General features: G+C 43.6%; 1 protein-coding gene across 3 annotated transcripts; it reads left to right on the forward strand.

Moving 5' to 3' along the window:
* Positions 1-22,259: 22,259 nt before the first annotated feature.
* Positions 22,260-60,545, forward strand: SOX13 (SRY-box transcription factor 13). 3 transcript variants are annotated; one of them, XM_083172867.1, is made up of 15 exons: positions 22,260-22,630; positions 35,982-36,054; positions 39,395-39,518; positions 40,620-40,710; positions 41,095-41,181; positions 41,418-41,590; positions 42,934-43,002; positions 43,092-43,197; positions 43,777-43,841; positions 43,921-44,083; positions 46,425-46,531; positions 53,398-53,494; positions 54,902-55,042; positions 55,824-56,051; positions 58,892-59,028. In XM_083172867.1, exons 2-14 carry the CDS (start codon positions 35,993-35,995, stop codon positions 56,039-56,041), a joined length of 1,503 nt encoding a protein of 500 aa, XP_083028993.1. In that variant the 5' UTR covers positions 22,260-22,630; positions 35,982-35,992; the 3' UTR covers positions 56,042-56,051; positions 58,892-59,028. The 3 variants fall into 3 exon arrangements, with proteins under 3 accessions (XP_083028993.1, XP_083028991.1, XP_083028992.1); XM_083172865.1 differs by having other exon boundaries at positions 22,262-22,630; positions 55,824-56,037; positions 58,892-60,545; XM_083172866.1 differs by lacking the exons at positions 22,260-22,630; positions 35,982-36,054 and adding an exon at positions 38,009-38,154 and having other exon boundaries at positions 55,824-56,037; positions 58,892-60,545.
* The last annotated feature ends 11,544 nt before the right edge of the window (positions 60,546-72,089 follow it).

The following is a 72,089-nucleotide window of genomic DNA, read 5'->3' on the forward strand; positions in this document are numbered from 1 at the left end:
GTATTTACATTTATCTATGAGGTATGAGGTAATACTAAGCATAATTATAAAAGAGCAATACTTTAAATTGCTGTAAATAGTAAATTCTAGTCGGTGCTAAAACATCTGTATCTATCTACACATTGTATATACATTTATTTTCACATGTTTGCGCACATCTATAGTGTCTTGTCTAAGTTTGGAAAGAAGTGATGCAAGTTCTATGAAAGAAACCTTTATGAGCTTGAATATTTCATCACTTAACGTTAAGTTGGGTATGCCCATCATAACATCCTTTTCCAACCTAACCTGAAGTTTTCACTGATTTTCATTATCGCATCTAATTGTTGATTTTATGTTTTCACATATACACTGAACCATCATTTCATCACTTAACCACCCACATGAGGACCTTAATCCAAATGGTGTGGTGTGGTCCTGCTAGGAGGGGGAGTCAGCCACAGAAGCAAAATTGATGGCTTTTAATCAACTGCTTCAAACTTGCAGGGGAGCAGGAGCCTGCATGGTACAAACTTGCCCCCTTGAGAAGAGGCACGTGGTGTGGTCGGGATGCTGGGGAGCAGGAGCACACAGGAGGCAGGTTCCAGGCAGCGTGGTGCAGCAACAGAGGCCGCCATTGTGTTGTGGAGGGGCAGACCTGCTGCGTGTCTGTGGCTGTGAGAAAGGGGCGGAAGGGGGGACATGATAGAAACTTTTAAATATATCAAGGGACTTTCCTGTCTGTCCTGCCTTCTATTCTGTCATCCCTCTCTTCTATTCTGACCCCAACATGCCCCCCTCCATCATTCTGGAGAATTGCTGGCGGGCCCTTTCAAAAATGTTGCTATGGGGCCCACAAAAGTCTAGTTACGCCCCTGGTGATGTATTATAATGGATATGCATGCACCTATTTTTAATATTTACCCCTCTGGAGTCCCGCAATAAGCATAACATAAACATAGCTATCATATTAATGTTAGATTTCAGACATGCTATCTGGTCTAATGCTCACAGCAACTATGCTTTTAAAGGTGAAGCAATTGCCAACACACCAGTTGCCAAGCACCGAGGGAAATAGTTGACATAAGCTATGAAAAATAAGTTAAAACAGGGTGCATGAGAGAATGTAACCAAAATGAGACTAATTAACAAAATTATCTAATAAGCAATATACAATAAACATCAGCACTCACCATTCCTAATTTTGGGGTGCCCTATGGTTTGTGACCACATTGTTTAAATAGAAATCACAGGGGCTCTCAATGGTGTAACAATAGCCCCGCAGCCCCGAGGTAGGGGGGAGGTGCTGTGTAAGTGCGGGCACCATGGGGCTAGGGGGCTATTGTAACGCCACCGCCACAGACCAACAGACTTACTTGTATTCTCTGTGGCTCCCCTCCTGGCTCGTTCTGATGGTTTGAAAATGGACAGACCATCATAAAATGTCCGCCCCCATATAGCAGACTGTTCTCTGAAACTGTCTGCTGTATGGGGGCTGGCATTTTGTGATGGTCCGTTTTTCATAGCAGAAGCTAGGAGGGGAGCTGGGACAGCACCGATGACAAGAACTGTGGGAGGGGGTGCTGCCAAATTATCGGTGGGGAGGCGCATATATTATTGTTACGCCACTGGGGGCTCTGTACTTCTGTACTCACTGAAATGACTAACAACAATAAACAGTGGAGATTTAGTTCATGTATTGATCAATGCATTTAAGCCTGCAGCCCCCTTCATGGGACCCCACTTTTCTGCATGTCGTACACTATTACTTAAATTATTCCCATAAACATAGCTATCATATTAGCATTAGATTTCAGGCATGCTATCTGGTCTAACAGAAACTATACTTTTGAAGGTGAGGCAATTAACAACACACCTGTTGCAAAACACCTAGGGAAATGGTTGACAAGCTATGAAAAGTAAGTTAAAACAGGGAGCATGAGAGAATGCGATATGGTATTAATTTTGAGCAATAGTGTAGGACCTGCAGAAAAGTGGGGTCACATAAAGGGGGCTGCAGGCTTGAATGCATTGAGCAATACATGAACTAAGGACCTTATTCTGGTCCACACACAACGCTGCACATTTCGCAGCATTGCATGTGGACTAAATGCCGCCCGTAGGAATGGCCGCCCCCCCCCCCCCTCGCATGCTGCGATTCCTTGCATGGCTGCGATTCCTTGCATGGCTGCGAATGGATGATTTGCATTTTCATCCATTTGCAGCCTTGGGTGTGGAGAAGAAAGGATTTGATGATAGGAGACCATCAAATTATTTGTCCAGAGCTCGCAGATCTGAGACACCTCTGTGGTATCTCAGATCTGCAAGCGCCCTGTGCGGGAAGCGGGCATCTGACATCCGCTGATGTCAGCTGCTTGCCCCCTGCACCCACGTAACTGGCCCATTTGAATGGGAATGCCCAGAGTTTTCATGGAAATGCCCATGAAATGCTGTGCCCCCCACCGCCTCCCCACTCCCAGCGCCTGCACTGCCATCATCTGCACATGCCCAGAATTGCACCAGTGCCGATGTTTAGTGTGTTTATTTATAAATATGCCATGAGACTAAGAGCTGCATATACTATTTTGTCCATCTAAGAAGGATTTTGTGAGAAAGAGTGAACTAGAATAACCCCCAATATTTTTTGAGTACTCTTTTTTTTTATATTCACATCAAAACATTTTTATTTGCACATTTATGGGGATATCCTATTGTTCCCAATAAAACATTGGGTGTGAAAAACTCCAGTTTTCACACTTTTTACCAATGTTTTACTGATGAATTTATAGGGCTGTCCAATTTGAATCACCCAATAAAAAAACACAAGCTCTCCCAAAAACACACAGGTTCAATGAAACATGTGTGTTTTTGGCTGCAGCAGCCCCGTTTCCGCCGAGAAATGGGTCTGTTTTTGCGGGTTTTGCTTTGCCTGCTTAAGGCAGCCACAACAAAAACCCAGATAACTAGCGGCAAGGACAGTGTTTTAATTAGATAGCACCGGCCAAGTCTATTACCAGTGATTACAGATAATAGAATATCCGCACTGATATGGTAATGTTGTGTTTTATTCATTAGAAGTAAATGGTACATATGGTGTTACAATATTTACACCAAATAGCAATGATCAAAGACAGACACATAATAGAGATACAATGGCTAGATTTATTTATTTATTTAATAGAACAATGAATGAATATATTCATTTTGAAATATGCTAATTAATTATTATGAGCTTCAAATGATATAAGCTATTGAAGAAGGAAAGCCAATATTTGAAATAATACAGGATTAGTAACCATATGAATTGGATAATATTAACAAGAAAATAGTAATTTAAGATTTAGAATTTGTTCTCTCTTGGTTATGCCTACCTATTACTAATAAAAGCAAGACAGTATTTACATTTATCTATGAGGTATGAGGTAATACTAAGCATAATTATAAAAGAGCAATACTTTAAATTGCTGTAAATAGTAAATTCTAGTCGGTGCTAAAACATCTGTATCTATCTACACATTGTATATACATTTATTTTCACATGTTTGCGCACATCTATAGTGTCTTGTCTAAGTTTGGAAAGAAGTGATGCAAGTTCTATGAAAGAAACCTTTATGAGCTTGAATATTTCATCACTTAACGTTAAGTTGGGTATGCCCATCATAACATCCTTTTCCAACCTAACCTGAAGTTTTCACTGATTTTCATTATCGCATCTAATTGTTGATTTTATGTTTTCACATATACACTGAACCATCATTTCATCACTTAACCACCCACATGAGGACCTTAATCCAAATGGTGTGGTGTGGTCCTGCTAGGAGGGGGAGTCAGCCACAGAAGCAAAATTGATGGCTTTTAATCAACTGCTTCAAACTTGCAGGGGAGCAGGAGCCTGCATGGTACAAACTTGCCCCCTTGAGAAGAGGCACGTGGTGTGGTCGGGATGCTGGGGAGCAGGAGCACACAGGAGGCAGGTTCCAGGCAGCGTGGTGCAGCAACAGAGGCCGCCATTGTGTTGTGGAGGGGCAGACCTGCTGCGTGTCTGTGGCTGTGAGAAAGGGGCGGAAGGGGGGACATGATAGAAACTTTTAAATATATCAAGGGACTTTCCTGTCTGTCCTGCCTTCTATTCTGTCATCCCTCTCTTCTATTCTGACCCCAACATGCCCCCCTCCATCATTCTGGAGAATTGCTGGCGGGCCCTTTCAAAAATGTTGCTATGGGGCCCACAAAAGTCTAGTTACGCCCCTGGTGATGTATTATAATGGATATGCATGCACCTATTTTTAATATTTACCCCTCTGGAGTCCCGCAATAAGCATAACATAAACATAGCTATCATATTAATGTTAGATTTCAGACATGCTATCTGGTCTAATGCTCACAGCAACTATGCTTTTAAAGGTGAAGCAATTGCCAACACACCAGTTGCCAAGCACCGAGGGAAATAGTTGACATAAGCTATGAAAAATAAGTTAAAACAGGGTGCATGAGAGAATGTAACCAAAATGAGACTAATTAACAAAATTATCTAATAAGCAATATACAATAAACATCAGCACTCACCATTCCTAATTTTGGGGTGCCCTATGGTTTGTGACCACATTGTTTAAATAGAAATCACAGGGGCTCTCAATGGTGTAACAATAGCCCCGCAGCCCCGAGGTAGGGGGGAGGTGCTGTGTAAGTGCGGGCACCATGGGGCTAGGGGGCTATTGTAACGCCACCGCCACAGACCAACAGACTTACTTGTATTCTCTGTGGCTCCCCTCCTGGCTCGTTCTGATGGTTTGAAAATGGACAGACCATCATAAAATGTCCGCCCCCATATAGCAGACTGTTCTCTGAAACTGTCTGCTGTATGGGGGCTGGCATTTTGTGATGGTCCGTTTTTCATAGCAGAAGCTAGGAGGGGAGCTGGGACAGCACCGATGACAAGAACTGTGGGAGGGGGTGCTGCCAAATTATCGGTGGGGAGGCGCATATATTATTGTTACGCCACTGGGGGCTCTGTACTTCTGTACTCACTGAAATGACTAACAACAATAAACAGTGGAGATTTAGTTCATGTATTGATCAATGCATTTAAGCCTGCAGCCCCCTTCATGGGACCCCACTTTTCTGCATGTCGTACACTATTACTTAAATTATTCCCATAAACATAGCTATCAGATTAGCATTAGATTTCAGGCACGCTATCTGGTCTAACAGAAACTATACTTTTGAAGGTGAGGCAATTAACAACACACCTGTTGCAAAACACCTAGGGAAATGGTTGACAAGCTATGAAAAGTAAGTTAAAACAGGGAGCATGAGAGAATGCGATATGGTATTAATTTTGAGCAATAGTGTAGGACCTGCAGAAAAGTGGGGTCACATAAAGGGGGCTGCAGGCTTGAATGCATTGAGCAATACATGAACTAAGGACCTTATTCTGGTCCACACACAACGCTGCACATTTCGCAGCATTGCATGTGGACTAAATGCCGCCCGTAGGAATGGCCGCCCCCCCCCCCCCCTCGCATGCTGCGATTCCTTGCATGGCTGCGAATGGATGATTTGCATTTTCATCCATTTGCAGCCTTGGGTGTGGAGAAGAAAGGATTTGATGATAGGAGACCATCAAATTATTTGTCCAGAGCTCGCAGATCTGAGACACCTCTGTGGTATCTCAGATCTGCAAGCGCCCTGTGCGGGAAGCGGGCATCTGACATCCGCTGATGTCAGCTGCTTGCCCCCTGCACCCACGTAACTGGCCCATTTGAATGGGAATGCCCAGAGTTTTCATGGAAATGCCCATGAAATGCTGTGCCCCCCACCGCCTCCCCACTCCCAGCGCCTGCACTGCCATCATCTGCACATGCCCAGAATTGCACCAGTGCCGATGTTTAGTGTGTTTATTTATAAATATGCCATGAGACTAAGAGCTGCATATACTATTTTGTCCATCTAAGAAGGATTTTGTGAGAAAGAGTGAACTAGAATAACCCCCAATATTTTTTGAGTACTCTTTTTTTTTATATTCACATCAAAACATTTTTATTTGCACATTTATGGGGATATCCTATTGTTCCCAATAAAACATTGGGTGTAAAAAACTCCAGTTTTCACACTTTTTACCAATGTTTTACTGATGAATTTATAGGGCTGTCCAATTTGAATCACCCAATAAAAAAACACAAGCTCTCCCAAAAACACACAGGTTCAATGAAACATGTGTGTTTTTGGCTGCAGCAGCCCAGTTTCCGCCGAGAAATGGGTCTGTTTTTGCGGGTTTTGCTTTGCCTGCTTAAGGCAGCCACAACAAAAACCCAGATAACTAGCGGCAAGGACAGTGTTTTAATTAGATAGCACCGGCCAAGTCTATTACCAGTGATTACAGATAATAGAATATCCGCACTGATATGGTAATGTTGTGTTTTATTCATTAGAAGTAAATGGTACATATGGTGTTACAATATTTACACCAAATAGCAATGATCAAAGACAGACACATAATAGAGATACAATGGCTAGATTTATTTATTTATTTAATAGAACAATGAATGAATATATTCATTTTGAAATATGCTAATTAATTATTATGAGCTTCAAATTATATAAGCTATTGAAGAAGGAAAGCCAATATTTGAAATAATACAGGATTAGTAACCATATGAATTGGATAATATTAACAAGAAAATAGTAATTTAAGATTTAGAATTTGTTCTCTCTTGGTTATGCCTACCTATTACTAATAAAAGCAAGACAGTATTTACATTTATCTATGAGGTATGAGGTAATACTAAGCATAATTATAAAAGAGCAATACTTTAAATTGCTGTAAATAGTAAATTCTAGTCGGTGCTAAAACATCTGTATCTATCTACACATTGTATATACATTTATTTTCACATGTTTGCGCACATCTATAGTGTCTTGTCTAAGTTTGGAAAGAAGTGATGCAAGTTCTATGAAAGAAACCTTTATGAGCTTGAATATTTCATCACTTAACGTTAAGTTGGGTATGCCCATCATAACATCCTTTTCCAACCTAACCTGAAGTTTTCACTGATTTTCATTATCGCATCTAATTGTTGATTTTATGTTTTCACATATACACTGAACCATCATTTCATCACTTAACCACCCACATGAGGACCTTAATCCAAATGGTGTGGTGTGGTCCTGCTAGGAGGGGGAGTCAGCCACAGAAGCAAAATTGATGGCTTTTAATCAACTGCTTCAAACTTGCAGGGGAGCAGGAGCCTGCATGGTACAAACTTGCCCCCTTGAGAAGAGGCACGTGGTGTGGTCGGGATGCTGGGGAGCAGGAGCACACAGGAGGCAGGTTCCAGGCAGCGTGGTGCAGCAACAGAGGCCGCCATTGTGTTGTGGAGGGGCAGACCTGCTGCGTGTCTGTGGCTGTGAGAAAGGGGCGGAAGGGGGGACATGATAGAAACTTTTAAATATATCAAGGGTTTTAACAAGGTACAGGGGGGAGACATTCTTCACAGGAAGAGGAGCAACAGAACATGAGGACATGCACTGAAACTAGAGGGAGGAAGATTCAGGGGAAATTTGAGGAAAAATTACTTCACAGAAAGGGTAGTGGATAGTTGGAATAGCCTACCATCAGAGGCGGTAGAGTTAAATACAGTAGAGCAATTTAAACATGCTTGGGATAGGCATATTAATATCCTTACAAAAAAATAAGGATACATTATGGTTTGAGGTAACAGGTTTAAAAAAGGGGCAGACTAAATGGGCCAAGTGGTTCTTATCTGCCGTCAAATTCTATGTTTCTATGTAAATCTTTTTGTATCTGTATCCCTGTCTATCTTTATTTTTAAGATGACCCAATTGACTTACATGATGTCAGATATGGAATCCATGTGACATACCCAAAGGTATAACTCTGGGAGGCAATGGAGTCATCTGCCGCCGGGCTCCTCTTCCCAAGGGGGCAAGTTTGTACCATGCAGGCTCCTGCTCCCCTGCAAGTTTGAATCAGTTGATTGAAAGCCATCAATTTTGCTTCTGTGGCTGACTCCCCCTCCTAGCAGGACCATAGATGTCCCACTCTATTTATTTTAAACATTATTTACATAACATACATACATACATACATAAATACATAGATGCATATGTATATTTATTTAAGGTGGTATGTGTGTGTGCGCGCGCGTGCGCGCGTGAGCTTCCAGGCACCAATATTTATTTTGCCTCTGGGCAACTGGGATGAACTTACGCCACTGTGTCAGCGCGCAGAGGCTTTCCGCAGGTGGAGGTCGCGCTGTCTGCCCTGCGGGCTGCGTGGTGTGGTTGGAACACCGGAGAGCAGGAGCACACAGGAGGCAGGTTCCGGGCAGCGTGGTGCAGCAACGGAGTAGTACAGTGTTGTGGAGGGGCAGACCTGCTGCATGTCTATGGCTGTGAGAGGAAATGTGCCTTGTTCTCTGCAGTGTCTCCAGTATGGGGACAGCCATGTTGGAGACCAAGGTTTCTCCAATCTCCTTGCCAGGGGTTTCTAAAGCCAATCCGGTGTGTCTTTCCCTAATAAAAGGGGTCTGGCCCCTGTCTCCCTGCCAGTGCTTCAGTCTACCTCCTGGAGAGTGGGTCAGTGGCTTTGCACTCCACAGTTGTTCCTGTCCAACCTGCTGATACTCCTGTCTGGTGTTTCTTAAAGGTACCAGTGCCGCAGTGACCCACCAGTGTGCTGCAGGGGACCCACCTCTCTCTTCTGTTGGGATAACCTTTCAGAGCTTCACAGTTAACTCCAAGACTCCACAGTGATTCTCAGTCGTGTTCAAGGTACTACAGTTATTCACATTTATCTCCAAGGCTCCACAGTGATTCTCAGTTGTGTCCAAGTGCTATAGTTATTCACAGTTGTGTCCAAGTTCCGCAGTTAATCGCATTTGTCTTCAAAGTGCCACAGTTATTCATAGTTGTCTCCAAGTGCCGCAGTTAATCGCATTTGTCTTCAAAGTGCCACAGTTATTCATAGTTGTCTCCAAGTGCCGCAGTTATTCACAGTTGTCTCCAAGTGCTGCAGTTATTCACAGTTGTCTTCAAAGTGCCACAGTTATTCACAGTTGTCTCTAAGTGTCGCTGTTATTCACAGTTGTCTTCAAAGTACCACAGTTATTCACAGTCATCTCCAAGTCTTCACAGCTATCTCCACAGTTGTCTCCAAGTCTTCACAGTTATCCACAGCCATCTCCAAGTCTTCACAGTTATCCACAGCCATCTCCAAGTCTTCAGAGTTATTCACAGTTGTCTCCAAGTCTTCACTGTTGTTCACAGTATTTCCAGGTTGTATACCACCATCTACAAACTCTTTACAGTGTTCTCCAAGTTCTTTAATCATTTCCAAGTCTTTACAGTTTTCTCCAATGTCCTCACAATCATCTAAAACTTCTTACAGTGGTCTCCAAATCCTCCATTTATCTACAACCTCTTTACAGTTGTTCATCCTAGTTATATGCAACAGTCCATCCATTGATATATAATTTTGCTATTTTTATTACTGTTGCCTTATTCTTTACGTTACCAGTATTTGTTGCTTGTTTCTATTTCAGTTTATTCATTGACTGTATCTCAAGACCCAATTATTCAAACTTCTCAACCTTACGCAACTTCTCCTCAGTTTATATTGTACTCTGGTACATGAAAAAGCACTACATCCGTCCACCAAGCTTCCGCCATCCAATTCCCATCTCCTCTAAGGTTACTCCCCATTTGCCAGTCCTTACAAATCCCCAGAGTGTGACACACTGGACATACCTAAAGTAGTAAGGATAGGGATTGGCTGCAGAACTTAGGCAGCGGGGGTGAGCCAGCTCCCCTCGATGTGATTGTGGGGTGAGGCAAAAGCCTAAAATTCACACTCTATTATATCTCGCACCTGGGGTTAAATTTAATAGAATGAGAGATTCAAAAAGTGAGAGATTTTTTAAAGCGGCAATCATTTACACTACAAAAGCAGTTTGATTTTGCAGTGTAAATGATTGTCGCTTTAAAAAATCTGGAGATTCCTTCCCAAATCACTCACTTTTGAATATCTCATCCTATTAAATTTCACCCCTGGTGTCTATCCCCTATGGAGGTTATTCTGGTTGATACTCTCCAATGCAAATTCACAGGCAACAGTAGCGCACGCAGGGGGGGTTTCTGAGTACCCAGAAACCCCCCAGGAATCTGAATTCCCTAGTCTGAAGGCTGAGGGTCCCCTCTTTCCATGGGTACAAGAATTTAAAAAATCGGCCCTGGGGAACCGGAGATATCTGACTTCAAATAGTGGTCCCCATCCAAGCCTGTTAATTGCTCTCCCCAGTCACATATTTCAGTTTATGTCTGACTTAGAGTTTTTCTGAGGGCTCTCCCCCTTTGATGGACACTACAAGCTGGTCTTTACTGTGCCCAGAACCAGAGATATCAGCCTTCCAGCAGCTGGTTACTGCTCCAGCTCCACACACCTGGTATGTAGGTTTATATCCTCGTTGGCAGATTGCTCTGCCTCCTGAACTCTGATCCCCTTGTCCTCCATACCTAGTTTTTAATTCCATTAAAAGCTAAGAAATCTAGTTCCGGGAACCGGAGATATCTGCAGTCAAGCAAGCTGTCCTCCCACCAGAAAATTATAAATAATAAGCCCACTCCACTATACACCCCTCTGCATATTAAACATCCTTTACCACCCTGGAAGTTATGTATCAGGACTTCTTCATTCAGCCCAATGCCCCCTTCTCCCACCTCATCTCCCACCATCTGTGCAGTAAAGGGGTAATTAGTGGAAATTACTGATCCAGGCCCTACATGCTGAGTGGTTGATATAATACCCCCTACCACCCGCGGGACATCAAAGCTTCTGCTCATAGCACCCCCCACCCCTACTGTTGGAGGATAGGTAGGGGTCCCAATACATTGCTATGCCCAGGGTTCTACACTGCTGTTATGTATATATATATACATAAGTCACTTAGAATCAGGGCACTCACCAAGCAGCTGTAAGGCAATGCTTCTTTTATTCTATTCCATAGTAAACAACAAGTATGCCGCGGACCTAACAAGGCCCTTACTCATGGCGTCCTGAGTCTCACAGAAAGTTGCTCTTACATATATATATATTATTATTATTATTTATATACATTTGGTCTATCTATAATACTTTAACTAACCCGGCATGTACTGGGTCACCTAAGTGTCCATCTCTGTGCTTTGCTCCGCCCCTCTGGAAACCCCCTTCTGAAAATCCTGCGTTTGCCCCTGGGCAAGGTGGGTTTTAGCTCATTACGCCTGTGCAACTGCCGCAGTGCGCATGTGCAGGTTTCATAGTCCGTGCACACTCGCACCCTTGCGTGCAGAAAAACACTTGCCAAAGAGCCCTAAAATAAAGGCGTGATGTGGGAGTTTCTCTGGGCCTGGCTTTGCAAGAGGGAAAAAAGGGGGCAGAAACCTGGGTATATACAAGGGGAGATGACCACAAGTGCTGGGTGGTGGCTTTGCAACCTTCTATGTACACTTGAGGTGCACAGACTGCAAAACATTTGTAAGAAAAACTGACTCTCAGGTCTCGTAGAGCTGCAGCTTAGCGGACCAACATTTGCAACACCAATCAGCATGCACAGTTGCTAAAATACATACACATGCACACAATACTCACCCATGCACCATACAAGTTTTTCTCATTAAACAAATAACTAACCAACCACATCTACTCAATGCAGGCCCACGGTAAGCACACTATTGGACCTTAAACATTTATCCCTTTCATGCTTCAAATCTAATATATATGAGTGTGCGTATACAGTATGTAACACCACCTTAATAACATTCGCTTTGCAAAATGTTACTGTGTACATGTGGACCCTTTAATTTAGAAACATGACTACTAAATCACTCTAATGACTGACAATCATTGTGCCAAACATCTTAAACCTATACACTGTCACAACCAATGTTCCCTCTAATTTTACGAAAGCTGTGTGCGGCAAAAGATTTTGGCTGTGCGACTTTGGAAGGAAATTTTAATTTTTGTGCGTCACTTATATATAACTGGAAAATGACGTTGAGCATTTGTGTTAACTTTACTTCAAAATGATATTAAACATTCAAAACACAGTGCACAATGTAGTTAATGGGTGAAACACACATTAATTGAGTCCACAACTTCAAAAAGGGACCACTGCTGCTTTGTGCGCTATGTTTTAATTTCTGTAATATACAGTATATTTCACTTCTTAAAACCACACTTCCATCAATAATTCTAATGGCTCTTATGTACCGTCACATAATCTGCTTGCTTAATGTCAAAACACAAGTGTTCATGTGCATTTTAAGAAATGTACACCTACCTCCTATACGTATTAGGAATGGATAATTAAAAAATATTTATCTTATTCCATATGGGTTAGATGGGATGCGGTCATCTATTAGAATGAACTTAGGTCTACAGTCATTAGGTCGACCCCACTAGGTCGACTGGCAGGAAGGTCGACCTGACTTAAGGTCGACATGGGCCAAGGTCGACATGACTTAAGGTCGAATTTGCATAAAGGTCGACATGAGGAAGGTCGACTGGTCATAAGGTCGACATGGGTTTTTCACTGTTTTTTGAGCCGACATGTGCCGACAGGCGGTATTTCATGCCCTACCATCCACTAGGGCGTGGTGGGAGAATAAAATAGTGTGCCGAGCGCAGCGAGGCACCGTGCCCGAAGCATTGCGAGCGAAGCGAGCGATGCGAGGGTCCCATTCTCATTGCCAACTGTGTCCATGTCGACTGTGTCGACATTCGGATAAAAAAACAGTGAAAAACCCATGTCGACCTTATGACCAGTCGACCTTCCTCATGTCGACCTTTATGCTAATTCGACCTTAAGTCATGTCGACCTTGGCCCATGTCGACCTTAAGTCAGGTCGACCTTCCTGCCAGTCGACCTAGTGGGGTCGACCTAATGACTGTAGACCTAAATGCAGTCTGATGAATGATCCCATTCCACAAATATTCATATCTCCATATTTGCTATTCAGAGGATAAATCTTTATTGCTTTTTGTCAGTGACTCCCTATGAATATTTGTATATGATGTACGAAAGGGGGTCAGAAAAGGAGGATAAAAGAACAAAAAGGGAATAGGATAAAGCACTACATGTGAATTTCTGACCTTCTGTTAGAGAAATGGTAAAAATTAAATGTGATTATGACCAACAAATGGGGAAAGTATGTATTGTATGTTTATATGTGAAAAATATCAATAAAAGTAAATTAAAAAAGAAATGTACACCGAATGACATGTGACAACTCTCATACTTGGTAGCAAACACAACCCTCATGGTGTGCTGACACTACACACATCTGTGTTATCATGCATTTATACACCAGTGCAGTGTCTCAAAACATGTGACTGTTACTAAATATTTCAAAATGAACAATTTTATTTGTAAAACACTTTGCATTACATGGTAAAATTTGCACTCAAAGATATGTCCCACACAATGATATATTTAATACATTATACAGTGCTTACATATTCTAAACCACGGTGGACATTCTTTGATTAGCCGACTCAACGTTGACATCCATCAATGTTGATCCTTTTCATTTTGCACATGTGTTTACCTCAAATGATCATATCGTTTAGTACATTATTTCCCTCAAAATCTCACTATTACTATATTTTTAGAATTGTTAGTTGACGTGTGTTGTCAGGTACGCTTGTGCGCTTTTACACCCCCTATGTTTTTTACTATAAATATTCAATAGTGTGTAAAGTGTAGGGACTCATGGAGGGGGAAGAATGCCTTATGGATTGTGGGATTTCCACAGGAGGTAGTTGGCCAACACCAATTTTTTTTATTTAAAGTTTCACATTACACATAGTCAAAGAAACATAATAAACACTTAATTAGAAAGTGATTACACACACTGATTTATTTAGTTCCAATATAGACAATGAGGTAAGCCCATACATATAATTGAAGGGTAGTGATGAGCATGTTTAAATTGCTTGTATGCGTGTGCCTACAGGGTCGGGGGAAAAATAGCTTGGTGCGTGTGCGTACATTTGCACAGTGCATGCTCCTGCTCACTCTAGAATGTGCATAGTGTGCGGGTAGTTTGAGTGTGCGAGTAGTTTGAGTCCATTCCCTTTGGTTACCGCTGTGAACACTCCCATTCGCATGTGGTATGGGTGTTGCTTCACAGACTTGGTGCATGCGATTGCTGTTCACCTGTGAATGTGCATGCGAAACGAATCAACCTGAATAAGGTCCAATGTGTCAAACACCACTTTTTTTTTAAAATTACATTTTCATTATTATTGTAATTCCAAGGGGATACTGAATTATGGGCTTTATTCTGTTTGCGGTCAGACGGCCAATGTTTGGTGTTTGCGCATGTGCAGAGGCGTTTTCTGCGCATATGCAAACGCCTCGCACGTCCGAACACGGCGTGAGGTCCGTGCAGGAAACGATCGTTCGGAACCATCCAAGCAGGGGGTGGAGAGGGGCGTGAAGGGAGGTTTAGGCTCATTACCATATGCATACACCGTTCGCTCGGCGTCTTACTGCATACGGACGGTGTGAGCGATCCATACAGTAGGAGGGGCTAAGAACACTCGGTTCCTGTCCGAAATACGCATCCGTCCGAATCAACTAGAATAAGGGCCTATGTTCAGTCTTATTAGGAACCAACTTATGTTCCATCTATTGTCTTGACAGGGTGATCTATACAAAGTGCATTGTATATGCAGGGCTGTCATAATAAATAGTGGAGGCCAGAGACTGACAAAATAGGAACTCCAATCAGCCAATCAGCGTCCGGCAAGTCTTTTCAAAATCTGCTTCCCGCCTACCGCCCGGCAGCGCTAGGAGCCAGAGTTAACCTACTCCAGTCCCCGGACCCCCGCTGCCTGTCCCCGGGCGGCAGCCATTTGGTCCCCCCGCCGGGGGGGGGCACCAAATGACTGCCGCCCCGGGCGCCTAAACACCTAGTTTCGGCCCTGGCATGGGGCCTCATATTCTTCTCTAGAAATCAGGTTTTGTACTGTGCACTTGAATTATGCATATGTTACCTTATACTGCACAGGAGTATGGTATATTCCCTACAAAGTAAACAGTATTTAGTATATATGTTTCTCAAGAGTCCCAGATCATGTACCCTCTTATGGTCAGGAAAGCCTCTGTGATGACTGGCCACACTCCCTCTCATAATGATTTAAAAAGTTGTTTGACAATAAATGGCTTCACCCAACCACTAACCATGGGTGAAAGAAAAGTTTGTGAGTTATCATATTCTCTGACAAATGGCTAGAAAATCACAAATTCTGCTAGAGTATGTAAACTTATGTGCACAAAAAAAGGAAGCAGCGCTCATACTAATAAAATATAGCAAGTGAATCAATTAATAGTACAATTTTAATAAACAATAACATTTAAAACATTAAAACAAGTAATAATGGATCAGGATCACTGACCATTATTACTTGTACTTCACCGTACCAATTGGCAAGAGTCCCAGTGTTGTCCAGTCAATTCGACAAAGGAAATCCTGTGTGTCGCTGGAGGGATCGGTCCAATAGATGGAAATGGACCAATCTGTAACCTCCCCAGATGTACGGGGCAGCAATCTACTGTAGTCTATTGCAATGTAAAGTTCTATTTCAGACAATTTTTGATTTTTGAATCCTGACACACAAATTCAACCAAAAATCGATAGAACATTGACTGACACAAAAAAAGCATCCTAGTTTGCAGGGGATGCCAAAAACCCTACCACTGGCCCTAATGGGGGTAGGGGAGGGGGGTTAATTAGTTGGCATAGATAAATGAGTTCCCCCACCTCTGCTTGACCACTTTAAGCCCTGCGTGATAGGCTGTTTGGGCTCATTACCATATGCGTACACCCCGCGTTTCATGGGCGTTCCCATGAAAACGATGGGCATACGTATGGTAATCCGGCCGTGACGCACGTGTGGGGGGCGGACAGCTGACATAGCCGGATGCCAGCTGCCCGCCCATATCCCTGCTTTCGCATGGAGAAATGCCCGAGTGGTCTGGAGCACTTGGTGCTGCCTGACCACTCGGTGCATCATTCGATGGTCTGCGACCATCGAATGATGGGGGGAGATTCCCACAGATGGAGGAGGTGTTCACATGAAAAATCCACTCGCGGTCCGTTCGGTCGGCGTCTTACCGCATTCGGACGGTGTGAGCGATCCGTACCGAAGGCGGGGCTAAGAGCACTCAGTTGCTATCCGAAAATATACATCCGTTTGTTTAAACTAGAATGTGTTATGTGTCAACAGATAAAGTTATGCTGCTTTTACATCGCCTAAACGGGTAATGACCTGGTATTTCTAAACGGGTCTTAAAACCATAAAGAACCTTTCTCACTGCATGTTGTAAATGGTACATTACTGGTAAATTACAGTTTGTCTACCTTTCGCATTGAACCCGTTTTGAAAGGTACACAAACGGTTATATACCACCCATTCCCTGGTACCTGTCCTGCCCCCCCAGGTACCTGGCAGCTGGTACCCCTGCCCCCCCCTCCCCTGGTACCTGGCAGCTGGTACCCCTGCTCTCCCCCCTCCCCTGGTACCTGGCAGCTGGTACCCCCGCTCCCCCCCTCCCCTGGAACCCCGCTCCCCCCCTCCCCTGGTACCTGGCAGCCTGTGTGGATCCGGGCAGCGCAGTCCGCGCTGTCCTCATCTTCACTGGGAACAGGGCTAGGTAGGCACAGTAGTCCAGCGGGCGTGCCGGAGTTGCAATTCAGCATGTGCCCGTTTGATGCATGAAAGGAAGAAGCACAGCAGGTGCATACTCTCTGTGCAGTTTGTAGCGGGGGCACTGGGGATCCGGGCAGCGCGGTCCATGCTCAGAAGAAAGCGGGTCCGTTAGGAGAATGTGAAGTCATAGACGGGGTCCCTGCCGCAGATGAGAACTAGCTAGAATGGCAATGTGCTCAGAATGGCAGCGGGACTAATGTGCATGTGTGGTCCAACTGACAACGCATGTGCGGTTTTCAAGTGAACCCTCTCCAAGATAATTCCACCATATAAAGCCCACATGCCACAAAAGACTAATGAAACACAAGAAAAGAAAGAAGGTCACTTTCGTGGTGAACCTCAAAAAAATGTAACTATAACTTTTATTATAGAATAATATTAAGACTGTGAAATCTTAATATCAAAATCAAGGGAGATGTGATAGAAAGTAGGAAAGGAACAGTGTGTGAAATAAAATCACTGGGGGCAGGCTACAAGTACACTCTGCAAATGTTCATAAATGTAAAATGAAATAAATCAGGGATGTGGAACCTTCGGCCCTCCAGCTATTGTTGAACTACACATCCCAGCATGCCCTGGTAGTTTTGCTATTTGGCCATGCTAAAACTGTTGCAGGGAATTCTGGGATGTGTAGTTTAACAACATCTGGAGGGCCAAAAGTTCCCATCCCTGAAATAAAGGTTTCAACCCTATGACATCTTATTTCATTTCCAAAGAACTTGACTGTGCTACAAGCACCCTCAGTTAAGATAATATACAATGTTGCAGCCGAGAGAGAGAGAGAGAGAGAGAGAGAGAGAGAGAGAGAGAGAGAGAGAGAGAGAGAGAGAGAGAGAGAGAGAGAGAGAGAGAAAGACCCTTATTCAGATCTCATCGCAGTACAAATTTGTTCTCAAAATGGGCAAAGCCATGTGCACTGCAGGTGTGCAGAGATATTGGGTGGGGTGTGTTGAAACTGAAATCCAGTATTTACCCTGCATGGAGTGAGGTCTCACTATTATATAATCACTATTATATATTATATTTTGATATTTTGATTATATTATATTTGATTTATATACTGCACTTTGCTATAATTATGTTACACTTTTTACTGTCTTTTTATTATTATGCTGCACAGTATATGAGGGGCATAGTATGGGTGCAGTGCGGGGCATAGTAATTAATGGGTAATTGGGGGGGGGGGGGGGCATTATATCAGTAAAGTTTATGATCAGGGGGGCACCATGGGCCTTGTTCACTCTTTCTGACAAAATTCTTCTTAAGCCCCGTACTATTACTGAGCAATATATTGCTCAGTGTCACCTTTTCATCAGCGACCAGAGATGGTCGCTGATGAAAAGGAACCTCAGCCGGCGGTGCCGCAGAGGTAATCAACTGGTCGCAGGAGCAAGCTCCTGTGACCAGCGATTAGAATGGGGCAGAAAACGGGAGCGCGCACCAGGCGATTTATCGCTGGGGCACACTCTCATCACTAGCAATATGGTCGCCAGCGACCATATTCCCAGCGATTTCAGCCTCTATCGCCCCCGTGTGTACACAGCATTAGATGGACAAAACCATGTGCACTGCAGGGGGGCAGATGTAACAGGTGCAGATAGAATTCAATTTGGGTGAGTTATTTTGTTTCTGTGCAGGGTAAATACTGGCTGCTTTATTTTTACACTGCAATATAGATCTCACTTTGAAGTAAAACCCCACCCAAATCTAATTCTCTCTGCACAAGTTACATCTGCCCCACCTGCAGTGCACATGGTTTTGTCCATCTAAAGCCCCCCATACACGGTCCGTTCATCGGATCCGTTCTGTACTTAAACAGCACACATCGGATCGGATCGCATCCCTAGTGCATGCAGTGTGCATGCACTGCGATCTGATACGATGTGTACCTAGTACAAAAAGTATGTGCAGCACATACTTTTTGTACCGTACTATGTGATGCGCGGGAGCGCGCATCGCATAGTACAGAACGGATGCCGGCGAACGGCTCTGTGTATGGGCAGCTTAAGAAGGATTTTGTCAGAAAGAGTTAACTAGAAAAAGGCCCTAATATCACCAACTTTTATTTATTGGGGGGGGGGGGGGGGTGACCATTGCACCAATGTTTATATGTCACCCTGTGACATGTGTCATATGACACTCCCCCAGGCTTTATTCCAACCCATTACTTAAATTGAGAGATTTTAAATCTCTCATGCTGAATCTCCCGTTGTGAATCTCTGGCACAAATCTCTCAGTGTGTAGGGCTCTTTAGGCTTTCTATACATGTTATATCTGCCCCCCTGCAGTGCACATGGTTTGACCAATTTTGCGAACAAATTTGCACTGAGATCAGATCTGAATAAGGGCCAGTGTGTGTTTGTATTTAATGATATATTCAAAGTAACAATGTTGCAATGTCCTCCCAGAGATATAATACTGAACCAATGTTAGGTAAAGCTTATCCTGTAACTGTCCTGTAACTGCAGTTAATAAGGATATCAGTATTCAATATCAGGTCAAACAGTTTTAGGGGTTTTTCTTGTTGATTCGCAAGGGCGACTCGCTCTCAGGGGTTTGCGAATGGATGTTACACAGTAACTGCCTGGCTGTTCCCGACCCTGGCGTGCGGCTCTGCGCAGCGTGACGTGGTCATGTTACCCAGGCCACATCCCCACACTGCTGCTGCCTGCCCCTCTACCGGCTGCACTGCCCCAATGTAAGTAAATGTGTGGGGGAGGAGGAGCAGAGGTGTGTTTTTTTTTTAAGATTGGGGGGCCAATCCCGGGATTAAGCATTTTTGAATCCCGAATCCCTAGTTGGGAAGTATGCATTTGTACATGTGCATGCTGGCATTATTAACACTTAACATATTGGGTGAAATTCATAGGTCATGTTGCTATGAGCAACCAATCACATCCTGTCTACTAACTTCTAGAGCAGGCATTCCCAACCATGGTCCTCAAGGCACACCAACAGTGCAGGTTTTAAAGATATCCAGGCTTCAGCACAGATGGTTTAATCAGAATCACTCAGGTACTAATTAAGTCACCTGTGCTCAAGCCTGGATATTACTAAAACCTGCACTGTTAGGCTGGTTTCACACACTCCGGCTCCTGCCGGACGGTGAAATCCCGCATGGCCAGGAAAGCCATGCAGCACACAGTAATTTATCATGGAGGGGATAGCCACAGTCCAGCAGCCGTCCCTTCCAGTGGCGGGATCCTGCTGCAACCGTGCGGCCGGGCCGTGGCCGTCCCGTGTGAACGGACACAATAGTGTCCATTCACAACTAATGTGTGCGGCACGGCTTCCTGGCCATGCGGGATTTCGCGGGATTTCGCCGTCCGGCCGGAGCCGGAGTGTGTGAAACCAGCCATAGGCCGGTTTCACACACTCCGGCTCCTGCCGGACGGCGAAATCCCGCACGGCCAGGAAGCCGTGCCGTGCACAGTGGTTGTGAATGGACACTATTGTGTCCATTCACACGGGACAGCCATGGCCCGGCCGCACGGTTGCAGCCGGATCCCGCCACTGGAAGGGACGGCTGCCGGGCTGTGGCCATCCCCTCCATGATAAAGTACTGTGTGCGGCACGGCTCCCTGGCTAGTTTCACACACTCCGGTTTTAACCTGACAGTTGTCTCTTTCACATGCACCGGCTCCGTGAGCCAGTGCTGTGTAAATTTGAGGGTAAAAACTGAAGTGACGTCAGTTTGGGGGCAGTGGAGAGCTAAAACCGGACACCAAATGACCGGTGTGTGTGAAAGGCCCCCATCGCCCTCAGCACACACTGACCTGTGAGGACGGGACGGCCACGGCACGGCAGCCGGACACTGCAGTGGAAAGATCCGGCTGCTACCCGGCAGCCGTGCCGTGGCCGTCCTGTGTGAATGGACACATAGCTGTCCATTACACACTGCTGGGACGGCACGGCTTTTAAGCCGAGCGGGATTTCGCCATCCGGCAGGAGCCAGACAGTGTGAAATAGCCCTTTGTGTGCCTTGAGGACCGTCGTTGGGAATGCCTGTTCTAGAGGGTGATAACAAAATATTGTATTTATTTATTAACAGTTTCTTATATAGCGCAGCATATTCCATTGCGCTTTACAAAGGAGACAGTGATACAACAAACAGGGTATTTACAGACAGTCAAAATGTAGGAGGGCCCTGCTCGCAAGCTTACAATAAGAACTCGTTTCTGATTGGTTGCCCATAGCCACATGACCTCTGAAGTGTATTTCACATCTTAGTAAATTTCACCCATTATCTCATCCAAAATGCCATGCTTGGTACATCATTAATTAGCTCAGTGGGGTACAGACTACAGTATAAAACATAAAGTGAACAAAGCATGTTATCATTTTAAGAAACAATGGTTCTACACTAGGTGAATAAACCTACTGTATGATTTGTCTATCTCAGCAGGATAACTTGGCAAAATGTTTCCATCTACTGAACACTTATGCCTATTGATACATTTTGTAGTAAAACAAGCTAAAATAATATCCAATTGAAGATCTGCGAGTGATTATTCATCCTAAATATACATTAGATGTGTCTAATTAATGTAATTGCATGCACTATGCATTTTATATGTACAACTAGGTGCCTGTATGCAACAAATCTTTCTGATCCACCAATACAAGAATTCTGTTCTCTTCCATTCCTATACTGCTGCATTCTAATGGCTCTTCACGACACTTGTCCTTGCCGTGTGGTAAAAGCCCCCAGCCCAGCTGGCACAAATCAATCACTGCACACCAAGGTCGCTAACAACTAAACAGGACATGTTTAGGGACTTTCAGACAGCTGTCAAAACATAATTTTACACTAGAAAAAGAGCAAACAAATAATAATATTATTATTGTTGTATCGGACCAGAAGCACACGAGTTAAATTATATTTACAGACTAGTATAGGGGCCTCTGAGTACTCCCCCACTTCCCTTTGATCTGTGTCCCTCACGGGACAAGAATGTGCCCCCCTCCCCCCGGAGCAGGACTCAGCCATTTCCGGCAGCTCCCTGTAATAGGGTCTGCGAGCATCATATGGACACAGGAACAAAGGGCTTTTCTTCTTCACTACCCCTCCTCTCAGAGAGCCATTGTGCATTGTTCCCTGCCGCCGGGGCTTTTGTTAATTGTTAGCTAGACACACACCCAGACATTAACGTAAAGTAATATGCAGGCAGCAGAACTCAGTACATTACAAACAATACAGTCAGACATAATAGACAGATAGGTAGATCGAAAGATACAGATAGATTTTGAGAGATAGATGTAAAGAGAGAGATACAGAAATAGATAGATAGATAGATAGATAGATAGATAGATAGATATGCATGCACATTGTGTGCACAGGGTGAAAGACTGGAGAGAATTGGAACTGAGAACATCAATAGTTACTGGTGAGTGTGTACTGGGAGCCTTTGCGATAAGGTGATGGCACTATGAGCATGCCCTCTGGTATGGGCTCCCTGTGGCAGGCTGTCAGATGTGGGCAGGGGAGGGAGACAGGCAGTGGCGGTACATAACCCTGTGTGTATATATGAGTGCTGGGCATATACAGCAGGGATGATGTGTGTGATGGTGAGTGAGTGGTAGCGGCACAGCAGGGGGCGGGCAGGAAGCAGCTATTACATGATCCCAGGAGGCTCCAGTCCTCCCTCTCTCACACCCAGCCGCAGCAACAGCGCCGGATCACTGAGGAAGGGGCAGTACACTGAGTATGGTCAGGGAGTGTGAGTGAAGCGCTTTCCGTACTGGCAGGGTCACAGCGCTCGCCCCCGAAGTGAGCAGAGTGCGCACTGGTTTGAGCGGCTGCAGAAGAGAGCATCAGGCGTCCGCAGCCCGGGCTGAGTTCTCGCTGTTGCTGGAGATTCGCCACTTCCATGAGCAGTGAGTATGATGTCTGTCCTGGGGAACATGTCCGGGGAGGGGCTGCTGTCTGTGCCCCCAGCACCCGCTCATGCTCCCCCTGATTTCTGTCATGTTCATCTTACGACTAGTATTTATCGTAAGCGGGGCTCGGTGTTTCTGGTGGGCAGCGAAACTGGTAACTTTTCCATCCTCCCCTCCCCCCTCATCTGTGCCAACTCCGCTATCCCTGCCTGCACACAGTACTAGCCCATGTGTGCCCATGCTGTATAACCCCGTGCCCCCCTGTGTGCATGGTCTGTGTGTTCCTCCCGGCTCGCACAACAGTCGGGCTGTTGTTTAGTGTTTGGCACAATGTTGTGTTTGTGTGACTGGTAAACACGTGACTAGTGTTTACTGTACATGCTTTATACAGGTGTGTGTGCGCAGTAATTGTAGCTGCAGTGCTCACCATCTATGTAAGCATGGATTTCATATCGTCATATGTACAGGAGGTCTGTCCACCTAGTCACACAGCTTTCTCCCCCATTTACTAAGCTACCGTCTGTCGCTGATCCTGTTCTCTTGCTTTGCCCACGTTTCCCAGTGTCAGGAAGCAGCTGAATAAGCAGGACTCCCACAGATAATGGCAAACTCGCCCCACACTGATATGGATGCAGGGTCATTGTATGTTCTGCTGTTATTCAGTGCATATTTATTTACAGATTCTTATAATAGCGCAGCATATAGCAGAATTAGTGTGTTTATGTGTGTGTATGTGTATGTATGTGTATATATATATATATATATATATATATATATATATATATATATATATATATATTTATTATTATTATTATTATTGTTTTTGTGAAGGATGGTAGGTGGCACTCACAGTGCTTTGAGAGATCTGATTGGATTTCGGGGACTATACAAAAATAACCGGTACTTATGTAGTATCTGGGCGTCCGATTTTGTGATTGTATGCCTTACCTTAAGGCATACAATCAGATGCGATTCGATGCGATTTTGCATAGGATTCAGTGTTAAGAAGGTCCTGTTCATTTCCCCACTATCCAAGTGGGCATAGAGTTGATTTTATATAGCGTGGTGAGCGCAGCGAGCCACCGAGCCCGAAGCGTGGCGAGGGGACGCATATTTCTTAAAAAGTATTCTGTGTCCCTTCGCGGGGCTCGCTACGCTCGCCACGCTTCGGGCTCGGTGGCTCGCTACGCTCGCCACAGGTTTATATCCAACTCCATGCCCACTTGGATAGTGGGGAAAGGAAAAGGACCCTTTTTCCCATTGAATTCTATGTTAAAATGGACTCAGACCATTTTAACATTGAATCCTATGGAAAAATCTTGACCATCGCATCGCATACGATTTGGTCGCATGCGATGCGATCCGATTTCTAAATCGGACGCCCAGATACTACATAAGTACCAAATAACCTTATTATTCAAATCTCATAAAATGTGTTTTTTTTTTCAGAGCTTTAGATACCTTTTTGCTCTTGGTAGCTCCTAGAAAGCCTTTTATAAGTGAACTGGAAGATGTGTCCAAGAGTCCTGAATTGTAGACTATGGGCCTGATAAGTGTTGTGCAGAAACCAGTGGCTTGTGTGGAACACCAGTGGTGAAAGATATGAACAGGTTTCTTTCTGGAAGATGGTCATATTGCCCCTGAGTCACAACATGTCAATCAATAGGGGCAGTGAAGGGGTAGCGACTGATAGGATAGCCTGTGCTTTCAAGCAACTAACATCAGGGTTACTCATTATGCTGACATTTTTCCAGAGGATTCTATGCTGTATCCTTGGACGCGGAAGCAGATTGCAGGAGGCATCTATTTTACATAAGATGCCTCCTGCAGCATGAGCATGTTTACACACAGCAGCTGTGCCTATTTGTGAATTAGGTCTTAAGTAAAGTGACCTTGCAACAGAAAATGTTTTAGGTGGTTTTCTTGCAGAGAGGGCTGTCAACCGAAATCACAGGGCCCTGTACACCCACTATTTTAGTGGCCCCAACCCCCAGGTCCCCACAACTTCCCTCCAGTCACCTCCACAGTGTCCTCCCCCGTTGTCTTCTGTTTCTCTAGCCAGCCCCACAGTGTCGCTCCAGCGTAACTCCAAGCCAGCCATGTAACATTCATCCAGGCCCAACAATTACGGTACCTTCCCCTGTGTTGTCTGCTGCCCACCGCAACTTGCCTATACTGGTGTGAAATCTTATGACGTATCTGTGTGCTGAACCTTGCCACAATACACAACAATAGTTTATTTCACAACGATGAGTGGGTTCTACAATGCTAAAGCTTCACCTGGATGGGCCCCATACCTGCCTGCGCTCTGTTGAACATGCAGCAGCTCAGACAGCAGTGAGAGATCTTGCATTATCTGTGGCCCCATCGAATTTCATTAAAACAATTGGGTCATTTTGTGCTCTTGTTCTCCTTGTTGGCGTGCCTGCCGATATAGAATACATTATACTTAATGTATCACCTGCATACTAGGCAGTGCTGTACATATTTTTTTTAAATTCCCACTTGACCCAATCAGACTTACAATACATCTATTGTGTCATTCATCATAAATGTAATGCGTAGTTTTCACTGATATCTCTGCCATACTTTTCAGTACTGGGGCCAGATGCACAAAGCTTCAGAAAGTGAAACAGATGAGTGTGTTAAACAACCAGCCTATCGGCTCTTAACTCTCATTTTTCTTACACATCCTGTAACATGAGTTAGGAGCTGATTGGCTGGATGATTATTCATCTCCATCACTCTTAAGCTGTGTACACACAGGGGCGATATATTGCGCAGTGGGCAGTATTCAATGAGAAAATTTGCCGTGTTTTATGGCGAGTTTGTGCTTTTCTCGCCTTGGATGGAGACTTTTGCTCTCCAAAAGCGAGCAACCCTATTCAATGTGAAATATTCGCCGTCTTTTTAAGTGATTTTCGCCGTCTCTCTCCGTGTAGCAACTCTCCATCTTTTCATGGAGAGCTGGAATGTGAACTTTTAAACTAAAAGGTTTTTTTTTTTTTTAATTTTGGTGTAAAAAAATCAGTTTTTTTTTCTTTTCTGTGAAGGGGCATGTTATTTTTATTCATGTGCTTATAGCACATGAATATATATTTAATTAAAAAAAAAAAAAAAAACATTTTTTTTTTTTTACACAGAGCAGCCAGCAGGGGGCCGGAGCGCTCGAGCCGCTCATTAGATATTCATTTATTCACTGCATCCGATCATTACATATGCACGATCGGGTGCAGTGAATACTGGGTCCCCCGCTGGCTATAGGGAGGGGCAGCTTGTGCTGCCTGGGTCCCGGGGAGCCCCCTCCCCTCCACATATGTTCTGGGGCAGCCAGGGAGACTTTAATCTCTCTGGCTGCCACCGTCCCACGGCTCCCTGCCAGCTCCCTGCAGGGGTTAAGACTCGCCGCGAGTGGCGGCGAGTCTTAACCACATTGAATAGAGGGAGCAGGAGAGGCAGCGAGCCCTCCGGAACAGGGCGAGTGCATGGCGAGAGAAAAAATCTCTCGCCATGCACGGAGAATATTTGTCATTGAATACTGCCCAGTGTCTCCTTTTCAACAGCGACCAGAGATGGTCGCTGATGAAAGGTAACCTCTGCCAGGGGAGCTGCTGAGGGAATCAGCTGGTCATAAGGGGGCTAAAAAATGGAGTGCGCACCCGGCGATTTATCGCCGGTGAACACTCCAATCGCTGGCATTATGGTCGCTCAGCAACCATATTGCCAGCGATAAATGCCTGTGTGTATGCACCTTTAACGTTTTTAAAGCATCTGCCCCCTGATCTGGGCTGTTTGGATCCTCCCACTGGATGCAGGTTTTTTTGTGCACATGTGTGAATGCTGTTTCTTACAAGATCATTTTGCTAGTCATTGCAAAGTAGCATTGATAGGGATCAGGGGGGCCGGTGTCCTTTTTAGATTGGGTGTGGTATAGCTCACAGACAATGTTTAAGTCAACACTGAAAAAAGGTAAACCTGGACAAGGTCGACATATGAAAAGGTCAACATGAGTTTTTCACAGTATATTTGTGTCAATTTTGACACCGGAACATGGACACCGGACCCCTAATTAGTGTAACGCGTACCCTTGAATGGCTCACACCAAGTGCCTTGCTGCACTCTACCACTGCACTCAGCACATTTTGACATTCCCAGTTGATGTCCATGTGTATGGTAAAGCATGAAAGTCCAAGAAATTAAATGCCATTCGTGAAAAACTCGATGTGTCAATCATAGCCTTGTCGACCTTTTGTCAATGTGGAACTTGTGCATGTTGACCTTAGCATTGTCCGTTATCCGGATACTCTTCTGTATCCACTGCTGCTACTCACAGCCGTGTTAGTAAAGTAACATTGCCGAGTGGAAGTGCACTGCAGTGCTTGATCAATAGACCACATAATACTCTGTAGTATAATATGAGGTTTTGGCGATACCACAGCTAAACAAAGTCGAATCAAAGATAGGTTTATAGAATGCTTCACTTATTTGCTTGCCATCCTTGTGCAGGGGCCAAACCCTGTTCTCTGAATCATTCCCGTATCAGCATATGTAAATGTTTATTCCACACTTTACAGTACAGTAAAGAATTCATGGCATTATTACATAGCCCCTATATACAGGTATATAATAAACAGTACAGCTTATTTACAGTATTAGGTCGTTTGACATTCAGGTTCTTCACACAACTCCTACTTATGCTTTTGTGCTCACCTTTGATATACAATTAGGGCTGTGTCCAACAGTATTTACTAACAACAAAGGCCTATTGTATTGACCTGGTACACTGTCTGTTCATTGTGGTTGTTCTATATATTGATTTCTCTTTATCAGTAACGAACCAAGCTCTATACGATCTCAAATGCTAGGCTTTGTCATATGAATAAGACCCTTTTCCCCCTTGTAAATGTTGGAGCTAGGCATTTATCAAATGGATACAGGACGGCTGTGTCTTTTGTAAAGGTGCCCACACACTAGAATAATAATTTTTTGTCGATCGGTCGATTTCTGGCTGAATCGATCTTACATGCTGCATGAAAGTTCAGAATATTTAGCAATAGATCCATAGCAACGCACATGGGATCTTAAGAGAAGTCTTCGGAGAAAATGTGCGCTGGCCTGAAATCTTTTGTCCAGGACGGACAAAAGATTTCAAGGCTAATTTCTGCGCACATCTTAAGATCGCAGATCTTTCTAGTGTGTGGGCACCTTAAGGGTTGCTCCATTCATGTTTGCTGAAACTATATACTTGTGTGTTTATTGGATTCTGATTTATAATCCCCTTGTCTGCATTCTCATCTATGGCAGTGCCAATCACTGTGCCATTATGCTGCCAATTTCTTTGCACCTATAACTTTCTATGTACTAGGTCTAGGCACTTCATTTGATAGTACTAGCTTTATATAAAGCCAGTGGAATGGCAGAAATATATCCTGACTGACAAAGTCGTCAGTCTATGTCCTAAACGTATAGGTGGGGTTCATTCGATTACACCACAGAGCATCTGGCTTGGTTGATTCCCTTTAGTTACAGCTACATCAAAACACTATGCTAATTCCACACAAACAATCACCTAATTTACAGCCTGTCAAAATGAGAGAACAACGCAACTGTAATGGAAGTGGAGGCAGCTGCACGTGGCTGAACAGAAAAACACTGAAATTGCTCTGTCGGGCGCCATCTAGTGGCTGCTGGCTCGCAGAACAGTGAATTCCCCCCATAGCCTTTTATTACATAGGTTGTGTTGTTCTATCAGTCAAGCATGTTTATTATCAAGTGTCCATCCTGCCTTTGTCTTGGGCTCATACTTGACACTACTGCATTACTTCTGTTACTTTACTCGTATCTGTAATGTGCCTGACACCTGCTTTGACTACAGATGAAACCCTGCTCGACTGATAATACTCCCAAACAGCTCATGTTTTCTGTTTTCTATTTCTATGTTCTATTTTGTTGGGCCTATTCATCCATCTGCTTCCACATACAGAAACCCAGAAAACATGACCTTTTGTGGTAACTTGAGGGTTTAGAGTTGGAAAACAGTGGTCTAAAAGTTAAGATATATATGTATAATATTTTAGGCGGTCTGAGCGGCATTGTTACCAAATGTACAAATTTGAATTTGCTGATCCGTTGTTTCTTTCGTGCAAATATAATTCACGAAAATAAATGCCTGGTTATGAAAAGTGCCGTAGTAGTTTTATGAAATGTACCTACGTGCATTTGTTCTGCACTAGTACTGATCTACACTAGGACAAATGCACTATTGTTTTTTGCTTTTCTCCTTTCTGCCAAGTGTTACTTATTTTTGTAATTCTTGCTTATGCTTTATCCATTTTTCCACGTGCACTGAAAGGTATACTAAGGTCAACAAGCGGAATGTCAACGTGCATTAAGGTCGATGTGTGCCGACAGGATGCGGTCCATGTTGACATGGGACGTAGAGCACTTTTTTAGTGTCCATGTCAGGATACAAAAAAAAACGTGAAAAACCCCATGTTGACGTATTAACTATCAACCTCAAACATGTCAACCTTTTATGCATGTTCACCTTCAGTGGTCGACTTAATGAATGTCGACCCTATGATCCATACTACACTGAGGGGTAGATTTATTAAGCTCAGTGAAGTGAGAAACTCTGGTTTTTATCACCGGCCAATCAGCTCCTACTTGTCATTTTTCAAACCAAACCTGTAACTTCACAGGTAGGAGCGGATTGGCCGGTGATAAAAAAAACCAGACCGTTTATCACTTCACCGAGCTTAATAAATCTGCCCCTCAATTGTCTATACTGAGTTTTACCGATCACTTCTATAAATGACACGGACGTTAAGCTGCCTACTTTATGCTACGTATATGTTGTTGAATCCCAAACTGTAGTTGTGTTGTGGGATTGATATGTTTTTACAATACAATTACAATAGTTTTGGGTGCAAAATTTAAATCTAGTTATAAGATTAGCAAATACTTTGGTGTGATGCAGATACTGCCACTCACACAGGTACTGCAGCTTTTTTTTTTTTATTTGTGTTTTTATTATTGTCAGTTATTTTTATATAGTGTTTTCTGCAGCACTTTAACCAAAATAAATCAACATAAAAAAAAAAAAAAAGCCCCAGTTCAGTGACTTTTTTCGGAAACTAGAAACTGAATTCTGACTATTTTTTTACCTGGGTTGTAAATATTTAAAACAAGCATGATGACATTATTAAAGCTTTATGGACCTGCTGGTAGATGAAAGGAGCTGGTAACTTTACAAGTAGCTGGATTAAAATCAAACCCTTACGCATGGATGACCATCAAAGCAGAAACCTCATCTGTTGTGTAGATACAAAGCTCTGCTGCTTCTATAGGTCACAGTTCGGGGAGAGTCTGTAAAGAGTTATTAGTGCAGTTATGCCGCTGGATGGCAAATGCATTACGGAGGCTGTGTTTACAGCTTGGATAGTTCTGCCTGGATATGTTTGTATTGATGCACAGCTGTGGAAGCAAAAACACAAATGGCATCAAGAAAACCATGTAGAATATAAATGTCTCTCTCTCTCTCTCTCTCTCTCTCTCTCTCTCTCTCTCTCTCTCTCTCTCTCTCTCTCTCTCTCTCTCTCTCTCTCTCTCTCTCTCTCTCTCTCTCTCTCTCTCTCTCTCAGCAGCTTTGGTCATTCTCACATGTACCACTTTTGATTGACAGTCACCACCACTATATCCTATCTATCTATCTATCTATCTCTCATTCTAAAGGGGTGTTTATCAAATCTAAGAGAGATAAACTTGTGAAAGATAAAGTACATAGAACAATACAGCAGTGGATTAAGTTTGACGGTCCTGCTCACTTAATCCTATTAATGGGATAGATGAGCATGGCTCTTTCCGTAATTAGTTTCTACCTTATGTTTTACAGGCTGTGCTGGAAAATGGCAGAAGCTGACTGGTTGGTTCTTTATCGATCATAATTTTGTATATCTCCCAACTTTGATATCTACCCCCCAAGTGTCCGATAAAGGCCCAATAAGTGTTTTTTTTTTATCATTCTTTTATTTAATAATTAGGAATAATATGCAACTTAGCTCTGTATTGTAGCTAGATAGCTAAGATATTTCTGCATTGAATACTACCTTATCGCAAATGGCAAATAAACTCCCTTGCTCTCTGCTGCATAAATGTGAAATATCACATGTTCTAGCAAGGGAATGTATGGGAATGTTTACATATGTTGTTAATAGTTCTTTATGTTAGAGTATTGCAGGCTGTTATTATGTAATCTATACAGGATGTAAATGAACTACATGCATGCAATGAAAAGTATAATCCTCTCACTATTATTTATTTATTTATTTATTAACAGTTTCTTATATAGCGCACACAGATTCCGCAGCGCTTTACAGAGTATAGTTGAACATTCACATCAGTCCCTGCCCCAGCGGAGCTTACAATCTATGTTCCCTACCACATGCACACGCACATAGACATTCTAGGGTTAATTTTTTGGAAGCCAATTAGCCTACCAGTATATTTTTGGATTGTGGGAGGAAACCGGAGTACCCGGAGTAAACCCACGCAAGTACGGGGAGAATATACAAACTCCGCACAGTTAGAGCCATGGTGGGAATCGAACCCATGACCTCAGCGCTGTGAGGCAGTAATGCTAACCATTACACCATCCGTACTGCCGGATTTGGTGTTCTACATTTCTGCTACAAAGGTATACATATGCCATTCTAATTGTGACATAGGGAAATTGCCATTTATTTTTTAATTACTGTAAAATCTAATTTGTGATACTCTATAGCAATCTTGCCCACTTGTGCTCTCCTTGTAATTAAATCTTATCTAGTTTTTCATGACAGTGACAGTATTTTTCGGTAGCATTTTGTCTACTGGTAATTTCTTAATAATCTAACCTCAAAAACAGCACATTTAGTTGTTGCAGCGTCTCCCATATTCTGCATTACTGCTGATTGCAGATTTAATCTTGGGATGGAAAAACAAACTTTAGAAAAAGGATGAAAACTAGAAAAAGATAGTATCATTTTTTTTGCCCACTTCCTCTCTTTATAGGTAGGACCAGATCTATGGTGGGATTGTTGATGAGAATAAATTTGTCTACGGTCTCACTTTTTGTGTATTCTTCACAATTGGGTAGTGATGCGGTTTGCGATACTGTTGCCCCTGACGTCAGCATTGCGTGGGTGGTTTGCAGAATGCCGGAGGGGGGAGCTAATTTAAAATAATAAAAACCGATGAATCCATTGTGACCATAGACAAACAATCTGGCCTCAGCGGATGAGATTTGTAGGTAAGGAGTCTGAAATAGTCTAGGGCAGTGATGGCTAACCTTGACACTCCAGCTGTTGTTGAACTGCACATTCCAGCATGTCCTGCAACAGTTTAAATATTTGGCCATGCTAAAGCTGGTGCAGGGCATGCTGAGATGTGTAGTTCAATAGCTGGAGTGTCAAGGTTAGCCATCACTGGTCTAGGGTAATACTTGGGAGTGACTGTTTTTAGCAGTTCTTGGTCTGCCAGACAAGTTATGGTCTTTAAAGTTGGTTATGTTACTTTGCTTTTAGACTTCCAGTCATCCTCCAACATAGCCACAGTTTAGTCGTATAGAAATGGCATTAGTAGGGAGCCTTGTCTCTTTGCTGGTATTGTATTAATACAATACCAATGTAAGGAGTAGCTAAACTTAAGAGGCAATGGTCCTCACTTTCACAGGTGTTCCTCTCCTGGTACATTGGCCCTTATTCAGATGTGATCACAGTACAAATTTGTTCTCAAAATGGACAAAACCATGTGCACTGCAGGTGGGGCAGATGTAACCTGTATAGAGAGAGTTAGATTTGGGGAAGTTATTTTGTTTCTGTGCAGGGTAAATACTGGGTACATTATTTTTACACTGCAATTTAGATTTCAGTTTCAACACACCCCAACAAAATCTAACTCTCTCTGCACATGTTACATCTACCTCACCTGCAGTGCACATGGTTTTGCCTATTTTTGAGAACAAACTTGTACTGCGATCACATCTGAATAAGGACCATTGTGTGTTGGGGGCTACTTGAATCTTGTTGTACTCTACAGGCATCCTCATTGATATTGCTACATTGCATACAATAATACAAATGTCTGTAATATTTATCTCCGCTGAAACATGTACCCATATCTGCTTCCAGATTGGGGAGCTATTTGATGTACTTTGATGCTTCACATGCACTTTGCATAGACTTCCTTGATTGGCCTTATTCAAAAAATAAATGCTTACACATGTCTATGAATGAGCTGGAACAGGTACGGAAAGTAAACGCTTTATTATGTATGTTCCTGCACTGCTACTAGGGGACTAAATGTTTGTCTCTCACTGATAAAAATAGAGACGAATATGCAGAGATGTAGTATTAGATATTCTATATCTGATTTATATTTCATTTGGTCAACATTTTATTCCATGTTATCGTGCTATTCAGATGAATGGCAAGGTGATAAATGTACTCATTTGTTCCCATTGTATCCGGTCACTCGATCAAGTCAAACCATAGAGCACTTTTATACTACCATAGTCTACCGAACATCGCAGCTGTAGATTGACTCTCTCTGCCTGTGTGTACAAAGTGCACCAGACCAAATACCTTAAACATCATTATCAGTGGATTGCAGCTTTGGACACTTTACACAGGGAATTATGCTCTCTACGTAGATACGTACTCATTTATGCTGTAGAGAATCCTAAAGCCAAAATATATACATTAGCAATGTGTAATGAGGAGACATACAGAGGTATGCAAATATTTCTGATAAAAATGAAGATAGGGCTTCATCAAAGCAGGACATTGTCATAGCAGGTAGAGCTTCTGTATAAATAGCAAGTACTGTATAAAACTGCTTGGCAATTATGCAGTAATTGGCCTATGCAGAATAATTACATTGTTCCAGTATATACATTAACTATCAAAGTACCCATTGTGATTACCAAGACATGAATATAATTGTATATTATAATGATTATAACCTAAGGTCTCATTTAAAGTTCTAAGTCCAACTGTATAAGAAGTTGCAATTAGGCAATCCATGGTCTCCCAGCAAATTTAAAGTGTTGAGCAAAAATTGGCAACACTTATCTGTCCCAACCCTAAAGGTGCCCATACACGTTACAATTATTGTATACAATATCGCATCTCGGTTTTGCGATGAGATCTAGTACAAAAAGTATGTGCTGCACACACTTTTTGTACTAGATCTCATCATCGCAAAACCGAGAGTCGATGAGATGCGATATTGTATACAATAATTGTAACGTGTTTGGCCACCTTTAATCGTTGTGTTAAAAGCAAACTGGAAAGTGCTTAGTTCTACATGCAGAAGAATGCAATATTTTTTTTTCTAGGTAACAAAATTCATAGCAGCTTCTCTCTAGTGTTCTAAATTAATTTGCTCCTAATTTATGATCAAACCGTTTCCTGACTACAGATTTTGGCTGCCATCATAGAATTAGGTGACGTATTGTAATTCGGTGTTAGCTGTTTCATTTTTAGTTCTTGCAACATTCTCTAATAATGTACAAGCTTGTGCATGGGGGTAAAAAAATAAAATACTTTTGGCTAACTCTGGGGTAGCCAACCCTAGTCCTCGAGAGCTACCAACAGTGCATGTTTTGCAGGTCTCCTCACAGAATCACAAGTGAGCTAATTAGCTCCATCTGTGGATCTTTTAAACTGTCAATGATTAATGAGTGCAGCTGTGCAGCAGCTAGGTTGTCTGGAAAATGTGAACTGTTGGTAGCTCTCGAGGGCTAGGGTTGGCTACCACTGGGCTAACTGATGTTTCCGTAGCTTGAGATATTTGCATACCATAATGGGATATCTTTGGGAGGGGACCCAGGTCTAAACTCAAAATGCATGAATGTCTCCTATATACACACACAGCCTGAAGGTCATTTTATAGTGTTTTTAAATAATTGTAGGTACTTGTATACTATCACGGCTCCCATCGAATGCCATATGTAGTGGCATGTGATGGCATGCGATGCGATTTCTACGGGTTTTTTTACGCATTTGTGTGAAAAATCGCATGCCATGTGATGCGATGGCATGCGATTTTGATCACAAATGCATCCAAATGCATTTAAATTAGTAGCAAACATGTTAAATGCACCCCAAATGTCATTTTTCACCTTGTACCACCCCCACTATCAACGCCAACCCGAAGCGTGGCGGTACGCGTCCTACGACCTTTTCATACCCCCACTATCCACGTCGGCGTGGAGTTGAGAATAGAAAGTGTGGCGAGCCACCGACCCCGAAGCGTGGCGAGCGGACGTGGATACCTTCACAGGTATCCGCGTCCCCTCGCGGGCTTCACAGGTGTCCGCGTGGCTCGCTGCGTTCGCCACACTTTCTATTCTCAACCCCACGCCGACGTGGATAGTGGGGGTATGAAAAGGTCGTAGGACGCGTACCACCGCCCCTCGCGGGCTCGCTCTGCTCGCCACGCTTCTGGTTGGCGATTTTTTTTTTTTTCCTATACGATGCCCATCGTGGGAGCCGTGATAGTATACAAGTACCTAATTGTATTTGCGAAACAAAGTTTGTGTACACAGAACGATCGGGAGGCAAAGGAGTCGATCTCAGTTATGCTAAAATCAGAGTTTTGGAAGCCAGTAACTGAACTTGTAACTCTAAAGTCACAAATGTAATACCCTGTTTGACAAGTTCCAAGATGGCTGCAGTTTAGCTGCTATTTTTATACTACCTGTTGTTATTTTCTTGGGAAGGTAACGGGTTGGTTTTGCCTTTTAAAAAATAGTCTCTTTAATTCTTGCAGCTACATCACCATAAGCTTGGTGCTTGTTGCAAATCACAGGCTTCAGTAATACATTTGGACCTACCTAGAATACTAGTCTACCTCCCTGGAAGTGTGGGGAGTGGGAAATGTAAATAAACTTCATTACAGGTTGAGTATCCCTCATCCAAATATCTACTGGCTACATCTGTAACTGACACTACTGAGGGAAATAACAAGTAACTGGCACTAAATATGTGCAAGGACATGATTGCTTGGCATTCAAATTCAGTGTCTGAAACCTTGTTTCATGTGCAAATAAAATATATTTGTGTGTATTTCTTGTGCTTTCACACCATAAATGCAAGATACTTCTTTCAAATATAAAAATATTTTGAAATACGGAATAATCAGTATAATTTCTTGCTGTCCATGAAAGTTGCTACAGTTACGGAGTGCTTTTAGCAAACTTGCAGCTATTGGGGACGTCTGTATTGTAGACTCCAACTGTAATTTTCTCTGTAAGCCATACTGTAATGTGTTCTGTATCTAACTTAGAAATATCTCTTTCCTGCAGTGACTGCTTGAATGGATCCATCAGATGCAAAGGAAGAATTAAAATGGTGTGCAGCGCACATGCAAGCGGAAAGGTAATAGAGCTAGGACTCCTCAGATCTAGATTTGCATTGCATTTGAAAATGTTTGTTTAATCCGGCTAAAGTCTGTAGATGCAAAATTAGTTGTAGCCTGTATCTCAACTGAATTCAACTGTAGTACACGGTGACCTAGAACACACACACACACACACACACACACACACACACACACACACACACACACACACACACACACACACACACACACATATCTTTGAGCTGCATTCATACACTTGCATAATGAGAATACATTTACATTATCGACAATAAAATGCTCTTTGGGTCTAAAATATCACCAAGGATACATTCATCCTGATTAACTAGTATGAAAGTACATTTGAGAAGCATGTTTTGTACATAGAATATTACCATATATTGGTATTGGGCCTGCTTCAGCTCGGATCACATATAAGCTGCTCATAGTAGCTTATATGCAATGCAAATGCAGGAGGAGGTGCATACCATCCCCTGCATGCGTGTGTGATCACATCAAATACCGATCGTAGTTTAGAACAGGGTTGCCGACCCTCCCGGAATTTCCGGGAGTCTCTCGAAAATCGGGTACCCCTCCCGGCCCCCCGGAAGGGTGGGCAACCCTCCCGGATTCAGGGGAGACCCCCGCTGATCCCCGGATCGCGGCATTAAAATGCTGCAATCCTCGGGTCTCAGAGGAGGGGGCGGAGCTAAAACGTCACAATCGTGTCATTTTAGCCCCGCCCCCTCCAGTGATGTGATGTCACTCGTAAGCCCCGCCCCCTGAGTGGCTGCTGAATCTCTCCTCTCCGGGCTTTTCCCGGAGAGGATAATCTTAAAGTCGGCAACCCTGGTTTAGAAGAACATTGCGACTTTCAACTGTAACGAAGACTAAACTCTACAGGCAGTAGCAGTCGCAGGCCAACTTGGGCCACGCCCCCATTTCTGAAACTGATGGCCGTCTTCATGCCCTTTTTCACCAACCGCTGTTCTGGAGCAGGATTGCAGGACCAGAACGAATACATTGGGCATAATGGAGGTTGGTTCGCTTATATGATCCAACCAGAAGTGGCCCCATTATTTGTTATCCTCTTCACTAAACTTACACCTTTAAAAAAAAAAAAAAAAACTGTTCTAGTTTCTCAACTACGTTGACGTATGGGAAGAGTTTTGAGCTGCTAAGCAGATGTTGTATGTTGTATACAGCTTCATATGACACTTCTGCCTTTTTTTCTTCAGTCAGTGCACCCAGAAACCTTAAATAATAGATCCGCGTATGGTCTCCAAATGCGTTTACACACACGTTATGCTTTTAGTTCGTATTTGATTTTAACATTAAGGACACCTGTGGAATGTGGGAAGTTTCCCATGTGTCCATTTACTATTACCATTTTGTGGGATCAGGACTTTTGAACTGTTGGTTATATGCGTCAAGAAAATGGCGCATCCCTGTCCATAGAGAGACATGTTTAAGGATTTCCTTGGAATCTGAATTACTCTGTTCACACATGTATATGTATCCTGAGTGGCCTTTAGATACTATAATGGAGGCCATAGAGGAGTATTGTGCTATAATGGGTTGTATACTACACAGCCGTTGTTGTTATAGAGTAAGTGTGCATATATTTTATAATTTTTTTAGGCCTTGAGAAAATCAAATTGGATTAAATAATTAGTAATTTTATCCTATTTAATCCAATCTTTGTGGGAATTTGGTGAGACTTTATGACGATAGAGATACTATTGGTTTACAGGTACACAGCACAGAGAATGAGTTACACATCAGGAAAGTAAACACCATTGCATTGAGCAAGGCGAGAATAAAACTTCTTTTTTTTTTTTAAGGCAGTTATTAACAAGGTTGTTGTATATTGTCCCTTGTGTTTTCCCTTCCCTGGTGATCAGCGGCCGAGTGTGAGGAATGTGGGAGAGGCTCAGTGCGTGGAGTGAGGGTGGGGGCAGTCATTGTACTCTAACAATGCCATCCTTAGCAAAGGCAGAGTCCCCACAGCAACCTGCAGGGCAGGAACAGACCTGATTGGTAGGGGGAGGGAGAGAAAAATGGAGAGACCGAAGCAGAGGGAGAGAGGAACAAGCAAATAAGATTAAAAGATAGCAACGGTAATGTGAATAGACAGAGCATTTATGGTGGACTATAAATGTACATGTATTTCTATGGAGCTGCTATGGGTGTGTTTTGTATCTGTCATTTGTTTAGATATAAATATAGGTGGGAGAAGCATGTATTGTAGGTATATGTGGTTGGATGATCTATGTCTGTGTGTATGCAGGTTCCTGGCAGCGGAACACTATTACAATGCCCCATTGTGTCCTTGTCATACTTCCTTTGTTGGTTTGTCCGTCCATTGTTCTGTTTCCTCTGCCCCCTGCTGAGTGGCCTCTCCCTGCCTTCCCTCCAGCGAGAGGCTTTTGCACTCTCACCACTTTTATGCCAGCATTGCTTTTGGCTTGTCAGATTCCATGCAAAGGTGAAAGTGTTAATAAGGAGTAATACTCTGCAGAACCGGGAGAGCAAACAAATTCTAGTAAATGCCAGGTCACCATGCGCAGTGGAGACTAGTGAATAGTATGGAGGCTTCCACTACACACCGCTTGGCTGTATGTTTCAATGGTTTCATTTTGCTAGTTATTTTTTTGTTTCCATTGACCATTTCACTTTACAGTAGGTGTTAACATTGAATTGTGGATTTCCTTCCTTTTCTCTCTGGCCATTCTAACACTTTGCTGGCATTGTGACTTGTCTTTCTGATGGATAATATACCCCATTTCTAAGTAGAATTCAGCTAATTTATGTTCTAGAAATACTCAGCACTGTTTGGCTCATAGTAATGCATTTATTAATAAGACCACGTCTATGGTGATTTTACCCTGCAAGTTCTTCAGTGCCCACAAATTACTAGGCAATGGTTGAAATGCTTGCTCCTGCCAAAAAATCATTTAGGACAAAGTGTCTACTATAACTACACTTTACTTTGCTATTAATATTTTCCAGGCGTCCCACTTCTCCTCTTAGTCAGTGGTTGATTTCTGTTCTTCCTACTTTATTTTCCAGGTGCACTATGTTTGTTTTTGTGATTAATTTACTTATGAAGCAAAAAGTAATGCCCAGCAATGTGTATGTTGCAGAAATAAACCAGAAGCTGAAGTCTTCTGTGATGGCAATTCAGTGGCTAAATATCACACATTGTTATAAATAAACGGCAAATCCCCAGTAACCCATAACAGCCAGCGAGCAATTGGCTTTCACTCGGCTAGTGCACGCTGAGTTGTCTGACTGCTGTAAGTTCCTTCATTAGTGCAACGTGTTAGTAAATAACCCTTCTTATGTCCTATATTGCAGACTGTCATCGAAGGTGCAAGTTTCTTCATCAGCAGCCTACAATAAAATGGAGGAAGATTGTAAAGATGACATTTTCCAACAAATGAGTAATTCAGCCTCTTTCAAACAGGATCCCTCTCCTCAGGTAGGTTACAATGACTCTGGAAAGGCAGTGAGATGACCAAACGTACTCGTGAAGCAGTAGGTGTACTTGTAATAGTACTGATGTAATTACTTTAGTAAAATCACACTTCTAATAAGAGGAGCAAGGCCTGCTCATAAACATTGCCTACAGATTATAATAAGCAGGTGCTAAGTACGCAGGGGATTAGACAGGTCATTAATGTTCTTTAGATCCAGTGACTTGAAACAAATAAATGGCTAATGTTGAAGACAAATCTGCCCTAGTTATCTGCCATTAGATATTCATCCCTAAGCATCCTTCTAGTTTTGCCAGCCATGGACTGGTTAATGCATGGGGCAGCTTCAGTACAGTTAGCATAGGCTATCCCAACGTTAAAACTATTCTCACACTAATGAAGGATGTCTCCTCAAACAACAGCTGACTCAAATAGAATTAAAAACATAACTGTATTTTAATTGTATAGTTTATTACATAGAGATATGTGTATTTGGGGGCAAAAGGTTGGGAATTTATTGCTATGGATAGCAATAAATGTGATAAGCTGCTTTTTAAAAGTTATTTATTAAATGGCATCTGGAAACTGATTTCTGTACTGATATGCTTCTCATTTCCAGTAATAACAATACACAACAGTGACTATTGTTTTACTTTAATGTGTTACATTATGTACATATCTAACTGAACAAATAGTGATGTATTATGTAGGGTTTTACAATTTGCATTCAAAATCATAGGTAAAGAAGTGGATGATGTGGGCTGGACTTAACTTAGGTTCCATTCAGTTGGCAGCATTGCTACCTAGAGTGCAGACTTAGAAAGTGCCATGACAATACCACCATACCCTCCTGTGCACATACACACACGCAGTTTAGGCTCTAACAATTATTTGAAGTTGTATAAGAAAGTGTATAATTCTCTCAATGTATTATTATTTTATTGTTGCCACTACTGCCCACCAAAAGTTAATTTTTGGTGGGCTTTAAAAAGTTAAAAAAAATGTGTAAGTATTGTATTTGTGTACTTTTTTTTTTTTTTTTTCTTGTGAATGTGCTGGATTTTAATTGCGCTTTCTTATTTTGAACTTGTTTATTGTCTACTCAGGATGGATCTTACCAGAATGAACTTCAAAATAGTGCTCCTTTCTCTAATGGTCGCCAAGAAAGTCTGGAATTAAGCAGAACAATGAGAGATGGTAATATGGCCAACCCATGCTCTCAAAACAATATATTTTTTTTTACTGCTAAAATGGTTGCTATAGTGGGTTTTTTCTTCTTCTAGAATTTGCAGTTCTCTCTCCTTCTGTGTTTTCATTGCCTGTGCATCTCCTTTATTTGGCGGGTGGGGCGAGCACTGGCAACCTCAGCATATGACTGAGGAGATGGCCATTCTTGATTACATATGCGTCTACTCCTTTTTTTTCTCTGGATATCCTATTATTTTATTGTGAACTGTCTATAATGCAACTTAGTGGCCATCCGTAGATGGCGTTGCACCATTTTGTTGCTGGCAAACACGCACATGTGGTTGGCACCAATGCTTCCTATATCGTTATTTATAATTACTTTCTACCCCACAGCAATGCCTGCCCTAGAGAAACTGTTGTCTAGTGATTGGAAGGACAGACTCTTGGGAAATGGAACAATGGACAGTAAAGATGTGAAAGGTATGCAATTCCCTCACTGCTGCACTACTACACAATATGTGGGTTACAGTAAGTGTGCTGTGGCATCCTGTAATGCTGCCTTCTGACCACTTCAGACAAATTCTTGTGACTTTGACGTGTTATATAGGCAGTGTGTCCTTATTGGGATATTTCCTTTAATCAGTAAAGCTTGTATCTGTGCATTTAAATGTACTTGTGATGGCCTTTTGTAAAACTAATTTACATTATGCCTTTAGGCACCCAGGAGAGCCTGGCAGAAAAGGAGCTGCAGTTGTTGCTCATGATCCGCCAGCTGGCAGGGCTAAGGGACCAGTTGCTCAGTGCGCATTCTGAACATAGGAACATGGCGGCCATGTTGTTGGAGAAACAGCAACAGCAGATGGAGCTTGCGAGGCAACAGCAGGAGCAGGTAAGAAGAAAAATAAATAATTATTTAAGTGTTTATTTCTATTGCACCAATCATATTATTGAAAGTGCTGAAGTGGGCCATTCCAGCCCTCTGTGCATTGGAAAATGGAAGTGGTGCCATTTGCATTAGATGCTATGGCCAGTATTCAATGCCTTTTTGCGAGCTGTGACAGCGGCTAAATGCAGCGGGCTCCCTGCATTAACCTTGCTGTTTGGGGGAATCCTCACTGTCCTCTGACAGCGAGGATTCCCCCGGAACGTTGAATAGGGTGAGCGGCCGGCACGGGGTTTAAACTAAACAAATTGAATACGGCCCTATGTATTTAGGAAAAGAGGACCCCCTTATTTTATAATATTCTCGCTATCTCTTTGGTCACATCTGGTATGGGGGTGTGCTACTGTACAACTAGACAATTGTATCAGAAGAAACATATAGGGAAGGCTGACACAGATGACATTTAACCTTTATTTAAGCACTTAACCTTTATTTAAGCACTGCCAGGCTGCCACCTTACTGTGATCACATGATTTTACTTTTCTATTTCTGAATTACTTTGTCACTTTGTTTTATACTTCAATCTTGACCAATATCAATAAAAAGCAATATTCTGAGGTTCACATGTATATGACGACCTCCCCTCTTTGTTTCTTCAGCCCTCTGTGCGGACTTCAAACAGTGAACTATTCAAGTAGTCATTACTATTTTTTATTATTATTATTATTTCTTTTTTATATGGAGGTACAAGGGTTCTACAGGACCTCACAAAGTACATAACTGCTAACAGTGCAATGGAGTGTAGTCATTTAGTATAAGTACATGGTATATAAACATTACTGCGTATAAGAAACTAAGAAATTAATAAATTAGCCAACATGATATTGAAAGAAGCATCAGCGTGGCAGAAACAGAGGGTAATGGTATCATTGTAGGCAGAATGGAGTAGAAGATAGTCCTAAGTAAGAGACGGAAAAGCACATGAGCGCTTTCATTCTTAAGGGGAGTTGCAGGCAGATGGGTGACAAATACTGAATATGGGCGACGGCGTTACGCGGTCTCGTGTGTTGCTATTGCCTGCAGGGAAAGTCAGTTCTTGCACTGGTTCCTGCTAGATCATGGTGCTTTGCCTATAAACCATAGGCAATGCCCCGCTCAGCAGGATCACTCAGCACACAGCATTGCGGGTGTGCCGCTATGTGTGCTGAGCCATTGTGCTTAAAGCCTATTGCTCAGCACAGAGGACGGGTTGGCGCGTCTGTATGCCCCTTTACTTTGAAATTGGAGTGGCTGTACACAACATGTGAATTGTATAATTCATCATCAATGTATTTTTTTTTCCTGTACAGATTGCCAAACAGCAGCAACAACTTATCCAACAGCAGCACAAAATCAATGTGTTACAGCAGCAAATTCAGGTATGTGTTTGTCTTTTAATAAAAAAACTTTATTTATTGCTCTAATATAAGCAAGTGACCCATGATTTCTTTTTCTTTGCATTTTGCAGCAAGTAAACATGCCCTATGTGATGATTCCCGCATTCCCTTCTGCTCAGTCTGTAAACTCGGACCCCCAAATCTCACCTCTTATGCAGCCCATTCCTTGCAAGCCAGGTGAGTGGAGGATAACATTCACTTTAGTGCATAGAACAGCGCCCCATTTCTATGTAGATGGGTACAGTGCACTGTGGCTTTTTAAATGTATGTATATGTACTCACAAATTCGAGAATTAGCTTTATGGGGGATATTCAATTCCCAACACTATTTCCGATGGGGGACATAGAAGCGGGCGCCTATTCAATGCTGTCTTTCCCGACAGCATGGAACAGGCCCGGTTTTAAAAGCGATCAGGCCTTATCTTGTGGCCACACCCCTTTTTCGCTGTATGGCAAGCGGGGTATTGAATCTTGTCTGCTGATATGCAGTCTAGGAAACCGGGCTAGGGTCACTGCTGTTAGGAAGGACCAACAGTCGTGACCCTGGATTGAATACCCCCCCCCCCCCCTTAACGTTTTGAGTTTTTACTAAGTAATATTTTCTGCATCATGATGTAAATCGGGTTACGTTTGAAAGGAATAAAATTAGTAAATAAAGTAGTTATTATAGTAGAAGTCTAGTGGAGTGTTAGAAGTATTTATTTTATTGTTAAAAGGAATTCATGTCAAGTATGTTTTATACTTGTATAATTACAGTGGAATATCCCATGCAGATGCTTCATAATCCGACTCCACCAAGAGCTCCCTCTTCTGGAAAACAGGTAACTTGTTACAGTACAGAATCGGAAGGAAAATGTACATTGTGCAGTGGAAAAATATTATAATCTTCTCTATACCCAGGAAACCTCGCAGCCTCTGAATCTGACAGCCAAACTGAAAGGCTCTGAGCTGTCTCCTACCTCCAGGAACTCCCCTGCTTTAAAGCTATCCCCAGGAGGTTGCAATGGTGGGGGAAGCAGCAGAGATCACGCTTCCAGCCCACCAAGAACTAATCTGACACTTGGTATGTTTACTACATGCAACAATCTTTTTGGAACTGCACTTCTTTATTACCAGTTATCTATTAAAGGTCCATACACACTGGGCGACTATGCCCAGCGTGTATGGACAGCGATGATGTCAATCATTGCTGTGGGGAAAGCCGCTCAGTGCATACACGCTGAGCGGCTTTCCCCCTGCCCGGCGCCGACAAAGGGGGGAGGACGGCGTTGCATAGCGCAGAGCTATGCAAAGCCGCCCTCAATGCTGCTCATCTGCTGGTATAACCAGCAGATGAGCGGCTTTCCCGGCGATGATGCGGGAGCGTGCAGCAGCGCTCATCGCCAGGGCATACACACTGGGTGGCTTTGAGATGAAAGCCGCTCAAACAGGCTGTTTTGAGTGGCTTTCAGCTCAGTCGCCTCGTTTGTATGGGCCTTAAGTGTCATTCCATATTCACTTTACTGGAACCTTGTCAGCAGCCGGGACTTTGGGTATTTTTTTTTTTATTAACCATTGTTGTAGCTCTATTCAAATCTGGTAAACCTTAGGCTCTGTAAAAAAAAAAAAAAAACATTCATGCGAACACAGTTCCCAGTTAAATGTTTGTTTTTGTGGGCTGCTTCACAAAACCAGGACTGCTTTTGGGGATTTTGTTTTCCCTGCTAATTGAATAGTTTCTAGACATGCAGGTACCACAAAAAAAATAATAAAAAGACCCTTAGTAGGGTTTTATATCTTATGGGCAGCATGGTTGGTGCAATGGTTAACGTTACTGACTCACAGCACTGAGGTCTTGGGTTAGACTCCCAAAATGGCCCTAACTGTATTGAGTTTGTATATTCCCTTTCATTGTTTTCCTCAAGTTACAAAAGTTACAATATATTAAAATGTATTTTAGTTTGTATGTATGTGTGTATATGTGTGTGTGTATATGTATGTATGTGTGTGTATATATGTATAACTATAAAAAAAATTAAATCTGTATCTACTGAATAAGAATACTCAGAGACTGATTATATAAACTCACTAAAAGGTATAATGCCTTTTTTTTATAGCTAATCTGAGTTGTACTTAGTTAGTATAAGATATTGCTATATAGCCAGATAATAACTTGTGCTAAAATCATTGTCTTCTGGCCGGGCCTACGTGATCTATAAACACGAATTACATTTTTTTTTTTATCTGGGCTATGTCTTGTGTGCACTTGGGGCTAATATTTAGGGCGGGATGTATTAAAATACATCGCCGCCCATCGCGGCCCCCCCGCCGCGATGCCGCCGCATATGTACTAACATATGCGGCTGGCATCGCGATGCGGTGACGGAGGCCCCCCCGTGATACCTGGAATGTGGTGTGCGGGGGGTCTCCGTCACCTCTCTGCCCCCTTCTGCATCCCTCACGCCGGGGACAGCTAAGCAAGCTGTCCCCGGCGCCTCTTCCTCCCCCCTGCAGCCGGAAGGACGTCCGGCTGCGTCACTAGGGGGAGGAAGGTGTTACCTTCCGGGTCCAGGAGGACCTGGACCAGGTAAGAGAGGGAGGGGGAGAGGGGGGTCGGCGGGTTTTTCGGCGGAGGCGGCGAAAAGAAGCCCATAGGCTTCTATAGGGTATCGCCACCCAAAGGTGGCGATACCCTACACTGCGGTGATGGTGCGGTCGGGTAATAGTACATAGGAAAATGCGGTAAAACGGGGGTTTTACCGCATTTTCCCTTTAGTACATCTCGCCTTTAATCCTTAAAGGTTTAGTACACTGCTCCAGCAATTACTCCAATTCCTGATTTATACCCATTTTACACCGCCGAAAAATCCGGATCTGCAGCGGTGTAAATGGGGTCATGCCGTGTCCATTTACACTGGTCCTCGGTAGAACACTGTCCGGACCCGTGTAGAGGCCGGTGACCCCGGGGGCCCCTTATGCTCTTAGCATGGCCCTGCCCCTTGGCAATGAGCAGTTTTACCCACCTTGGCAACGAGCAATTTCAGCCCCCTTGGCAACGAGCAAGCATTTTTAATGACATCCGCAACAAAAAGCAGGGCTGACCCAGGTTCAGTGTAAATGGTGCAGACCCAGGTCCGACTCAGGTCGAAGTGCTGTGTAAATGGGGTATAAAGCAGGGTCAGATCCTGGAAACTCCAGTGTTCAAAGACCAGGGTTTTTGGTGTAAAGGGGTTGTTACTGTAAAATATTGAGGTATTGTATCTCTTTGTCCATACATTTACAGAAAAGGATGTCCAAAGATAGCCAACAATGATCCTAGAGCATGCAGTAATGTAGGTTCAGCATGTGGTTGGCAGTTGTATCTTTCCCCTCATACACATACTTTCTAGTTAACTTTTAATGTATTGCTATTTTTCACTCCACAGGATTCTTGGGTGAAGGAGATGCAATCACTAAAGCAATACAGGAAGCACGACAACTTCTCCATGGACCAAACAAAACACCAGAGCACCGTGAAAGTCACAATGTTAAGGTAATAAGAACTCAGAGGGAAATTTACTAAGATTTGTATTCTACTTCACATGTGATGTTGCTATGGGCAACCAATCAGAATCTATTTCTACTTCTTATGTATTTAGAACCCTCTAGAACAGTGGTAGCCAACTACGGTCCTCGAGAGCTACCAACAGTTCACATTTTTCTTACGGCCAGTGGTGGATGCTGGGGTATGGGTATTCCGGGCTGGAGGTCCGGGCACCAAGGAGTACAAACTTCTTGTGGCTAGTGCAGCCCCAGGCTCCGCCCCCCTAATACCCCTTCCTGTCCTCAGAGACCAGTTTTTTTCCTTGGTGCTCTGAGGAACAGGCACCTCGCTAAGGAGAGGGCATTTTTAGCCCTAATTTACTTCAGTTTTTTTTTTTTTTTTTTTGCTGTGTGTTTTATTTTTACACAGCCGGCAGCGCAGCGCTGCTGCGGCTGACGGCAGAGCTTCTCCCGGCGTCTGGTGGACGGACCTGTCGGCCGCTCACACCAGACACCTCAGGCACTGGAGGGAGCTGCAGCCGGGAGAAGCGCAGGTAAGCGGCTTCTCACTTGTGAGGGAGCCGGAGTCGCGGCTCACACCGCCGGCGGAGGGGCGCCGCCGGAGGCCTGGCAGCAGTACTCAGCTCATGCTGAGTAACCGCTAGACCACCATGGTTTTTTGCGTAAGCATATCTCTCTCAGGAGGCGCCGTTTAGAGAGTTACGCTGGTGGTTCCAGGAGGGGACGGAGTATAAGAAAACTCCGCCCCCCTGCTCGCGGCAATAGCCTGTCCTGGGTTCCCGCCGCGAGCGCTCCTCTCCTCCCACCTGTGTCACAGCGGGGGCCATTTTAGCTTACTTGCTACCTGCCTGCTAAACGGAGAGGAGCTAAAGAAATCGCCCCCCTTTGCCTCCACTGTTATCAGTGACAGGTTGTATTATCCTCACCTCACTTTTATGGTGTAGGTGCAGGAAACAAAGTGCCGAATCCTGTGTGTATGGGTTGTGTGAGGAGTTGTATACTGCAGTGTTTTTTCTGTCTTTGTTATTTTTCACAGTTTGTTATGTTAATGTGAGTATTCATATACCACATCTCTCTCTGTAGAAGTGCCAGAGAGTGCAGTATTAGGTCACTTATTCGTTTATATAGTGACTGACAATTCCACATACAATAGCGCTGGTGTTTAGTTAACTCAGGTTACTAATTTACTGCGATACATACACATATCATGTCAGCAAAGGGGAAATCCCGTAGGCCTGGTCCCGCTCCAGCGTTGCATGCATATACTTGCACAGTGTGCAAAGAAAATTTTGCTAGTGCAGAGCAGAACCACGCAGGCCTCTGTGACCGTTGCTCTCAGCCGGGGCCTAGTTCGCAACCCAATGCGGATGTTCCCTGCAGACCGGACTGGGCGGCAGACCTGTCCTCTGCGATGAGGGAATTAGCTTCCCAGCTGGCAGCGTCACGTAACCCCGCTGCCGTACCGGCACCCCAAGCCCAGCCCCAGCAAGAACCAGCATGGGTAGCAGGTCTATCTCAGTCAGTCCAGGGTTTGGTGCAGGTTTCATCCTCACTACAAAATGTCCTGACAGGGTCTAGTTCAAATAGACCGTCCAGACGTGAGGCAACTCAGCCTCTCCCACAGGACACAGATGATGATGCCGATGGAACTGGGGACGACCAAGATGGGGGCGCCATTGATTTAGTGGATGATGTGGACGCTGATACTGAGGATCACATGTCTCAATCCAGAGTGGATAGTCTAATTAAATTGATACGGCTCACCTTTAACATTAAGGAGCCGGATACTCAGGCCGCTGCAGAGGGGATAGATACTGAACCAGTGTTCAAACGCAAAAAGAAGGATAGTGCCTTTTTCCCTAAATCAAAGCAGTTGGATGACCTGTTTGAAGAGGCCTGGAAACATCCTAACAGGAAATTCCTGGTGTCCAAGCGGATTTCTTCCTTTTATCCTCTCCCAGACAGCCACAAGAAATGGGACGAACCCCCTCAGGTGGACGCCCACGTTACCAGGCTAATTAAGGCAACGGCCCTGCCCATACCTGATGTAACATCCTTAAAAGATCCAGTAGATAAAAAGCTGGATCAGTTCCTCAAGTCCATATATGTTAACGCAGGGGCTGCAGTTAGGCCTAGCTATTCGGCAGCCTGGACAACCAGAGCTATAGCACACTGGGCAGATGCGCTCTTGGAGGGCCTGCAGTCAGGGACTAAAAGATCTGAGTTGATGTCTTTTGTGGACAATATTAGAGAGGCTAGTTCCTACCTAAGTGAGGGAGTGTTGGATGCAGGAATTTTTGCATCAAAAATTTCGGCAGTATCGGTGGCCGCACGCAGAGCCCTCTGGCTCAGATCTTGGAAGGCCGATAATGATTCAAAGAAGGCCTTGGAGGCCCTACCTTTTACGGGGGGCATCCTCTTTGGATCGGAATTGGACAAGATTGTCACTTCCATTGCAGCCTCAAAGTCGGCTTTTCTGCCCACAGGAACTGCAAAACCTAGGCAACAGGCTTTTCGTTTTTTTCGTCCCTCCAGGGGCAGATCACAGTATACAGGATCCTGGCCAACTAGGGCTCAACAGCCCTCACAAAAGACGCAGAAGTCCAAGCCCAAGCAGGGTTGGGCAGCTCGTCGCCAGCCCCCAAAACAGGCGGAAAAGCCAGCGGCCTGACGCCGGGCACACCAAGAAAGTGCCATGGGTGGGGGGTCGCCTTCTGGAGTTTGCGGAGACCTGGTCAGGTTCCACATCGGACTCCTGGGTGTTGGATCTAGTATTGCAAGGGTATGCTCTGACCTTTTGCTCCAGACCCCCAACACAATTCTTTACAACGGGCCTGCCACAGGACCCGCTCAAGGCAAGAGCCCTCGAGACTGCAGTCTCAACTCTGTTGGAACAGAAGGTGATTATACCGGTTCCACACTCCCAAAGGGGGACGGGTTTCTATTCAAACCTGTTCCTGGTCAGCAAACCAGACGGGTCCTTCCGCCCGATTTTGAATCTCAAGAAACTCAACACGTTCCTGAGGGTCCCAAAATTCAGGATGGAATCTTTAAGCTCCATTCTAAGCACTCTAGAACCAGGAGACCTGATGACCTCTCTGGACATACAAGATGCTTATCTGCATATTCCAATCAAGCAGGAGCATCAGAGATTCCTCAGATTCGCGATACTGGATCGCCATTTTCAATTTCGTGCGCTCCCGTTCGGACTCTCAACAGCCCCCCGGGTGTTTACGAAAGTCATGGCGGTGATGGCGGCTCGCCTGCACCTCCTAGGCATTCGAATTCTTCCGTACCTGGACGATTTACTGATAGTAGCGCAGTCACAGGAGGAGATTCAGGCCCACCTCCAGATGACGCTGGACATGCTCCAATCTCACGGGTGGATAATCAACTGGAAGAAGTCCAGCTTGACTCCCTCATCCACCATGGTTCATCTGGGGGCACTAATAGATACAGAGACCCAGAGAGTGTTTCTTCCCAAGAAGAAGATACAGGACATTCACTCACAAGTCCAGGTTTTTCTGTCGCAAAGCAGGGTGTCAGTTCATCTCTGTATGACACTAATGGGGAAACTGGTATCCACGTTTCCAATGCTGGAATTCGGCCAGTTCCACTCCCGAACACTCCAGCTGGCCTTGTTGTCTCGCTGGAACCGATCACACGCGGATTTGAAAAGACAGTTCCTCATCATATCAAACATGGTCAGACAGTCCCTACAGTGGTGGCTGCTGTCAGACAATCTGAAAAAGGGAAAGTCCTTTGCAAACCACAATTACATCATTGTGACAACGGATGCCAGTCTGGTAGGCTGGGGGGCTGTAACCCTAGATCAGTCATTCCAGGGCCTCTGGTCTCAAAAGGAAACAAAGCTACAAATAAATGTGCTGGAACTAAGGGCCATCTCCCGGACGTTCGAGCAGTCAGGAACCCTTCTTCACGGAAAACCAGTCAGAATACAATCAGACAACGCGACGGCAGTCGCATATGTGAACCATCAGGGGGGGACCCGGAGCCGAGCGGCCATGCGGGAAGTGACCCAGATCCTCATATGGGCAGAGAAATTCCTACTCACCCTGTCGGCAGTATACATTCCAGGAGTGTTGAACTGGGAGGCGGACTTCCTGAGTCGGCAGACGATCCACTCAGGGGAATGGTCCCTCCATCCAGAAGTGTTCACAATCCTGACAGGTCAGTGGGGAATGCCACAGGTCGACCTTATGGCCTCAAAACACAACAAAAAACTCCCCCGGTACGGAGCCAGGACAAGGGACCCACAGGCGTGTCTGGTAGACGCACTATCGGCCCCCTGGCCTTTTCAAAAGGTATTTGCATTTCCACCAATCCCTTTAATCTCCCGGCTACTTCAACGCCTCAAGAGAGAGAGGGTGACCATGATCCTAGTGGCCCCGAATTGGCCGAGACGATCATGGTACCCAGACCTGTTACAGATGGCCATGGCACCACCGGTTCCATTGCCCCTCCGGCCAGACCTCCTGTCACAAGGACCGTGTCTACACCCCGACTTAGCCAGGCTGGCTTTGACGGGGTGGCTATTGAAGAGTCGATCCTAAGCAGAAGAGGATTTCCCCCTACAGTGGTCAAGACCCTGCTGGCGGCAAGAAAACCATCGTCAGCTAGGGTGTACCACAGAGTCTGGCAAAGGTATTTTCTCTGGTGTGAGCCCAGGAGGTTCAACCCAAGGATATACAGGTTGGATAGGGTCTTAGGATTTCTACAAGCAGGCTTGGACATGGGATTGAGCCATTCATCCTTGAAAGTTCAAGTGTCGGCTCTCTCTGTCCTTTTCCAGAGGAAGATCGCTACGTCATCTACGATCCATACCTTTCTACAGGGAGCTCTTCACCTACAACCTCCCATACGTCCACCGGCAAACCCATGGGACCTTACCTTGGTGCTGAAGAGTTTGATGAAGGCCCCATTCGAACCCTTGGAATCGGTTTCTCTTTCATGGCTCACTCTGAAGACTGTTTTCTTACTAGCCATTGCGTCAGCGCGCAGAGTGTCGGATTTAGGGGCCCTCTCTTGTAAGGTCCCATTGCTCATCTTTCATGAAGATAGAGCAGTTCTTAGAACTAGACTGGACTACCTCCCAAAGGTTGTATCCCGATTTCATATAAATCAGGAAATAGTAGTACCAGTGTATAAAACAACCACAGAATCGCGGGATAACGATGTCTCTTTGGATGTTGTTCGAGCCCTAAAGATTTATGTGACCAGAACTGAACAGATAAGAAAATCTGATTCTCTCTTTGTCCTCTTTGATGCCCGGAAGCTGGGTTGGCCTGCTTCAAAATGCACATTGGCTAGGTGGCTAAGGTCGACCATAAGGCAAGCGTACTTGTTGGCGGGACGACCAGTACCGCATTCGATAAGGGCGCACTCCACCCGGTCTGTGGGGGCATCGTGGGCCCTGAGGGCAGGGGTCTCGGCGGAGAGCATCTGCAGGGCAGCCACGTGGTCTTCGGCTCATACGTTCATTAAATTCTATCGATTCGACACCTTTGCCTCGGCCGATGCGGCCTTTGGCAGGGGTGCCCTCAGTGCAGCTCAGGAGCGGTCCCACCCTTAGGGACACAGCTTTAGGACGTCCCATACCCCAGCATCCACCACTGGCCGTAAGAAAAAAGGGGATTTTTGGTTCTTACCTGTAAAATCCTTTTTTCAGAGGCCAAGGTGGATGCTGGGCGCCCGCCCTACCGCTCCAAATCTTGCAGTTATAGTTATAGTTCACATTTTAGTGTTCTGGTTTTTGAATGTTCAAAAGTTGAATGGTTCCCCTCTCCTATACCTGTTCCTCGGCTTGTTAAAGTTAAAAAACTGGTCTCTGAGGACAGGAAGGGGTATTAGGGGGGCGGAGCCTGGGGCTGCACTAGCCACAAGAAGTTTGTACTCCTTGGTGCCCGGACCTCCAGCCCGGAATACCCATACCCCAGCATCCACCTTGGCCTCTGAAAAAAGGATTTTACAGGTAAGAACCAAAAATCCCCTTTTTCCAACCTAGCTGCAGCACAGGTGCACTCATTACTAGCTGAAACATTTTCAAAGATCCACAGGTGGAGCTAATTACTTCACTTGTGATTCTGTGAGGAGATCTGGAAAACATTAACTGTTGGTAGCTCTCGAGGACTGGAGTTGGCTACCCCAGCACTAGAAGATGGTAGACAGGATCTGATTGGTTGCTTATAGCAACATCACATGTGAAGTAGAATACACATCTTAGTAAATCTCACCCATTGTGTGCCCATATCTAGCAGGAAAAAATGGGTATTGCGGATAAGATTTTTTTGCTCGGGGAAACCTAAAAGTCTGTCTTTGGGAAACGGTGCTTATTCCTAAAATCAAATTTGTTCACTTTTCCTTAGTCTTTACCCTCTGTGATAGCATTTTATATAGCAAGTGTGTTCTACTAAGCTTGTGCCTACTGTTCTTCAGGAACATCAGTCCTGAGGACTGGCTGATGGGTTGAGATAAGAATCTTTTTCCTAAATCACTACAGGTTAATGCCTGGTGAAGAGCAAATCAGGTTTACAATACCTTCGAAGTGCAATGCAAATGATAGAAAATGACTTACCATTTTGTATTGTAAACTATGTCGGCTCTGAATATTAATCAACTTGTTTTCCACCTGAGGTTTCACATTTATTTGCATATTCTCAGAAAATGTGATGAAGTGAAAATGTATACTAATAGTTATTGAGTTGTGGGGGAGTTGCTTATTTGCAGTGGTAACTAAATCTAGCAATGTTCAAGATATCTTGGTGTGAGTGCATGTACAGAACACTATTTTTAGCCCATACCAATATAATAAGTATGTATTTCTGTGCCCTGCAGGAAATGCTTGAAGCTATGCCGGAGAAGGAGCTGCAGGATGAGTCTTCTCTGCAGCATGGGGAGGATTCTCTGCTGAGGTGCAGCATGGACATTGATGGTAAGACCTACAGTGCTCTCGGCAGTGTGAAGATTATGTGATATGCTGTTTTTCATCGTAATTTAGCCTTTTCAATGGAAGCTTTATTGTTAGTCACTGGTTTGTATGTCTTACAGTGGCAGTCAACAATATTGTAATCACTTTATACAGTATACCGATTAGCAGTGAATCTGTTTTAATGGGCTGTATATTTCTACATTCATGTTATTAGCTTGAGGCATCTACGTTATATGCTGGTGCTTCATATTGACTGTCTGTATCACAATGTCCATCTTTAAAAACTAGTGACGGCCATGATTACTTTAATTATGACAGTCTGGCATATGGAAAAAATAAGTAATTTCTGGATTATAAATATATGCTTGAAAGATCCAATTTGAAATAAAAATGATTGAGGTTTTTAATTCAAGGTTAATCCTTTTGCAGTCCAATTTTTATTTTTTTTTGCAATTTAAACAGTCTGATTTAAATGTTTTAAATTCATTTTCTTTATTTTTTTTTTATTCAAAAATGGTCTACATTGAATGTTGAACGATGTTAATGTTCTTATTTTAAAGTGGATACCAGTGCTAGGGCTGTTGAGCTTGATTAGATGTTGGACATGAAATGGTTAAGATCCTTATTAGTCATTGTTTTTTACTAAACATCTGTGGAAAATGTGTTTGTATGTATTCTATCTAACTGTGTCACATCTTTACCGAGGTGAAGCTGAAAATGGCAGCTTTAAAATGTAAGTTCCACAGTGGGGGAGTATTAACTCTCCACTCTGGCTATGGCTGCCAGACCACCCACATAGTATCAGTATAATGTCGATGCTCTGTCTCACCCTTGGCCGGCTCTCTGGGGATGAACGAGATCTCGCTAGCAGCCCACAGCCAGGGATAGCACTGCCCTGCTGTGGTATATGTAAAACAGCACCTGCAGCTTTTAAAATCCATAGCTGCAGGTGTAGGAAAGGTCAGTGCAACTGACCATTCAAACATTGCCCCCATATCGGCGTACTGTCTGGTAAATAGTGACACACATCTGCACATTTATACATGGAGAAGAAGCGGCATCCATGCACTGACACCACTTCTCTTCCATGTTTTGAATGACAGTGAGGGGCTGATTGGTATTTTTATCTCCATTAATTTCCTCTACACGTGTTGATGCATCTCCCCCTTAAAACAAAAATGCGAAAAATGTCCAGCCGTATGACTAAAACACACATGACTGTTAAACAATTTAATAAATCCACCTCCATGTCATAAATGTATTAGCTTTTTATATATTTGGTCTCTGACGTTTCCTTTCCAGCCTTACATGGTTTTTGTCATGTGTGTTTACTAAATGAAACATGTTTATCTGTGATTTGGTAATTGCCAAAATTTGGCCTCATGAATCTTGTTCTTGTATGTGTTGTAGGATCTCGACATTTTCCCGAGGGCCGTGGCAGTCACATTAAACGCCCAATGAATGCTTTTATGGTGTGGGCAAAGGACGAACGAAGAAAGATTCTGCAAGCCTTCCCGGACATGCACAATTCCAGCATCAGCAAAATCCTAGGTGCGTATCATTTTGTTAATAGAAACAAATCTCATAACTTTAATAATACAGAAGAGCACAGGTTCTCAAAGTCGGTCCTCATGCCCCCACACGGTGCATGTTTTGCAGGTCTCATCACAGAATCACAAGTGAAATAATTAGCTCCACCTGTGGATCTTTTTAAATGTGTCCATGAGTAATGCATGCACCTTCCGGGTGACCTGGAAAATGTGAACTGCGTGGGCTCCCGAGGTCTGAGTTTGAGAACCCCTGCAGTAGAGCAATTAAAACATGCTTGGGACAGGCATACAAATGTCCTACACAGACACGAGTTGAACTGAAGTTTACTAAATGGATAAAAGAAAAAGAAGCAGAATTTGACGGCAGATAAGAATCTCTTGGCTCATCTAGTCTGACCCTATGTAACAGTAAAATCCCCATTATCTGCTTGGTTGTCTCTTAAGAATTGTACTGCGTCACTACTTGTCTGATCTTATTAACTCTTTAAGGTTAATAAAGATGCTCATAAACTGGAGCACTAAAAAAAATCTTAACATGCCTGCTGATTTAAAAAGATGATCATCAAACCATTTGCTAGACCCCATAAATATGTTGGCTTGTAGCTACGGCCAGAACTGAGACCCAAGTCCAGGAGCTTTTGGAAGTGTCCTGAAATTGCTACTTTTGGGTAGATCTGGATAATTTCATGGATTGGCATAAAAGTCAATTGTTTACAGAGATTTTAACTTCTTTAAGCTGTGATATTACCTCTGTTTGATAGCTGTATTTTCTTCCTCTTCAGGTTCTCGTTGGAAATCGATGAGTAATTCTGAAAAGCAGCCATACTATGAGGAGCAGGCACGCCTCAGCCGGCAGCACCTGGAGAGATATCCGGACTACAAGTACAAGCCTCGGCCCAAACGTACATGCATTGTAGAAGGGAAGAGACTGCGTGTGGGGGAATATAAAGCCCTAATGAAGAACCGAAGGCAAGATTCCCGTCATGGATATGCGATGTAAGTGTACAAAGGTATCGAACACAGGAGATTCATTCCGTTTTGTTTTATCACATTTCCAATGCATTTTTCACTTGTACTTGCTTATAGTAAAATTGATATAGCCTGCCATATCCAAATAACTATGTATATATTCTGCTTCATAAAAATTAAATGATACATACTGGCCCTTATTCAGATCTGATCGCAAATTTGTTCTCAAAATGGGCAAAACCATGTGCACTGCAGGTGGGGCAGCTGTGACGAGCAGAGTTACATTTGGCTGGGGTGTGTTAAAACTAAAATCTAAATTGCAGTGTAAAAATAATGCAGCCAGTATTTACCGTGCACAGAAGCAAAATAACTCACAGAAATCTAACTCTCTCTATACATTATTAGCTATAAAAAATAAATAAAACTATGTCTATCTACTGAATAAGTTACATCTGCCCCACCTGCAGTGCACATGGTTTTGCCCATTTTGAGAGCAAATTTGTACTGCTATCAGGTCTGAATAAGGGACACTGTGTTACTGTGTATATATAAATTATATAAATGTGGAAATCTGATTATTCCACATTTCCTAGTAAAAGATTTTAAGTGCAATTACAATATTAAGTCATTTAAATACACTTTAGAAAGGGCAGTCACAGTCTGCAAAACATAGGAAAAATAAACATACTAAAGCAATGGAGTATATTTTAAGGGCACAGCCCCCCTACCCCGGAGTATATTTTTGGACCATCGCCAGAAAAACAACTCACTCGAAGGTTTATCTTCCAAAAACAAGCAATGCAATTTTTCTGTCACTTACCACACCATCATAAATTGTCTGCGGTTTGTAATGAGAGGTGGCCTTGGCACTCTAACCTTTGACTGGAGGGCAGGGGTGGTCTGTGGCTTATTGTGTGATGCTGTATAATCTGAGGGGAAAGGGGAAGAAGTGCAACGTATTATGTGCTTGGGGGCATACACCTTGCATTCCTAATAAGTGACCATATCTTAGGGACACATTTTGACAATGATTGCACATTTTCACCTTTCTGTTACTTAGCCCATAAATATATCATTAGCATAATGTTAGCCTGATCAGTATGACCATTAATAAAATGATATAGGTAATGGGGTTTCCACAAAACAGCGTGCAGACTATTTAAAGTATAGAGGAATTTCACATTTTTACATTAAAACTTACTAACTGATTTATTTTATGGTTGAGAGGGGTGAAAGACTTTATGAAATGGATTGGTTAAGCTTATACATTTTAGCCTAGGACTCAAGATTAGAGACTCATGCAGGGCTGGACTGACCGAAAGGGGTACAGGGTAAATACCGCAGTGAGCCAAATTTTCTGAGCATCCACTGCCTCCTCTGGGGATCAAGTTCCATGCAGTTAACTTCAATTTTACATTTATACATTAATTACATTATACTCAGTGATTGCAATTATGCCCTATAGTGTGTGTTTTACCCTTAATTGCATGACGGGGACTTTGTTTTAGAAAATGAGTGAGTCTCCGGGGGACGCACTCTCCTGCAGCCTCTCAGTTTAAAAATGTCACCAGCAGCAGCCATGTGTCATGATCTACAGCATTGCTGGGCTGGCAGGAGTGTGGCACAGGCAGCTGGTACTGTGGAGCAGGAGCTCATGCCACCGGTGAGCAGGAGAGTGTGTTTGTGCACAGCACCGGATAGATAAGCTGTAGTGCGTGGCGGACTACAGGGAGATACTGGTCCCTCACATAGCATCGGTGCCTGGTAGGCTTAGGGATGGACATTGCATTGAGATGTTTCACTACCATCAATGTTAGAAGTTAGTAGTTTTAACATTCAATGGTGGCATTCCAATGGTTGTCTCCATTAAATGGTAAACATTCAATGGTATTCCGAAGGTCCTGCCCGCCAGCCACGCTTCAGTACTTTTGCGCATGAGTGGCCACGCTGAAGATGTTTGTGCATGAGCCAAAAAGGATTTTTAATTTTTTATTTTTTTTTATTGAATTCTTTGGATGTGATAGTCAGTGACCATCTTTCACATCGAAAGATTTGATGGCGGAAGCACAGTAATCATTTGATGGTGTGGGTGACACTGGATATGGCAGCTACACACTATCATCTAGGCACAAAGTGGTTATGGTGACAAACTGTAGGCTAATCACTAGCTTAGCAGAGCTTCATGTGGCAGTTTTTGTCCTGATTTTTATGGATTATAGCAGCTAATAGCCATTTGGATGCAGTGCAGTTGCTAAATGTGTTATATCTTTCTATGAGCTCATGACTATCATTTAGGAAGTTTATTGGCTCAGTGCAGAGCCACCTGGGGCATTGGCCCATATTCTAGCTTCCAGTGATTGCAAATACACACTATAGTGTGTACTTTACCCTATATTTTGTCAGGGACAAAATGAGTGCATGCCCGAAGACGCACTTTGCTGCAGCCAATCCTGTGAGCTGTAGAGTTTGGGTGGCCGGCAGGAGGGAGAAGAATGGGAAAGCCTGGGGACCTGCAATGGGAAGCAGTAGAGAACCTTACCCCCCCTACCCCACCTGCATTGCTGAGTGCTCCCAGTCTCGCACATTTTTCCTTTTGCACTGAGAGCGATTATCAGAATAGTGCAGTTCGGAATCACCACCTCCTCTACTGGTTACCAGTGGTCCTAGGTGGCCTTGTCTTACAAAATAGGTTATCGGGCATTGTGAGTAACCACAGCTCTGACTGTTTCCTATGACTATATCCTTAAAAACTGGGACAGGGCTAGATTCGAATAGGAAAGTTTTTCATATAACCATAATTATAAAATTATAACAAACAAATGTTTAATTCACAAAGGTATTAATCGTGTGTTTGTTTTTTGTTTCTGTTTTTTAAATGTAGGTCTCAAGGGTCATTGCCAAATCCTCCATCACCATCTGGATTCCAGCCACAGTCTACAGGAACTATGTCCCAATTATCCACTCCTGACATGTACCAGGCCCATGAAAATATGCCAGTCATCCTCAACACAAGAAGCCTTCAAACTCAAGACCCAAGAGCGTCCATGGCTCATATGCATGAACTCTGCAGTGACTCCGAGGACTCTGGGAAGAGTGATGGAGAACTTGTAGTTATAACAGATTGAAAAGGCAAAGTCTAGATGTCATGGGTATTGTGTACATACAGAGAAACTTAGTCTGCAGAATTCAGATGCATTTCCTATTTTGCAATGTCAGTGGCTCCCACCATCTGTCTGCTTGGTTAGGTTATGGACACATGTACAGTGCATTAAAAATATATATCTAAAGCATGGACAGGTTACAAGAAATGTCATCTGTTTGGGAAAATTGTGTGTCTGCGGTTTATCAGTTTGCAGGATTTGGCACTTTTAGTATGTACTGTAGTTGGAAAGCAGCTTAGCCGAGTCCGGGTGGACAGTTTGAGAAGTTTCATAAAAATACTGCTCCTTTAGTGTTACAGGGACCGGTATACTCAGCTCGTTTCTTGTATAAAAGACCATTTTGTAATGAGAATAGATTTTATGGGAGGGTCTGTAATCTGGAATATAACATTTTATAATTTATTCACAGCAAACTACCTATGCATAAAGCAAACCTGCCTACCTATATAGCTGTAGAAAGTTATCTGTTCCCTTCAGCGTTATTCTTGCATTATAGCATATGCAAATGAGATAGAACACAAATTCATTGCAATCATTACTATATTTTAAATAGAAACTTTTCTTTCACCAACCACTTCAGCTTTGGGAGAAGACATTAGACTGTATTGCTGTCTAACATCCTGTCAGCTAGTCACATGTTAGAACCACAGGGTTTCCAACATTTTGCATATTCAATTTAAAAAAATTGGCATTGCTGCATTAAATTCTTAAGTGGGTGCAGTCTAATGACGTGCCATCAATGGTTCTATGCTGGTAGTTGGAAGAGTAAGGCTGACTACACCAGCTTCAGGAATCCATAGTGCTGTTTTTTTTTTATTTTTTATTATTACCATATATATACTCGAGTATAAGCCTACTTTTTCAGAACATTTTTTATGCTGAAAAGGCCCCCCTCGGCTTATACTCGAGCGAGGGTCCCACTTGAGTCAAGTTTTTTTTTTTTTTTTGTAAAATTAGGTGTCTCCGGTTTATATTTGGGTCGACTTATACTCGAGTATATACAGTATAAAGAATTGCAATTAGGGTGTTAAGGGAAGTTGCAGTCAGATGCTGGGGAGGGGTGGGGGGGGATTCAGTAATTTGCCGAATACCAGTGTGGTTTAATATAAAGATTTGCCCATTTCATAATTCACATTCCTCTGTTAACTAGATTTTTGGCAGTCACAACGGCGGTATGCAATCATATTTACACCCTCATAGTGCCTTATTTGAATGTACTGAAGGGATTCGATCTAACAAGTCATAATTCTCATACCTCATAAGAGACACAATATATATATATGAATATATGTATATTTTTATACTTCTGTAAATATAGATCATAGAAATCCTTTTTTATTATGTTAAATAAAAAGAAAATAACTTAAACCTGAATTATTTCTCCAATTCTATGTTTATTGTGCAGAAAAAAATAAATAAGCAAACTACACTTTTTGTGCGAGGTCTGTATGTCACTGACTACTCATTATGGGTCTGACAATTTCTCCAAGATGTTTACTTCCTGCTAAATCCACATTCTATTTCGATTTGAGAAAGGGTGATGGTGCAATACACAGAGTGTAGTATTTGGAATATGGGGATGGTTTATGGGATAAAGAAGCAGCCAGGTGGGTGTAAGCATTCTTCTCCTAAAATTAAAATATATATGTACCAGCACTGAAAAACATTAGTCGAAAGTAATTTAAAGAAAATAACGCATTCAAAGATATAAACTGTTTGTTTTGGTGATTTCACTAATAGGGCGCACACATGGGTAGATGTAGTTTATTTTTCTATACGATATTGCTTATATAAGCAAAATTGAACGCATTTCATTTGATCCCGAAGCACAGCCCCATGGCATCGAAATAGAAAAATAGACTGTGCAGGCAAGACTATACTGTATACATTAGTACAGATCTATAGTAGGCCCATACACACTAGAAGATTATTTTTCCAATCTGGCTGGATGGAAGAAAAATCTAGACATTTTTGGGAGCAAATGACCATTGACCATTTGCTCCTAAACATGAACAACTGACAAAAATTGGTCCTACAGACAAATTGGTTAAATCAATTTATGCAGATGATTGCTTTTGTCCATTTTCCAGTGTTTCAGAGCAAACAATTGATTGGAATGAAAATCTGGAAATTTCTGGGAACAAATTACAACCAACCAGATTGGAAAAACAATCTTCTAGTGTGTACAGTATGGGTCTTTATAGATGGTGTATGCGGCGCCGTGCGATTTGATGGGGATTGAATAGAAAGTACATTGCACCGTGTGTACACTAATTATTTTTTTTTTTTTTTAAATATTCATTTTTATTTAAAGTTTTTTTTATGAAAAACATTTGAACCAATTGACAAGGTAAACACGATAGCAGGACGTGTACACTAATTATTTAAAATGTCTTTGTTGTTACTAACCAGAATACAATGTTAAATCATATCCAGTTGACGAATATACAACTTTGTACATCATTTTGGTGTGTTAACTTTGTTTCGTCAACCTGAATTCTATCTATAATCTTGTGGATGATTTTATAACCTATTTATGCTTTTCCTGTTGCGATAGTGATATAGCACCTACTTATTATTTTTTTAATTTACATTGAGTGCCTATAGAACATTCAGTGCTCTTCTAGGACATTGATCATTAATCTTTGTATCCTAAGAAGATTGTTTTTATATGGTTTCTGCTAAAGGCTCTCATAGCGCTTGGCACAAAAATTCCCAGAAAATCTCTTCTGACTGCTATTCTGTTAATATAACATTCTTAAAGAGCACATCCCACTACTATTCCTTTTCCTGTTGGATTATTTTGTATAACATCATACATGGGAATGTTTGACTATAAATACACATCTCAGCCATAACATTAAAACCACCAACTGGCAAAGTGAGTAACATTATCTTGTTACTATGGCACCTACTAAGGGGTGGGATACTTCAGGCAGCAACTAAACACTCAGGTCTTGAAGTTGATGTACAGTATTGGAAGCTGGGAGCAGGAAAAATGAGCAAGCCTTTGACAATAGCCCTATTGTGACAACTGAGTCATCTCCAAAACAGCAGGTTTCATGGAATGTTACCAGTATGCTGGGGCTAGCACATAGTAAAAGTGGTCCAAGGAAGGGACCTGTCTGGTTCTATGCAACAGAAGAGCTAATGTAGCACGAATCATTGAAAATTAATTCTGGCCATCATAGCTTGGTGTCAGAACACACAGTGCTTCGCAACTTACTGGGTATTGTGCTCCATAGCTGCAGCCAAGTCAGTGTCTATGCTAACCCGAGTCACCCACCAAAAGCTCCTAGAATGGATATGTGAGTGTCAGACATTGACCACGGCGCAATGGAAGAAGGTGTCCTGGATTGATTTTCTTTTATATAATATGGTAGCTGGGTGCATGTGTGGTGTTAACTGGGGAAAGCGATGGCAATAGAATGCACTATGGCAAGAATGCAAGCCAGACGAAGCAGTGTGCTGCTATGGGCAAAGTTCTGGGTCCTGGCATTCATGCAAACCAAGTACATCCCTTCATGGGAATTGCATTCACTGATGGTAGTGGCCTGCTTCTGCAAGATAATGTATCTCAAACTAACTCAGATGGAAAAGACTGATTGTCCTACTGCAGGAGGAGATAAAAGCAACCGGCCTAGATATGAAATAATACAGGAAGCCAGGAGTGGATCTTGTGGGCCCAGGTGCAAAAATATAACGTGGGCCCCCTCCTCCACCCCAATCCCAAGTTCACAATATGCAACACATCAGTCAGGGAGAGGCAAAGGGTTACAGGGAGTGTGCCAGAGAAAAACCGTAATTGACAGGGGCAGCAGTAGGCCCCTTAGTCCTCAGAGGCCCCAGTGCGCTGCACAAATTGTAGTTCTGCCTCTGCAAGAAGCAATGACTGGTCTCTCAGGAGAAATATGCAGTAACAGACCTAACCCAGAAGAAGGGGACAGCAACTGACCAGAAGATCGTTAATGATCTATCTGGGTAGGAGGCAGCAAATGGTCTATTTGTAGATAAGATCGCAACTGGCCTACCTGAAAAGGAAATGGTAGTAATTGAACTCCAGTATCTGAGGAAACAATATTTCAAAGAGAAGCAAGAAAAAGTATTGTCACTGGTGTGGTGCACCTGTGATAGAAATTTTCAAACAATAAAATGTAACCTTTATTATTTATCAAAAATAGCGAAATATAAAACACACATAAGACAAAGTAAGTGTGATGGACAAAAGATAGAATAGGTGTGTTAAAAGGAAAGTGGCTTCTTGGCAACACACTGTTGTCTGTTCTGTTTCAGTATATGTTATATTGTGTAATGTCACAGGTTATAGTGTTTATACCACTTGGAGAGAGGATTATTAGTACATAGCTCTCTATATTGTGGATTTAAACTGCCTTTTAGCTGTAAGTCTCGTATCCCCTACTGGTGGAGATGGGTACAGTGTTTTAGTGTAATTTAGAAATATTCTGTATCAATGTTAGTAAATTCTAGCAGCCTCAGGACTGAAAGGAGTTTAGTCACCAAATGACCTTGAGTTACCCACTTGTCAGTATACTAACAAATTCCCAATCTCATATGTGTGGAGATATACGGGACTTGTTGCATTTAAGGGTGGATGAATTCCACACTTTGGGCAAGAAGGATAATGAATACACTCAGGTCAATTACAGATCTGTACATACGTATAATTATATTGCAGGCAAAAAAGGGTGTGGTGCAGCTCAGATAAAGTGGAGCAATCACCCGATATTCTCAGCACCGTGGCTATGTGTTATGGTCTTAAATTCTGCTGCCCACGTTATGATGCTGCCTGTACTTCCTAGAATTGCCTGTTCATCAATATGATACCAAATTCACAAAATCATAAAAATGGGGATATATGCAAAGTTTATTATGTTCATGCGTGGTTATAATTCCACATTTGGGATAAGGTAGATGTTATGCACAGTCTTAGGCACTGATATAACCATGTATACAATTAGTAGGCAGCAAGATGTGGTGCAACTCCAATAAATCAAACAAGCAGTGTTATCAGCACAATGCTGTATAGTTGTGATTTTTTAAATTCTAGTGCCCACGTTTTGACTGTCAGTGCAGGCACTGGATTGGTTGTGACTCAAAATTACCAATAGTCTCAGCACTGTGGCTGTGTGTGTTGAGTCTCCAAAGCCAGTGCTACAATGTTGCCTGAACAGACATATGATATGTTGTAACAATGTCTGTCACAGGCTTATCTGGTGACTCTAGCTACAATGCATGCCTGTGCTGCTATTTATCTGAAAGTGCGTGTCAACTCTGCTGCCTGGGTAGACATCGGTGTCTGTCTTAACCAGGAATGTGTCAGCAGTTGACAGCACCACTTGCAGATTTTAGAGTAATTAGGCAGAACCCTAAGACCGGGTTTTTAGGTGAGAACCTGTGAGGAGAAATACAGATCAAAATACATTGCTATCAGACATGCGTTGCCAATCAGCGCACCGCTAGCCGGCGCGCGCTTCGCATTTGCTTTTTCAAGGCCAACCAGACCCGATACCCGGAAGCTCCTTTTAAACCCTGCTGTCGGTGCGTGTGACCAATCGCGGTTCTCGACGCTTGTTGATTGATTTGCAGCATGCTAATCTCGTCTGGATGTGCTCCTCCCAGCTCCTGTGTCATGTGTGACAACAGGTAGTGTATCTACTCTTATGCATAGTTACACCTTTCACGGTCGCGATATAGATGTATTGCATTTTGCTTCCATTGTTATTGGGATTTTAACATATATTTGCCCTTGTTTAATCAGTCTAAGAGAAATATTGAGATGTAGTGTGTTCCAATACAAGGGCAAATATATGTTAAAATCCCAATAACAATGGAAGCAAAATGCGATACATCTATATCGCGACCGTGACAGGTGTGTGTGTGTGTGTGTGTGTGTGTGGGGGGGGGGGGGGGTTTGCTGGAACTTTGGGACTAGTACAGCTGTCTGGGACTCAGCTGATGGTACAGCTGAAGCGGCTTTTGAAAGAAGCATTTGCTGCTGGGAGCCAGGGCGTTGCGTTTGTGTGTGAGACCTATTTATCCATCATAGTGCACTAGGCAAGATACCACTTTTCAAACCATCAATAGTACTATATCTGCATTCCTGATTGAATTGAATGAACAGAAATCTGTATCAATCAATATTTTCGTAAAAAAAATAAAAAATCAATTGTTGTATGTACACAGTTTTTTTAAGGAACTCTGTAGTGCAGTGGTCAGGGAACTCAGTCCTCATAACCCTGCGCAGTGCATGTTTTGAAGGTCTCCTCACAGAATCACAAGTGAAATAATTCACTCCACCTGGGGACCTTATAAAATGTGTCTGTGAGTAATTAGTACACCTGTGCACCTGCTGGGTTACCAGCAAAACATGCACTGTGTGGGGCAATGAGGACCGAGTTCCCTGCCCACTGCTGTAGTAGTAAGATTGTTCCAAACATCCTGAAGAACCAACACAAATATTCTATGGATCATATGTTGTCTTGCTGAAATCTTTCTGTCTTTTCATGTAATCCCTTAATGTTGAGATAAGGATTCGCTTGGGGACATCCCTTCCTAGCAGGGGCGGGCTGGGCCGGGGGGCAGAGTGCCATATGCCCCCCGGGCCGCTTACCCACCCACTGGCTGCGGGCCGTGCTGCGGCTGGATCAGCTTCTCCAGCCCTCCTGCACTGGCCGCGGCTTACAGAACACGGCCGCGGCTACAGGAAAATGGCCGCCGGCCCCCTGCACTGAGGACATGTTATCAGTGCAGGAGGCCGGCGGCCATTTTCCTGTAGCCGCGGCCGTGTTCTGGAAGCCGCGGCCAGCGCAGGAGGGCTGGAGAAGCTGATCCAGCCGCAGCACGGCCCGCAGCTAGCGAGTGGGTAAGCGCTCTCCCCCCCTCCCCCCTCCCTCACCCCAGCATATGTGTTTCTGTCACTGTGGGGTCATATCTGGCACTGTGTGGGGGCATATCTGGCACTGTGTGGGGGCATATCTGGCACTGTGTGGGGGCATATGTGTATCTGGCACTGTGGGGGGCATATCTGGCACTGTGGGGGCATATATGTATTTGGCACTGTGGGGGCATATGTGTATCTGGCACAGTGGGGCATATGTGTATTTGGCACTGTGGGGGCATATGTGTATCTGGCACTGTGGGGGCATATGTGTATTTGGCACTGTGGGGGCATATGTGTATATGGCACTGTGGGGCATATTTGTATTTGGCACTGTGAGGGCATATCTGGCACTGTGGGGGCATATGTGTATCTGGCACTGTGGGGGCATATGTGTATCTGGCACTGTGGGGACATATGTGTATCTGGCACTGTGGGGGCATATGTGTATTTGGCACTGTGGGGGCATATGTGTCTCTGGCACTGTGGGGGCATATCTGGCACTGTGGGGGCATATGTGTCTTTGGCACTGTGGGGGAATATGTGTCTCTGGCACTGAGGGGGCATATGTGTCTCTGGCACTGTGGGGGCATATGTGTCTCTGGCACTGTGGGGGCATATCTGGCACTGTGGGGGCATATGTGTCTTTGGCACTGTGGGGGAATATGTGTCTCTGGCACTGTGGGGGCATATGTGTCTCTGGCACTGTGGGGGCATATGTTTCTCTGGCACTCTGGGGGCATATCTGGCACTGTGGAGGAATATGCGTATTTGGCACTGTGGCAGAATATCTGGCACTGTGGCGGCATTTGTGTCTGGCACTGTGGGGGCATATGTGTATTTGGTACTGTGGCGGAATATCTTGCACTGTGGGGGCATATCTGGCACTGTGGACATCACATTGTGCGGTGTAATGGGCATCATGGTATGGGGCGTAATGGACATTACGGTGTGGGGAGCATTGGGTAATTGCCATCACAGTATGGGGTGTAATGGGCATCAAGGTGTGCAGCATAATGTGTAATTAGCATCACAGTGTGCGGTGTATTGAGTAATTAGCATCGCAGTGTTGGGCGTAATGTGTAACTGGCATCATGGTGTTCAGCATAATGTGTAATTGGCATTACGGCATGTGGCTTTATGTGTAATGGGTATTACAAGGTTCGCTAAAATGTGCAATCTGCAGGTACACAATACAATCATGGTACAGGCAACGCCCCTTATGATAGGCCACGCCCCTAATTTTTCGGCGCGCCTACGGCGCGCAAAAGCATTCCTTCCGACGGTGACTTGGCTGATTATGGGCCAGTGCCCTGGACTTGCCCCCTAGGCTAAAAGTTGCCAGCCAGCCCCTGCTTCCTAGACTCCTTGTTCTTCTTTACAATGATAGTTCTTAATGACATTGGCTGTATTTTTTGGGGTCATTGTCCTGCTGCAGAATAACTTTGGAGCCAGACGCCTCCTTGTTGGTATTGCATGATAGATATGGACTTGCCTGTAGTTCTCAGCATAAAGGACACATAGCACTCTGGAGCTGCAGACATACAGGTTATGTTTTGCTTGGTGTGCTTTATGATGGATCAGATTAATACCCCTTTCACACTGACAAATTTTTCCCCGGTTTTTGCACATGCACAGCTACCAACCCGGGAATATGCTCAGTGTGAAAGGGTCCTGAAAGAATATCCTGGGTTGAGCATCACAGGATGTACAGATGGAGCGCCCCTGGTTCTTGCCCGGGGATCGCCAGCATGCTTGCGCTGTTGATTGCCGGCGCAGAGGCGCTCCATCTGACTGGGATGCTCGTGCGTCCCAGTTTCCGGGCGGCGCCGCTGCGGGTCCCTGCCCGTCTCCACTTCAGGGAGACGGGCAGGGATAGGGGGGGGGGGCGGTGGTGGTGAAAGCACCGTAACCACGGGGCGTGTGCGAGAGTCTCGTGCGCGCGCGCACCTGGCGAGAGCCGGCTGGTGATAGAATCACCAGCCCCTGCAAGAAAGAGGCCGGCTTCATCTCTAGTGCAGTGTGAATATGCACTACCCAGGATTCTGTACACGGGACTATAAAAATGCCTGTGATTTCAGCTTTCTTGGCCTCAGAGCCCGGGAAAGCAGAGGAGTCCGGCAGCATGGCGACCTAGACAGATCCAGAGATCAGAGAGCTGCTCAGTGTAAAGGGGAGAAAGAAATAATAATACAGATAACAGGCACAGTGAAATATGGTATTGTTCATAAGCAAAATAAACATAATTGAATTAACCAAACATGTTGTGATGACTTTTTTTAATAATGATGAAAGGGTTGTAACTACTATTGAAACAATGCTGCAAGGTCCGATTGTGACCTCATCATTGTGAGCAATAAACACATCCATTTCTAATGACATACATATGTATTTGAAGGGATTTCCCAGGATCAGTGTAAACGTGGCTGTCACGGGTCGATCCCAGGTCTAAGTGCAGTGTGAAAGGGGATATTCCTGGGTTGTGTCCCTGGAGGTGTCCTGTAACACATTCCTGGGTGTGACCCAGCTCTGTCAGTGTGAAAGGGGTAGTAACCTGTCATTCAGTGCCATCTCTTAAATAAATGATAAGCTGAGCAAAGAAAGTTAACATTTATTATTCTGATGAGTGACACACATGGAGTGCAGACCACCTCCACCTGCTAATACAAATTACATTAAATACATATAGGGCGGTATTCAATGAGCCTGATTCGCCATGTTTTTATGGCGAATTTGTGCTGTTTGGCGAATTTTTGACTAAAACGGTGAATCACCCTATTCAATGAGCAGATGGCGAATACATTTCAAGGTTTTTTTCGCCATGATTCACCGAGTAGCAATCGCTATCTTTTTATGGTGAAGTGGAATGTGAACTTTTAAAATAAAGTGTTTTGTTTTTTACATTTGGTGTCAAAAAATCAGGAATTTTATTCTGAGGAGGGGCATGCTATTTTTATTCATGTGCTGTAAGCAGCCAGCAGGGGGCGCCGGAGCCGAGCCGCTCATTAGATATTCATATATTCACTGCACCCGATCGTTATCGGATGTAGTGAATATACCCGGTCCCCTGCTGGCACCCCCGGGGGGCAGCCTGTGCTGCCTGGCACCCGGGGAGCCCACCTCCCCCCACATACGCTCTGGGGCAGGCAGAGAGACTTCCATCTCCCTGCCTGCCACCGTCCTAAGGCTCCCTGCGGCATCGCCGCAGGAGCACAAATTCGCCAGTCAGGGGCAGTGAGCCCGACTCGTTGAATACCGGAGCCGTCGAGGCTCCGGAACGTGGCGGGCAGTGGCGAATGTGCAGCTAATCCTAAACAGGATTCGCTGCACGTCGCTGGTATTCACATTGAATACCGCCCATAGACATTTATAGACACATATAGACTAAATCAGCAATGGATATCTATACCAGGTTGAACTAGATGGACGCAAGTCTTTTTTCAGCCTTACCTACTATGTAACTATGTAACATTTTTTAATGTCGGAAATAAAGTGACTAAAAATGCAAGATTCCATTGAGATACTAACTATAAATATGCTGTAGACAATTTTTTTTTGACCAATACTGTCATACTGTATGTATGCATTTGAAATGGGATATTGAATACATTTATAGTATATGCTGGTATAAACACAGATAGGCTGCATATAATATACAGGCAAATATGGGTATTTTTAAGAGGATCCTATATGCAGACTTGGGGCCTGATTCAATTAACATAGTTTCAGAGCTGGCTAAGGGTGGGGGCTGCCTGTTCGGGGATGGGACGCAGCATTTTGTGGAAGTGATCCAGATGATGCAGGCAAGTTTTGGGCCACATGCAGCTGCTGCGGCCTAAAACATGGCCAGCCTGTGCCTGGCTTCGCAGCCAGTGGGTCAGCTGATAATGTGTGAGCACTTTTCTGTGTATTTAAGTGCTTGCACAATGCAGGAAGGGACTTGGTGAGCGGCACGGCCTTGCTCTGTGATGGATGGCTCCCCCAGAGCCTAGCACCAGGAGTTGTAGTTTAGCGAATCCTAGCTAAAATGCAACAAGGTCCGAATCACACACATGGGGGGTTATTCTAGTCCATTCTTTCTGACAAAATCCTTCTTAGATGGACAAAACCATGTGCACTGCGGGTGGGGCAGATGTAACTTGTGCAGAGAGAATTAGATTTGGGTGGGGTTTTTCTTCAAAGTGAGATCTATATTGAAGTGTAAAATCATGCAGTCAGTATTTTCCCTGCACAGAAACAAAATAACTCACCCAAATCTAATTCTCTCTGCACATGTTACATCTGCCCCCCTGCAGTGCACATGGTTTTGTCCATCTAAGAAGGATTTTGTCAGAAAGAGTGAACTAGAATAATGCCCTTGGTGCAGAATAACTCCTCTCTGATAGAAAGTAGACTCTGGCTCTATGCCAGGGTCTACTGGGCATTCACAGGTTTCCAATAACATGATACCTATTGCACAATACGAAATCACCGGGAAAATGTAATTCATGTCTGCAGTACTAACTGCTGCAGAATTCTGAAGAGGTAATCAGTGTTTGACTGGCCCACAGGAGCAAATGGGGAAACCCCTGGTGGGCCCTGCTGCATAAGGGATCTCACCTCCTCCCCTAGGGATCAGGTTCCAGCCTGTGTAGTTGAATTATACCATATATATATATATATATATATATATATATATATATATATATATATGGTATAATTCATATATACGGGCTCCCATTCTAGTGTAACCCATCTGTCAGCTCAGACCAGGAGATCTCGCAGTAACACAGCCTGGAACTACAGCTGTGCACCGCACGTGTAATTTTCTGTTCCACAGGCCTCTGTTCGCAGCGTCTCTGGGTGCCATAGCAACCGCCGGACAGCCGCAGTCACTGCTGTCACTCAGCAGACATGCCGGGGAGTCACGCCCACCACCACTGGTTACTGGCATTTATGCTGCTCTCCCCAGTCCCTGCTAAAGTATATGCTAGACGCTGTTCCCTATTTAGCCTCTAACATGTGTTAGTATACCTTATGCCCTTGGTAAAGGAGGAGGACCTCCGAAACAGCTGTCGGGGAGCACATGAACACAGGTGAGACGCTAATGCAGATTGATTTTGGCGGGCGCCCTGTTCCCTATTTAACAATTGTGGACAATAATAAAACAAACTGGATAACAGACAGACTTGCAGGTAAGAGGGCCCTGCGACAAGCTTACAATCTATAGGGACACAGGAGGGAAACACAAGAACAGGCACCAGTAATAGCATAGCAGTCCTACCAAGTTGCAAGTCAAGAAGAAAAGCTATATAATACATAAGTGCCTCAGAGGGTTATACATGTGGAACTTAAATATGATAGGCTTGCCTGAAGAGGTGAGTTTTCAGGGAACTCTTGAAAGTTTGGAGGCTGGTAGAGATTCTTATTGTACATGGAAGGGCATTCCATAGGGTAGGAGCAGCCCAATGAAAGTCCTGTAATAGCGAATGGGATCCATGCAGAAGAGAGACGCAGATTTTCTGCAGAGGGAAGTGGTCAAGTGGGGAGATATTTTGAGATAAGTAAAGAGATATAAGCTGTTGTAGTATTGTTAATAGCTGTATATGTGAGTAGAAGTATTTTATATTGAAATTGGTAAAATACAGGCAACCAATGGAGGGACTGGCAGAGCAGATCAGCATACGATGAGGGCTTTCTAGGAAGATCAGCCTAGCAGCAGCATTTAAAATGGACTGCAGTGGGGAGAGTCTGTTCTTGGGAAGACCAGTTAGGAGACTATTGCAATAGTCTATGCGGGATATAATGAGTGCATGGATAAGAGATTTAGTAGTATCTTGTGTAAGATAGGGTCGTATTTTGGAGGCATGTACCATGATTTGGAGACAGATTGAATGTGGAGAACAAAGGACAGTTCAGAGTCAAGGATGACCCCTAGGCAACAAGCTTGTGGGGTAGGGTAGATTGTCGAGCTGTCAACAGTTATGGAGATATCAGGATGGTAACTGTTATTGTCTGTTGGGAATATAATTAATTTCATT

Source organism: Crinia signifera, chromosome 2 (genome assembly GCF_055691185.1).
Source record: "Crinia signifera chromosome 2, ASM5569118v1, whole genome shotgun sequence".
Classification (NCBI taxonomy): Eukaryota; Metazoa; Chordata; class Amphibia; order Anura; family Myobatrachidae; genus Crinia; species Crinia signifera.

Coding starts and splice junctions, on each gene's coding strand:
- SOX13 (XM_083172865.1), top strand. CDS start 35,993: ATGGATCCATCAGATGCAAAGGAAGAATTAAAATGGTGTGCAGCGCAC. Junction 41,182..41,417: donor GGACAGTAAAGATGTGAAAG/GTATGCAATTCC, acceptor TTATGCCTTTAG/GCACCCAGGAGAGCCTGGCA. Junction 55,043..55,823: donor CAGCATCAGCAAAATCCTAG/GTGCGTATCATT, acceptor CTTCCTCTTCAG/GTTCTCGTTGGAAATCGATG.